Source organism: Oncorhynchus tshawytscha, linkage group LG33 (genome assembly GCF_018296145.1).
Source record: "Oncorhynchus tshawytscha isolate Ot180627B linkage group LG33, Otsh_v2.0, whole genome shotgun sequence".
NCBI classification, from domain to species: domain Eukaryota; kingdom Metazoa; phylum Chordata; class Actinopteri; order Salmoniformes; family Salmonidae; genus Oncorhynchus; species Oncorhynchus tshawytscha.
Window position 1 is genome coordinate 1,948,811 of NC_056461.1, and position 72,089 is coordinate 2,020,899.

A 72,089-nucleotide genomic window follows, 5' to 3' on the forward strand; every position below is an offset into this window, starting at 1 on the left:
TCATAAGAGTGACTATCCAAGCTGACTTCCTGCTCAAGTCAAAAACACTTTTTTGGGACAATTTTTAGTTAACGTCCCCGTAGGTTTGGAAATGGAGATGTTCTTTTGGCTCTGTGTAGACAAGCAGACTTCAACCTCAAGGAACTTTTGTTTCCTGGAATGTGTTTGTCGGGGGAAAGAGTTTTGGAATGACGTAAGTGTGGGCAATGTGTGTGCGTGCCTAGCTGTGTGTCAATGTACATACAGACTTGGCCTCATATCCGATGTCTTTGTAGCCATTGATTTGTGAACATTTATGAGGGTCTACGGTGAGACAGACTGGATAGGTTTTCACCTTACTTATTGCATATCATTTTAGATCTTTCGAGTGTATTGCTCTCTTACAGCCCACTCGCCAACAATTTGCCACAATAGAGCACTTTCACTGTAATTTTAGCCTGTCATCTAGAAACAAACAAGGAGCCTCCTTTGGAAAAGGCATTACAAGGGACTTGAGATATCCTCAGATCAATATGGCCATTTTCCTGTTGCTTTACAACCCCCAGCCCTCCTTTCCAAAACACCACCTCCCAACTCCCCACCCACATCGGTCTTTGCCTCAACTTTCTCTTGCTCTTTTCGACTCTGACACCCTCTGACTTAATTTGTCCGAGCCCTCGTCTCCCTCCCTGCCCTCCTCCACCTGCCCTCTCTAGAGTCTGAGGGCTTGTGATGATGTCACACAGGAACATCTGGCAGCCTTTATAAAAGGGGGAGCCACTTGTAAAATCTCTCAATGCTATTGCGAAGTGCCTGAGTCAAGTTGAGCTGTACTGACTACTGCCATCTCCATAGAAACGGGCCAAGTTGGACTTGGATTTTCTCCTCAGAAAACACAACAGTGGAGCTCACCTACGTCTCCTTTGAATGCATGAGAAGATACCATTTCTAAGTAGTGAACAGCTCCTCTGCTTCACATTTATTTGATCACTGCGTATTCCGGAACTGTTCATCCTAAGTGTGAAGAGCGTAGCTGACATATTGGGAGAACTGTGTATAAAAATGTTTCAGGCATCCATGAAAATCATGTTTTCCTTGTGGACAATGATTCGACAAGCACGCATCTCCTCTCGCTGTTGTTCCTAACTTGCACCATCATGTTGGTACGTTTTTTTATATGCGTTTTAAACGTTTGTGCCTTTACCACTCTCCATTCAAATTAGTATCTCATGTTGTTACATCAGGTTCAACATGCTTCACTATAAGCTTTTAAAAAAGTATACAATGCCATCCTTAGTATTTTGTGAGGAAATATTTCAGGCAAATACATTTCAAATTATGCATATTGAATTGTGCATCTATTGACTGAAATAAGACATTGATCTTTGATTTAATAATTGAGTCAATTTAAGAGTACAATTTAGAACTTGTTTGATACTGTTGAGGTTGATGCTCCACACAAGGCCTGGCCAACCCTGTTTTCTGGAGAGCTAACATCCTGAAGGTTCTCGCCAACCCTAATCTAGCGCACCTGATTCTAATAATTAGCTGGTTGATAAACTTAATTAGGTAGGTTACTACTGGGGTTGGAGTGAAAACCTTCAGGAGCGTAGCTCTCCAGGAACAGGATTGGGCAGCTCTGCTCTGCCAAATTCAAAAACAGAAATAGTGATTATAAACATTCAGAAAACATACAAGTGTTATACAAAGGTTTAAATATGAACTTCTTGTGAATCCAACCACGGTGTCAGATTTCAAAAAGTATTTACGGTGAAAGCATGCCATGTGATTATTTGAGCCCAGCAGAAAATCATTACAAACAATAACCAGCCAAGTAGAAGTTACACAAGTCTGAAAGAGATAAAATTAATCACTTACTTTTGATGATCTTCATATGGTTGCACTCAGAAGACATTCATTTACTCAATAAATGTTCGATAAAGTCTCTTTATATCCTAAAACCTCAGTTTTGTTCATGAGTTTTCTTCAGTAATCCACAGGCTCAAATGCAGTAACAACAGGAAGACAAAAATCCAAATTTTATCCGTAAAGTTCGCAGAAACATTTCAAACGATGTTTATAATCAATCCTCTGTGACACTGTAGGGTCCAGTCATTCAGACTGGTCTTACTCCCTAATTTTTCAGAATACAAGCCTGAAACCATTTCTAAAGACTGTTGACATCTAGTGGAAGGCATAGGAACTGCAACTTGAGTCCAAAGTCAATGGATACTGTAATGGCATTGAAATGAAAACTACAAACAAACAAAACAAAAATACTTCCTGGATGGATTTCTCAGATTTTTGCCTGCCAAATCAGTTATGTTATACTCACAGACATTATTTTAACAGTTTTGTAAATTTAGAGTGTTTTCTATCCACATCTACCAATTATATGCATATCCTAACTTCTGGGCTTGAGTCCAGTGGCATTTTAATCATGAACATATGGGTTTGGCAAAGTCAATCAACAAAAGCTCATAAGCATCAAAACCACTACACTAAATACACATTGAATGCACTAATAACCAATCCCAGAAATGAATTTTGAGCCACACATACAGACCTTATAACATTTAGGTTATGATCAGTTTATGACTACTTTCCATAGCTTTAGCTCTTATTGCACGTAAGACCACGGTAGTCGTGCATAAGTTTATATAAAGTAAACTAGCTCGTAATCAGTCTGCAATACTCTGTGTCTGCCTGCCTGTTACAAAGGGGCCAGGTTAACAATATGCAACGTTTATAACGCTATTCACCTGCTTCATCTATTGCACAGTTACAGTTAAATCAAATATATTTTCTACATGTGGTTCCATGGGTATTATAGTCTGCTATCAAAAATCAACAATAAGACATGTAGCCTACCTCAAAACAGATGTTCGCCACTGCTACATGATCCACCACCAACCACTCGACTTTAATATTTTTTCCAGATTGCATATTCCATTATTTTAATGGATGGACATATTTTAAAGTTTAGGTGACTAATGAGGACCGAGATGTTTTATTTCTGCCTTTTCTTCATATTGCTTCTATCTCAAGGCCATCAGACTGTTAAACAGCCAAACAACCAAACTACATTGAGTGGCTGCTGCCAACACACTGACTCAAATCTCCAGCCACATTAATAATTAAAAATTGGATGTAATAAATGTATCACTAGACACTTTGAAACAATGCCACTTAATACACTTAATTGAGCAGTGTATAATGGTTACATATCCTACATTACTCATCTCATATGTATATACAGTACTCTATACCATCGACTGCATCCTGCCTATGCTGTTCGGCCATCGCTCATCCATATACTGTATTTATATGTACATATTCATATTCATTCCTTTACACCTGTGTATAAGGTAGTTGTGAAATTGTTAGATTACTTGTTAGATATTACTGCATGGTCGGAACTAGATGAACAAGCATTTCTCTACACACACATTAACATCTGCTAACCATGTGTATGTGACCAATACATTTTGATTTGGAGATGGGAGAACCTTCCAGAAGGACAAACATCTCTGAAGTTCTCCACCAATCAGGCCTTTATGTTAGAGTGGCTAGACGGAAGCCAATCCTCAGTAAAAGGCACATGACAGCCCACTTGGAGTTTGTCAAAAGGCACTTAAAGACTCTGACCATGAGAAACAAGATTCTCTGGTCTGACGAAACAAAGATTGAACTCTTTGGCCTGAATGCCAAGCGTCACGTCTGGAGGAAACCTGGTACTATCCCTACGATGAAGCATGGTCGTGGCAGCATCATGCTGTGTGGATGTCTTTCAGTGACTAGTCAGGATTGAGGGAAAGATGAACGGAGCAAAGTACAGAGAGATCCTTGATCAAAACTTGCTCCAGAGAGCTCAGGACCTCAGACTGGGGTGAAGGTTCACCTTCCAACAGCACAATTACCCTAAGCACACAGCCAAGACAAGGCAGGAGTGGATTCGGGACAAGTCTCTGAATGTCCTTGAGTGGCCCAGCCAGATTTCTGGGTGAGCATTTTCTTGTTTGCTTATGGCCTTATACAGCCTGTCGAGTGCGGTCTTAGTGCCAGCATTGGTTTGTGGTGGTAAGTAGACAGCTACGAAAAATATAGATGAAAACTCTTGGTAAATAGTGTGGTCTACAACTTATCATGAGATAGTCTACCTCAGGCAAGCAATACCTCAGGCAAGCAAAAGCTTGAGACTTCCTTAAAGATTTTGTGCACCAGCTGTTATTGAGAAAGACACAGACCGCCACCCCTTGTTTCACCCGAGGCAGCAGTTCTGTCCTGCCGATGCACGGAAAACCCAGCTAGCTGTATGTTATCCATGTCGTCGTTCTGCCATGACTCTGTGAAACATAAGATATTACAGTTTTTAAATGTCCCGTTGGTAGGATAGTCTTGATCAGAGCTCATCCAGTTTATTATCTAATGCACACTGGCTAATAATACGGAAGGTATAGACGGGTTACCCTCTCGCCATGGGATTCTTACAAGGCATCCCGACCTAAGTGCACTCAGGGATTTGGGTCTTTGTCCAGTGTCTGAAGTAAATTATTCGCGTCCGACTTGTTAAAGAAAAAAATCTTTGTCCAGTACGAGGTGAGTAATCGCTGTTCTGATATCCAGAAGCCCTATTCGGTCATAAGAGATGGTGGCAGAAAAATTATGTACAAAATAAATTACAAATAATGAGAAAAAACACACAAGAGCAGAATTGGATAGGAGCCTGTAAAAGGCCAGCCATCTCCTCCGGCGCCATCCTCATGATGATGCGTTTTACCTCATGATGAATTTTGCTGCATCATGATGATGTGGCATGGTACACTTTGCATCTTGAAAGTCCTATCTTTTGAAAACATCATTGCTGACATGCAACATATTTTGGGACGACCAAGAGTGGACTTATTAAAAAAATAACAAATGATGGTTCATTTGATCGTGATATGACTTGTGAAATAATCAATCAAATGAATTTATAAAGCCCTTCTTACATCAGACGATGTCACAAAGTGCTGTACAGAAACCCAGCCTAAAACCCCAAACAGCAAGTAATGCAGATGTAGAAGCACAGCGAGTCGGAAAAACTCCCTAGAAAGGCCAGAACCTAGGAAAAACCTAGAGAAGAACCAGGCTCTGAGGGGTGGCCAGTCCTCTTCTGGCTGTGCTGGGTGGAGATTATAACAGAACATGGCCAAGATGTTCAAACGTTCATAGATGACCAGCATAGTCAGATAATAATAATCACAATGGTTGTAGAGGGTGCAACAGGACAGCACCTCAGGAGTAAATGTCAGTTGGCTTTTTATAGACGATCATTCAGAGTTAGAGACAGCAGGTGCGGTAGAGAGAGAGTCCAAAACAGCAGGTCCGGGACAAGGTAGCATGTACAGTGAACAGTTCAGGGTTCCATAGCTGCAGGCAGAACAGTTGAAACTGGAGCAGCAGCATGACCAGGTGGACTGGGGGCAGCAAGGAGTCATCAGGCCAGGTAGTCCTGAGGCATGGTCCTAGATACTGGAGGCTGAGACCGGAGCAGTCGGGAGACACTGTGGCACTGACCGACAAACAGACAGGATATAATCCCACCCACTAGAGGGAACCGGCCAGGCAGAGACAGCAAGGCCGGTTCGTCGCTCGAGTGTCTTTCCGTTCACCTTCACAGCACCTTCACAGCCCAGACTACACTCAATCACAGGACCTCCTGAAGAGATGACTCTTCAATAAAGACTTAAAGGTCGAGACCGAGTTTGCATTTCTCACATGGATAGGCAGACCATTCCATAAAAATAGAGCTCTATAGGAGAAAGCTATGCCTCCAGCTTTTTGCTTAGATATTCTAGGTACAGTAAGGAGGCCTTCGTCTTGTGACCATAGTGTACATGTAGGTATGTACGGCAGGACCAAATCGGAAAAGATAAGAAAGAAATAAACTGTTTCAGTTTACTCTAAAAATACAGCTGGCACTTGGAATATATTGTTGTTTGCCAGTCTCCAATCCTCATCTTCAAGACACCCCTCCATTTGTTCAGCCTCATCCAAGTTCTCTAGTGGCTGAGACAGAAATATTAGAAAACAATAGAGTATTGGAAGCATCTTAACACCGTATTGGTGTTGGGGATTTAACGTATTGGGGATTTGAGTTAACATGGACATAGTGTAGGCAAGAGGTTTAGATCTATGACAACCAGAAACATGACTAAAGATAACAAACTAGTTCTACTAGTAATGTAACAGGACTTGCATTGGAGTTTAGACAGACGTCCCTTAGACCACATCATGTCTCATGAGACTGCAGACTGTGCTTAAAAATGTAACTACATGTCATCTAAAATATAATATTCTGAGTTGCAGTCACTTTTGAGGACCCAAGCTCAAGTACACAGTAAAAATATGATAAAAAATGAAATATTTTGACGTATTTCCGATTCAACAAAACTGTATGAATAAGACTTGAAATGATTTACATGGTTTCTAAAAAACGTAACTGCATTTAATTTATTATGTAATCTACGGTATCCCTGAAAGTAATAATTTAATATTGAAAAAAAAAACAATAACTAGTAATGCTGCATACACCAAGAAAGGTTACAATCTCACCTTTCTGGTAATTATTTTTTAAATAAAATGCTGAGGTGTAGTCACTGTTGAGGACACAAACTCAAGTACACAGTACAAATATGACAAAAATATTTCATATTTTATGACATTTCCTATTCAACAAAACTGTATGAATAAGATTTTAATTGACTTATAGTATAATCAAATTATAAAAACCATAAACCAAAAACCATAGTACTTCACATTCCTTATACTGTAACTGAAAATGCATCTGCATGTTTAGTTTAAGAGAAAATGTACATGTTTGCTAAAAGGTGTCTCTTGATCTAAACATCTGCCCCCACTGCTGTGAAGATCACACAGAGCCCTAGCTTGGATTCCTGAACTTGTTAGGAACTCGCCTTTCATCTCATATTAATAATGACAAACAGAAAGTGTTTTTTGTTTCAAATTATGTTATATTAATGGTAATAAATTGATCTCAATGTGCTACCGTGTTGAAACCACTCTCTCCTGCTGCGCTACGATGTAAGGATTAGAGACAAGTGCTTTGTCAGTGGCTGTGACATATGATTCAGCCAGGCACAAAACATATACTACTGTGTCTGTGGGAACCAGGGCTATCGCCCAATGCCTTGACTATGAAAATGCTATATTCTGAATCAGGGGAGGATGGACAAAAATCCACCGCTTTTTTTCTGGTTAAAGTTTTTTTTTTAATTCTCTGGCATTCAATCTTCAAAGCTCTCAAACAAAGTGTGCCATGACAATGAAAATAATAATGGGAGGATTTCAGTTTTTCTGTTTGTTGAATTATATATTATTTTATCCTGCAATGATTCGGGATATAAACTCAGCAAATAAAGAAACGTCCCTTTTACAGGACCATGTCTTTCAAATATCATTCGTAAAAATCCTAATTATTTCACAGATCTTCATTGTAAACGGTTTAAACACTGTTTCCCAGGCTTGTTCAATGAAACAAACAATTAATGAACATGCACCTGTGGAACAGTCGTTAAGACACTAACAGCTTACAGACGGTAGGCAATTAAGGTCACAGTTATGAAAACATAGGACACTAAAGAGGTCTTTCTACTGACTCTGAAAAACACTAAAAGAAAGATGCCCAGGTCCCTGCTCATCTGCGTGAACATGCCTTAGGCATGCTGCAAGGAGGCATGAGGACTGCAGGTGTGGCCAGGGCAAGAAATTGCAATGTCCGTACTGTGAGACACCTAAGACAGCGCTACAGGGAGACAGGACGGACAGCTGATCATCTTCACAGTGGCAGACCACGTGTAACAACACCTGCACAGAATCGGTACATCCGAACATCACACCTGCGTGGTAGGAACAGGATGGCAACAATAACTGCCCAAGTTACACCAAGAACGCACAATCCCTCCATCAGTGCTCAGACTGTCCGCAATAGGCTGAGGCTGGACTGGGGGCTTGTAGGCCTGTTGTAAGGCAGGTCATCACCAGACATCACAGGCAACAATGTCGCCTATGGGCACAAACCCACCATCGCTGGACCAGACAGGACTGGCAAAAAGTGCTCTTCATTGACGAGTCGCAGTTTTGTCTCACCAGGGGTGATGGTCGGATTCGCGTTTATCGTTGAAGGAATCAGTGTTACACAGAGGCCTGTACTCTGGAGCGGAATCGATTTGGAGGTGGAGGGTCCATCATGGTCTGGGGCGGTGTGTCACAGCATCATTGGACTGCGTTTGCTGTCATTGCAGGCAATCTCAATGCTGTGTGTTACAGGGATGACATCCTCCTCCCTCATGTGGTACCCTTCTTGCAGGCTCATCCTGACATGACCCTCCAGCATAACAATGCCACCAGCAATACTGCTCGTTCTATGCGTGATTTCCTGCAAGACAGGAATGTCAGTGTTCTGCCATGGCCAGTGAAGAGCCCGGATCTCAATCCCATTGAGCACGTCTGGAACCTGTTGAATCAGAGGCTGAGGGCTAGGGCCATTCCCCCCCAGAAATGTCCGGGAACTTGCAGGTGCCTTGGTGGAAGAGTGGGGTAACATCTCACAGCAAGAACGGGCAAATCTGGTGCAGTCGATGAGGAGGCGATGCACTGCAGAACTTAATGCAGCTGGTGGCCACACCAGATTGTTACTTTTGATTTTGACCCCCCTTTGTTCAGGGGCACATTATTCAATTTCTGTTACTCGCATGTCTGTGGAACTTGTTCAGTTTATGTCTCAGTTGTTGAATCTTGTTATGTTCATACAAATGTATTTACACATGTTAAGTTTGCTGAAAATAAATGCACTTGACATTGTAATGAACATGTAGGGGTTGGGAGTCGCGACGAGACAGACAGGCAGCGTTTCTCAGCCAGTCGAAATCATGAATCATAATTTTAAATGCATATATACAAAGAAATGCAAATTGAAAAAAGGTCAAATGAAACAAAGTGCAGCTAGTTTGTAGTCTTTACATCTTCAGTGTTTGAAGTGATTGTGTTAGCTGTGTTGTTGGCTAGCTCCTCTGAACAGCAGTGTCCTGAAGAGAGAGCACATTTTCTATGCCATTAGCTCATTGTTATGGATGTATCCAAATAAATGTTAGTAGAAAACAGATTAAACAAATGCAAATGCAGCTACTGTTGTTATTATTTTTTGAGGATGTGACTAAGTTAGTCGTAGTTGTCTAGCTAGCAAGCAAGGGATAAGAACGTTGCCAGACAGTATGGTAATGGGACATTTAGAACGAACATAGATACAAAACAAAAAAAACTGAACAACTGGGTCACGACTTTTGCAACCAAACCGATAGAATGAACGACCAGTCGGCTTGGGTAGCAACCCTAGATTTGTGTCAGGACTATATCTTGTCAAAGGATGAAATAGTATGAATAAATTAACATTTAATTAAAATATGTCAATCAGTATTTGAATATGTTGGTAACCTGTACCAATATATCCTCCAAACACCGGCTTGTCGAGCATTATCACATAATTGCATCATTCACCAAGAGAATCTGTGTTCCAAGATCAAGCCCTTGGTGCTAATGGACAGCGCCTCTGTTTAGCAAGATATGGAATTCTTCCGTTTGTGGGAAATTAGATATTCAATAGACACAAGTGGCACATACGAATATCATAACTGGCAGATCATTAGAAATGTTAGGGTAAATTGGCACTCAACAGAAAAATGGTTGCCGACCCCTGAGGTAGACAGTGACTGGAAGTTAAGGTGCAGGACTAGGTCCAATCAACTGTTGTCACTGTAAATGGAACTTATTGATCTGTATTTTGTATTTCAGTTTTGTATTTATCAGTACAACTTTATCTGTATAACTTTCCATGCATCATTGTTCTGTTGTCTACTGGAACAATGTTAAAAGCAAATGTAATTAATTTATACCTCTTGATTAATTCATAATTCGAAAAAATCCATAATGTTAACGGTTGAAACACCACCAACCATATTGAGCAAAAATGATGAGTTTTAATCTGGTACGTTTAGACAAGTAACAACACAAACAATTTAACATTTAACTAACTAATTACTATAGACCAAGAAAGTCTCCAGCTAAAATTGTATGTTGCAATCGGAATACTGGATGTTGTTGACAACGTAGGCACGGATGTTGTCAGTGCCAACACAGGTGTACCTGAAAGACAAATACATGGACCAATGCATTAGTAATAATAGCATTAGTAATAATAGCCATTATAATAGCCTAAAGTTTGGGAAAGTTCTCAAAGGAAAACCTGCATCATATTGGATGTTTTTGAAAATATTACACACTCCTGTGTTTCCAGATGTAACAAAATATGTTACTGGTGTATGTGCAAAGCATATACAAAATGGTTTTATCCATTATCTTAGCAAACACGTTTCATGTCAAAATGCACATTGACTGTGTTCCTTCATGCCCCTCACACAGACCTAGAAGCTCTCAACCCAGCATGACATAGAGATATTGTCCTGTTAAATGATGGGAAATCAGCTAGTTAGGCTTCCTCTTGAATTTGAGCGCTACAGGGTAGGGTTGAGAAGGAAGTGAAAATTACAAGGGCCCATATTTAGGAAGTTACAACGAGGGACTTGATCCTTGATCAACAATCAACACTCTAAGACTCTTTATGAATATGGGCCCAGGACATGAACTGGCACTGGTTTTGGCACTGGCACTGGTTTTACTCGGTGACAATGTTTACTCACTCTCTTTGGCTATGGATCAGAGTTTTCCCAGCTCTCTCTGATGGCTGGTTCCCCTTTTGCGACCTCTCCCCTGGTTGAAAGAAAATGATGCAATATTAGAGTCTAGATTAGAAAGTATGACGATAGTTATGGACTTGCAAACAGAAGTCATCATACTGTCTGTAACATTGTAATGTCAGGTTAGAGCAAGGCATATTGTCTTTGAGGTCAGATACATGCTGCTAGCTAGGAGTCAAATTAATGTTCAACATAGCGTGGACTAGTTTGATTTCAAATTATGTAGTTATACTGACCATTTGTATGTGATGTGGACCTCCATTAAAGCGACCCACATTGACACAACAATGAGAATTGGGTTCTTGATCCGTCCCATTTTCTTGACTACCAGTGGAACTAGCTCGTAAATCAAGTGCTTGGCAAACTCATTCGGGAGAAGAACGAAAAACATATTCTCCCCAAGAAAAGCCTTCAATGCAGTTATTTGCTTTCAATTAAGTTATGCCCTTCAATTCTGACATGATACCACTACTGCAGCGGTTAACAGCAACCTCCAGTCATTGTTGTTATGAATTTTGATTTTTGTTGTCATCAACAATTTAACCACCCCCACAGATGATCAGAGGATGCTGATTGGTCTGGCCATATGGTGGACGGAAGGGAGGGTCTCAAACGGTTTGAGTCTAATCGTGGCCAGATTATATCCATGTAGCGAAACAGATAGTAAACCCGCCGAGATCTCTTCTTTTAACCATAGCAGCCAAAATAATGGGCAACTGGGCATTTTTATACATGACCCTAAGCATGATGGGATGTTAATTGCTTAATTAACTCAGGAACCACACCTGTGTGGAAGCACCTGCATTCAATATACCTTGTATCCCTCATTTACTCTGTGTTTCCTGTATTTTGACAGTTACCTGTAAAATTTGAGTGAAGGGGTAGGTGCAGAAGCCCAGAGCCAGTGGGAGATACTTGGGAACGATAAAGCAACATCAAATGCATGGAGTAGCGTGGGAAGTATACCAACCATATAATGATAAGAAGATGATAAGAGGCTACAAACATGCGATGAGTTATTGTTTCTATATGCTTACACATTTGTGTATTATTTATGTGATTGAGCTGGCACAGTATTTGACATGTCATTGGATTACTGTATTAGGAGGAGCACTTGTGAGATAAATCCACAAGGTGTCGCCCAATACAAATGATTGACTCTACATAGAGCTAAACCTGAGTTGGTTTATGAACTGGTAATTGGTCTGCACAAATGTTTGGATTAAGCTATGGAATAACATTTTTAGTGGCACAATACAACAAAGGTTCAATTGAGGGAAAATAATTTAAACACGAGAATAAGAAAATAAAGGGTACTCACCCGTAACCAAGTGACGGTAGGCAGTGGTGGAAAAAGTAACCCATTTTCATACTTAAAAGGTAAATACACCAAAATGACTCAAGTAAAAGTCACCCAGTAAAATACTAGTTGAGTAAAAGTCTAAAAGTAAAAAGTGGTTTTAAATATGTATATGTAACTGCTAAAATATACTTAAAATATACTTAAGTACCAAAAGGAAAACTATACATGTTTTATTCCTTATATGAAGCAAACCAGACAGAAAATTATTTTATTTAACGATAGCCAGGGGCATGCCCCAACACTCAAACATAATTTACAAACGAAGCATGTGCTTATTGAGTCCACCAGATCAGAGGCTGTAGGGACGACCAGGGTGGTTCTTTTGATAAGTGTGTGAATTTTCAAAATGTAACAAGTACTTTTGGGTGTCAGGGAAAATGTATGGAGTAAAATGTACATTCTTTTCTTTATGAATGTAGTGAAGTAAAAGTAAAAATTGCTGAAAATATAAATTGTAAAGTACAGATACCCAAAAAAACTACTTAAATAGTACTTTCAAGTATATTTACTCAAATACTTTACACCACTGACATGTATTGGTGCTCTTTTGTTCAGGATGTATTTTTTGCAAATAAATACATGATTATTGATTAAAATCACAATCTTTAGTTGCGTATCTCAGTCTACCCTCAACCACATTATGCCAACCAATCTCCCCCCCATAAAAATAGTGAACTTATCCTTATGTGACATCAACTGGAAAGTGACATCATACAAGTTTTCTGAACTATATGGTGCAAAGACAAGGAAGTTATCTATATTTCATAGATTTTTATTTTTAGATTGGCTTCGTCAAGCTTAACAACTCAACTATGTTACATGAAATAAAGATAGAAAACTATTACTTATCAAAACTATCTTTCCTACTGCAAAGATATATTGAATTTCTTAATTTCATGCAGCAGTGGCCATTTTCAGCCAAAAAACTCAACCCGGTCTCTCACAACCCCATTACATGGTATGATCATGACAGGGGTGTGAGACTGTGAAAGGGTTGAGTTTGTCACTTTGTTTGTGAAGTTAATAATTAATTTAAATATATTGGATATTGTTTATCTTCATTCTTATAACCACATGCATATGTTGACTGAAATGTTGTCCATGTTAAAGGTCGACTTTAGGCAAAAAAGCAAAAATAACAGCTTTAAACTGTATAACTGATCAATGCACCATCATACCAGGTAATTTAATTTTAAAAAGTGGATGAATAAGATACTTAGCTACAGAAGTGTCATTTCTTACTGATCTCTACGCATGACCAGAATGACACATCGATGAACCACCAAAGGCACACCCCATTTAGGTTTGAAAATTGAGAAAGAGGTGGAGTTGGACTGTTTTTTGTGCTCAAAGTCGACCTTTAAGAATTTAAACAGTAGTCTCTAGGCCATGTGTGTATGCCTATTAGAGTGAAGTCACTGAAGAGAGCATTCTATTCTTGTCAATCAAATTTCTGCTTAGATCTAAATTCAATTGCCCTGAAAATCTTTATATATGTGGATATGCCATCTGATATATGGTGATGTCAGTTGCATGTGCTCAACACACAGCATTTCAGTTTCAACACAAAGGTGTCAACTGTTGCACCCACAGCCAGCCAGTGGGGCAGATGGTAGCCTAGTGGTTAATTAAGAGCGTTGGGCCAGTAATCGAAAGGTCGCTGGTTCAAATACCCAAGCCGATTAGGTGAAAAATCTGTCTGTGCCCTTGGGCAAGGCACTTAACCCCAATTGCTCCTGTAAGTCACTCTGGATAAGAGCTCCTGCTAAACAATGTAAATGTAAGGAAATCCATTGGGGAAGTCCAGGGCTGCTTGGGCAGTGGTATAGGCTCAGATACGATGAAGACCTACGTGTATAAAGCTTTAGGAAAACCTCTCTTAGATTACATTAGTTGCAGCCCTTTTTGCCCTCAGAACAGCCTCAATTCACCAGGGCATGGACTCTACAAGGTGTCAAAAGTGTTCCACAGGGATGCTGGCCCATGTTGACTCCAACATAGCCATGGGAAGTAGGGGTGCTGAGGGTGCTGTAGCAACCCCTGAAAAATCAGGAATAAAAAAAACATAAGAAAAAAATAAAAGCATTTTTTTCTCACAAAAGTAGTTCACTGGGCCTTTACTAGTTCGGGTTAAGCGGAACGACATAGCCATCTGTAGCGCGGGCCAAAAATTCTTAGTTTCTCCATGTCCACACACACAAACAAACAAACACAAACACACTCCAAAGCCTCAGCCTGCCAATAGGAAGTGTATCTAGTGGGAACTCAACCTGTTATATTTCAACAGGCCCAGGTCTCTTCAAGTCTTTCCATACATCCAGTAGCTGTGAGGAATGTAGCGAATGGTCACGATGACAGTTCTGTAGTAACAGTGATTCTGGGAGCTTACATACTCCTGAAAAAGTTCAGGGGGTTTTATGATTCTGATGACCTGTTCAATGTTACTGTCTGCTAAGTTTTTGTTTGTTACATTTTGTACTGCAGTTATAAGTAGGAAAACCTCCAAAATCGGCAGTGTATCAAATACTTGTTCTCCCCACTGTATATCATACTAAAACAAGAAGATATTGACTTAAATCATTGTGAAACAATATGGTTAAGCTCTGGATTTCTACTGGTGTTGGCGTATAAACGCACGACAGGGGTACACATCGGAACTGCTATTCATTCCAGCTGAACACCACATTGTGCTTAAAGGTAGGCCTTTAACCCGTTATAGTGAGTTCCCTTCCCATACCTAGCTGCCTACCTTGCCATAGATTCTATGTTTTCATTGTAAAATAATGCTGATACTGCTGTTTTGATTGTTGAGTGAAACTAGAGTTTACGACACGCAGGTAATTGTCTCTTTCCAGATGGTGTTCCTGATGTTGAGTGAGCCACACTGTGCATAACACCACTCACAAGAGAGAGAACAGCAACCTCACTGTTGGCCTCCCAATGAATTGTTCTTCCTCACTATCTCACTCACTTCTATTGAAGCAGTTCTCTATAGGCATGTGAAACAACAAACTCATTTTTTTTTTTACCGGTAAATGAATAATATAGATATAATAACATACAAAATGTGACATTATAGCCTATTCATTACTATAAGTACCTCAAATAAACATCCCATAAGAAAAACTTGGCTTTTGGATAAGACCGTTTGCAAATGACTAAAATGTGAATGTAATAACTGTAACTGTGGCATACATGTCGGCTAGGGCTAGGCTACTAAAAGGTTTCCGTCCAGTAGGCCTAATGCCTGAGTCAGAGCAGTCATAAAACAAATTGGAATAGGACCTCTCTGGCCTTAAGCTTCTATCATAGTCTAAAACATATGCACAGCAGTGTTCTAGAATAATGGACAATTGGCTTTCAAACTTTTCGAATTCTTAGCCTGTCTTCTTCAACTGTCAACACATTCAAATGAATAGAGGACATCATTTGAGTCAATTGGAGGTGTACCTGTGGATGTAATTCAAGGCCTACCTTCAAACTCAGTGCCTCTTTGCTTGACATCATGGGAAAATCAAAAGAAATCAGCCCAGACCTCAGAAAACAAATTGTAGACCTCCACAAGTCTGGTTCATCCTTGGGAGCAATTTCCAAACGCCTGAAGGAACCACGTTCATCTGTACAAACAATAGTATGCAAGTATAAACACCATGGGACCACACAGCCGTCATACCGCTCATGAAGTAGACGCGTTCTGTTTCCTAGAGATGAACGTACTTTGGTGCGAAGAGTGCAAATCAATCCCAGAACAACAGCAAAGGACCTTGTGAAGATGCTGGAAGAAACATGGGGACAAAGATCGTACATTTTTGGAGAAATGTCCTCTCGTCTGAGGAAACAAAAATAGAACTGATCATCGTTATGTTTGGAGGAAAAAGGGGGATGCTTTGCAAGCCGAAGAACATCATCCCAACCATGAAGCACGAGGGTGGCAGCATCATGTTGTGGGGGTGCTTTATTGCAGGAGGGACTGGTGCACTTCACAAAATAGATGGTGTCATGAGGGGGGAAAATGTTGTGGATATATTGAAGCAACATCTCATGACATCAGTCAGGAAGTTAAAGCTTGGTCGCAAATGGGACCAAATGGACAATGACCCCAAGCATACTTCCAAAGTTGTGGCAAAATGGCTTAAGGATAACAAAGTCAAGGTAGTGGAGTGGCCATCACAAAGCCCTGACCTCAATACTATAGAAGATTTGTGGGCAGAACTGAAAAGGTGTGTGCGAGCAAGGAGGCCTACAAACCTGACTCAGTTACACCAGCTCTGTCAGGAGGAATGGGCCAAAATTCACCCAATTTATTGTGGGAAGCTTGTGGAAGGCTACCCAAATGTCTGACCCAAGTTAAACAATTTAAAGGAAATGCTACCAAATACTAATTGAGTGTATGTAAACTTCTGACCCACTGGGAATGTGATGAAAGAAATAAAAGCTGAAATAAATAATTCTCTACTATTATTCTGACATTTCACATTCTTAAAATAGTGGTGATCCTAACTGACCTAAGACGGGGAATTTTTACTAGGGTTAAATGTCAGGAATTGTGAAAAACTGAGTTTTAATGCATTTAGCTAAGATGTATGTAAACTTCCAACTTCAAATGTATATCACTCCAGTGTTTAATTTGCTAAATTGTAATTATTTCGCCACTATGGTTTATTTATTGCCTTACCTCCCTAATCTTACTTCATTTGCACACACTGTATATAGACTTTTCTATTGTGTTATTGACTGTACGTTTGTTCATTGCATGTGTAACTCTGTATTGTTTGTGTCGCACTGCTTTGCTTTATCTTGGCCAGGAGGCAGTTGTAAATGAGAACTTGTTCTCAACTGGCCTACATGGTTAAATAAAGGTGAAATAAAAAAACAATATTCCGTTAGATATTTGGGGGAGGACTCTCTGTTGTTCCATGTAGCTAATCTGTTCTTCAATGCCTTTGTATGGGCTAATAGCAGTAAGGCCCAAAATAATTGTTCATCAAATAATTGTTTTCATATGTTATCAAATAGCTAAATAGTTCATGGTGTGTTCTTCTTAAAACAATGCCATATAGCTTACTAGAACCTCCCCGGCTTTGACTGTTATGGGTTAAAGAGGAATTTCACCTGTGCCATGGTACATAGTCATTAATATATAACAACATTACGTCTGTCATAAACATCAACATTATCCAAACCACAAGCTACAGTAGACCGAGCGTATATTCATGTCACTGGTAGAATCGGGAAGTTTCGACTTCCTGTATACTTGTCTGCTCATAGTGAACCACAAAGTCCAGCATTCATAGTGAATGCAGATACCGCACCGCCAGGTAGATAGGGTATGGCCCACAAAGTTGGTTGATGGCATTGTTTACTTCAAACACCCAACGGACAGTAATCGCAGAACTTCTCTGGGCAAATTTTTGGGTTAAACGTTTGTTTTTATCCTTCCTGTTTGGCCCTGTCCGGGGGTGTCCTCGGATGGGGCCACAGTGTCTCCTGAACCCTCCTGTCTCAGCCTCCAGTATTTATGCTGCAGTAGTTTATGTGTCAGGGGGCTAGGGTCAGTTTGTTATATCTGGAGTACTTCTCCTGTCCTATTCGGTGTCCTGTGTGAATCTAAGTGTGCGTTCTCTAATTCTCTCCTTCTCTCTTTCTCTCTCTCTCGGAGGACTTGAGCCCTAGGACCATGCCCCAGGACTACCTGACATGATGACTCCTTGTTGTCCCCAGTCCACCTGGCCGTGCTGCTGCTCCAGTTTCAACTGTTCTGCCTTATTATTATTCGACCATGCTGGTCATTTATGAACATTTGAACATCTTGGCCATGTTCTGTTATAATCTCCACCCGGCACAGCCAGAAGAGGACTGGCCACCCCACATAGCCTGGTTCCTCTCTAGGTTTCTTCCTCGGTTTTGGCCTTTCTATGGAGTTTTTCCTAGCCACTGTGCTTCTACACCTGCATTGCTTGCTGTTTGGGGTTTTAGGCTGGGTTTCTGTACAGCACTTTGAGATATCAGCTGATGTACAAAGGGCTATATAAATAAATTTGATTTGATTTTTCACTGACGTTTGTTTTGTCTGGCTGTGCTGATTACAAACAAGTGCAAAAATGTGTTATCTTTCCCCAGTTCTACCTACCAGAGACTTACCCTGATGCTGCCAGTCGTTTGTGGCAAACAACAAAGATGCTTACGGTGAACAAAGATTATCAGAGGGATTTTATTAGCAGCTAATGTTTCAGTCCTGTATTGAACTCTGAAAGCCATCAGCTAAATCATATAGCTAGCTATCTTTTGGATACACACTGTCAATCAATTTCACCTATGCCATGGAAGTCACTGCTAGACTGGTTGCTACCTTCAGCAGAGTAAACATGTTTGTTTGTTTGTTCTATCTTCAACTAAGGTCAGCTCACGTAAGCTAGCTAACGTTAGCAAATAAGAGCAACTCAATCTGGTAGCCATCTATTCCACCTTTGTCTGGAAAACACTCTGTTACTAAAAATCAAATCGTCGATATAGCTAACTCACTCTCGGTGTGTTGGTATAATAATGATGAATATGTATAAATTGTCTATGGTTGGTTAGTTGGTTCTCAGCTGGCTAGCAATCTTGCTGCCAATTTAATGACGCTAACTAGCTAACAGCAAGCTGACAATATGAAATGTCCAAGCTAGGTGTGCTAAACTAGCCAGTCTAGAGTTCAATACAATTAGTGGAATGGTTAAATTGTGTATTGTTATGTGTTTTTGTTGTAGGTGGGAGATGATTCCACCAGCATGTATTTCCAACCCCTATCTCTGCACGGGGTGAAGGTAAATTGGCAAAACTACTTACAAGTTGAAGGCTAAGCTAGCGCAATTTACAGTAAGCATTGCATAAACAGGTATTGGGTAGTGATTGTATGGATCTCTGTTTGTGTTATGAGATTAGAGGTGGTTAGATGTAAACTGAGGACAACAGAGTACCTTCCAGACCATGTAATTACCTTCCAGACCGTTTTCTTTTTGTAAAACTCAGGTTGAGTCCAAAGCAGCGGCATTTTGGGAACACGAGCATGAGGGAGGAGACACACCTTACGGTTATGGAACACAACAAGATTGTGGGACAAAATGAGCAAGGGCCACTGAAATGTATAAAATCAAGACGACAACAGTAGAGACATCTACAAACTCCCTTGCTACAATTAACAAGAGTGATCTGCCTAAGTCAATGGGCTGGGGGAGGTTTACAGATAGGTGCTTTGAGATGAGGTAGGGGGTTTTGGTTGTGCTCAGAGACAGAAAATGTATTGCTGTGTATGAGAACGATGATTGAAAAGGTGCCATTTCTCCTTAACCTCCCATACACAACAATACATACTGTATAAGAACTGCCCTTTTCACACCTTCTGTAGCCCTCCAGTCCATTCACTTTGTTGACTGATCTTGTTACACCCTGATCTGTTTCACCTGTCTTTGTTTGGCTCCACCCACCACCAGGTATCTCCCCTCATTATCCCATGTATTTATACCTGTGTTCTCTGTGTCTGTTGCCAGTTTGTTTTGTTCGCCAAGCCTACCAGCGTTTTTCCCCTTGCTCCTGTCTTTTCTACAGTTCCTGTTTTCTAGTTTCCCCGGTTTTTACCATTCTGCCTGCCGTACTGTACTTTGTCCCACCACACTGGATTATGGACCTCTGCCTCATCTGACCCTGAGACTTCCTGCTGTTCTGTATCTTTTGGACTCTGATCTGGATTACTGACCTCTGCCTGCCTCTAGTCATAAACCTTTGTTACTTCGACCTAAAATCTGATAGTATGAACTGCCCTGACCGACCCAGCACTCAGACCAGCTCCACAATGCTGGGTCCCTGCAAGGAGCCACCAGTGGACAACACAAGGAGTTACTGCAATGTCTTATGGTGGGACTCTAAACCCTGGCAAAATGCCATGACCAATCCTTTGAGACTTTGCTGGAGCAATACCGCAGATTCCCCACTGGGCAGAGGGTCACAACCGTAATCTCCCAGCCTACCCCAGTGTCCTGAGAACCCAGGTAACCGGATGTTTGTACCTGACGCTGTCTGCTCCTCGGTCCTGGAGTGGGAGCATTCCTCCAGGCTTGCCTGCCACCCAGGCTCCCGTCGGACCCAGGCCTTTGTGCGACAACGTTTTTGGTGGCCTACTATGGTCTCAGACGTCTCCGCCTCTGTCACCGTCTGCACGCAGAACAAGACTCCTCAGCAAGCTCCGGCTGGTCTTCTTCAACCATTGCCTGTCCCTCGGCGTCTCTGGTCTTAGATATTCCTGGACTTCGTCACGGTCTTCCCCTTTCTGATGGCAAATCCGCCATCCTGACAGTAGAAACCGGTTTTCCAAAGCCGCCAACTTCATTCCTTTGCCCAAGCTACCCTCTACCAAAGAGATGGCCCAGCTCATGGTGCAGCACATCTTCCGGATCCATGGACTCCAGGTGGACATGGTTTCAGATTGGCTCTGGGAGGCATTCTGCACGCTCATTGAGACGTCAGCCAGCCTATCCTCTGGGTTTCACCCCCAGTCCAATGGCCAGTCAGAGCGAGCCAACCAAGCCTTGGAAACAACTCTTCACTGCCCGGTCTCCCACAACCCCACCCCCTGGAGCCAGCAACAAGGTTGAATACGCCCGCAACACCCTTCCTTGCTCTGCCATGGGTCTCTCTCCCTTTGAGTATCCCCTGGGGTATCAGCCCCTGCTCTTCCCTGAGCAAGAGGTCGGCATTCCTTCGGCCCAGATGTTTGTCCGCCCCTGTCGTAGTACGTGGAAGAGAACCCGGTCAGCCCTTCAAGACCACCTCCAAGTATTGATGACAAGCGGACCGCCACCGGACCCCAACTCCCCGGTATCGTCTTGTGTAGAAGGTATGGCTGTCCACCCGACACATGCCCCTCCAGGTGGAGTCCCGCAAACTTTCCCCCTGGTTTATCGGCTCTTTCCCATCACCAGTGTCATTAGCCCCTATTCTGTTCGTCTTCTGTTGCCCCGTACCCTCCGTACCCCCCGTACCATCCGTGTATATCCCACTTGTCATGTGTCTACAATACAACCGTTATCTAAAAGCCCATTGTCTCTTTTTGTTACTTTGATATTGTCTGCATCTGGGTCTTCCCTAAAACATGATAGACCTTTCGTTTTTCCAAAAGTAGCTCATAATGTCCCTCAATGTTCCTAAACAATACACTAGTTTGTCTCTAAACATTTAGGTCCCAATCGGTGGACATCTTTACACACAAAGGTGTTTTGCCCTAGCTCTCTTCCACAAAAACTGTAAAATGGTAACACCACACCATGTCTTTCTAGGAGACGTGCAGTACCAGCAAATCTTTTGCAAGGGGTCCAAACTAGAGGTCGACCGATTATGATTTTTCAACGCCGATACCGATGCCGATTATTGGAGGACCCCCAAAAGAAGCCGATACCGATTAATCGGCTGATTTTTTATTTTATTTGTAATAATGACAATTATTGTAATAATGACAATTGAATGAACACTTATTTTAACTTAATATAATCCATCAATAAAATCAATTTAGCCTCAAATAAATTATGAAACATGTTCAATTTGGTATAAATAATGCAAAAACAAAGTGTTTGGCAAGAAAGTAAAAGTGTAATATGTGCCATGTAAGAAAGCCAAGTTCCTTGCTCAGAACATGAGAACATATGAAAGCTGGTGGTTCCTTTTAATAACATGAGTCTTCAATATTCCCAGGTAAGACGTTTTAGGTTGTAGTTATTATAGGAATTATAGGACTATTTATCTCTCATTAACCGTTGACTATTGGATGTTCTTATAGGCACTTTAGTATTGCCAGTGTAACAGTATAGCTTCCGTCCCTCTCCTCGCTCCTCCCTGGGCTCGAACCAGGAACACAACGACAACAGCCACCCTCGAAGCAGCGTTACTCATGCAGAGCAAGGGCAACAACCACTCCAAGTCTCAGAGCGAGTGACGTTTGAAACACTAGCGCGCACCCCGCTAACTAGCTTTCACATCAGTTACACAAGCCTAGTCTCGGGAGTTGATAGGCTTGAAGTCATAAACAGCACAATGCTTGACGCACAACGAAGAGCTGCTGGCAAAACGCACGAAAGTGCTGTTTGAATGAATGCTTACGAGCCTGCTGCTGCCTACCACCGCTCAGTCAGACTGCTCTATCAAATCATAGACTTAGTTATAACATAATAATACACAGAAATACGAGCCTTAGGTCATAGATATGGTTGAATCCGGAAACTATCATCTCGAAAACAAGGCGTTTATTCTTTCAGTGAAATACGGAACCGTTCCGTATTTTAACTAGGGGTGACATCCATAAGTCTAAATATTCCTGTTACACTGCACAACCTTCAATGTTATGTCATAATTACGTAAAATTCTGGCAAATTAGGCGGCCCAAACTATTGCATATACACTGACTCTGCGTGCAATGAACGCAAGAGAAGTGACACAATTTCACCTGGTTAATATTGCCTGCTAACCTGGATTTCATTTAGCTAAATATGCAGGTTTAAAAATATATACTTTGGTGTATTGATTTTAAGAAAGGCATTGATGTTCATGGTTAGGTACACATTGGAGCAATGATACGCACCGCATCGATTATATGCAATGCAGGACATGCTAGATAAACTAGTAATATCATCAACCATGTGTAGTTAACTAGTGATTATGATTGATTGATTGTTTTTTTATAAGATAAGTTTAATGCTGGCTAGCAACTTACCTTGGCTTACTGCATTCGCATAACAGGCTGTCTCCTCGTGGAGTGCAATGAGAGGCAGGTGGTTAGAGTGTTGGACTAGTGAACAGTAAGTTTGCAAGATGGAATCCCCCAAGCTGACAAGGTGAAAATCTGTCGTTCTGCCCCTGAACGAGGCAGTTAACCCCCCCGTTCCTAGGCCGTCATTGAAAATAAGAATGTGTTCTTAACGGACTTGCCTAGTTAAATAAAGATTAAATAATAAACATTTTAAATAAAACGATTTATGAGTGTTATGAAAACTTAAAATCGGCCCTAATTAATCGGCCATTCCGATTAATCGTTTGACTTCTAGTCCAAACAGTTGATGGTTAAGGTCTACACCACTTCAGGCAATCTTATCCAGCTGGCAAATTTGTCTGCCTTTATGGATTGACAGTAAATATTTCTATTAGTGGTATAGGGCTCTGTAGCATCAAACAATCATGCAGATATTTCCAAAGAATGTTTAAAAAATAAAATACAAGGGAGTGAGCACAATACAATATTTAAGGCTACCTCAAAAAGAAAACTTGCTATTCAACAAAAATGTTAAATGGTAAAGGTAACATACAACAAAAACACACATGAACAGTGTAGTAAAGTGCAGAGCACTGTAGCTACAGAATTTTACACAAGATAATGTGATTTAACCAAAGATTTTTGATATCCATTTCTGGGAGGTACAGGATAGGTACTGTTTGGTGCAGCACAGCGAATTTTTGACCAACCTTGGCAATGCTGTCTTTGTCCTCAAAATATCTGTGTCCAGTTGCCTGGGGTCCGTTTAAATTTAGAAAACCCTCCGTTATCAGTATAAAAAAAATGTTTTACTCCATAAAGTAATCCAACAGTGTACGCAACCATCTTATCTATTTCAGGTCTTCTCTCATTGACTGAGACAGGTGTGTCTCACCATTCCAAAGAAACATACACTGAGTTCAGGGAACACTTGTCACTGTGGGAGGAGTGTTATCATGGTAAAACTGCCATTCAGATGCTCTTGAATAATCTTCAACTTGAAATCCAGCATAATGCCCAATCCAGCGAGAGGGATACAGTTTACGGGATACAGTTCTGCTACAATGACACACACACAGGCAAAGGAATTCTGTTTCTAAACAAGAATCCACTCCAGGAAGAAGTCCAGGTGCCACATGGTATTGTCTGTCAGACAAAAAAAACATAATAAATCATTCTGCATTGCACAGTTTGAACAAGACCTGAACTTTCCCAGAAGAACAACATTAGGGTAGACTAGTTGAACATGCATACATAGGCATAGAGATTACATTTAAAACAATATCTATCCTAATAGAAATAAATATGTCATAACCTTCAACCTTTGCACAGATGTACATAGATAGGTAAGCAGACAGTATCTAGCTACTGTACAGCCATGTCTAACAGGCATGCTTAGTCAAATATTTTTTTATAATAAAACCAGCTAATCAGTTTTAGAGATTTACAACAGTTAAAGTGTTAAATTATTGTTTCTCCTCACTGTTAGCTAGTACATTTAACTAGCTACCTTGCTGGATAGCCAATCATTGTTATTTACATTTGTTTGGAATCCTATCTTGTGTCTTGGTTATATTTTGTTATTTTGAAACTTATCCACAGTCATAATCATAACTATTGTCACCCCTCGTCAATTATGTTATATAGCTAGCTGGTAAAACTATTTACATTTGCTAGAATTGCACGTTTGCTAAAAAGTTACAAATGGGAGGTCCGGCCCATAGTAACAAGTTAGCAGGCGTCTGGCTAACTAGCTAGCCAATGCTAGTCATATGCAAACTTTTGCCCATAAACTTAGCCTTAGGTAGCTAATTTGTATAGTAACCATGTCTACGACTAAGAAGTGAAAAGGTTTACAATTGAGATACAATAGATCTCCGATTGTAAAATATCTTCTATTTTTGTCATAGACATGGCTAACAGTAACTAGCAACCTACCTAGCTGTCTTAGTTAGCAAACATAAAATGTATTTGATTTCCCACCCACTGTAACACAGTAGTATGTTAGCCAACAATACACAATATGTGACCCCCAAAAGCTGGATTCGGTACTATGAAGAACATTTTGAAATGTTGTTTTTTACATTGGACAAAAGTCGACACTCAGAGCTAGAAAATGGTCTATCATACACTGCAATTGAGGAACAATGGGCAAGTAATTCTGCTTTTTAAGTTGATAAACTTGTAACCACACTTTTGAGAAACGGGCCCTTGAATGTTTTGGTACACCTACTGGAGAACTCTTCTTTGTCTACAACTATTCAGCATCATCCACACCCATCACGTTAAGGATTCACATGCCATGTGCTAAATAACCAAAGATTTCAAGACTAACTGTGGTAAAAGTAGTACCCTACAATAAGGAAAAAACTCCAGGTAAAAATACACTTCATCTAGTCCTTGGACTATATCCTAATCTGATTTTGGTACAGGTCTTGTTGATCTTCACATTACCGTTTCTGGTAAACACACTATATCAAATCTATGTTTATTTGTCACATGCCCAGGCCACAGAAGGTGTAAAAGGTACAGTGAAATGGTTACTTGCATAGTAGCAAAAGTTTTCCCAGATACACTTGTATAAATTGACTGGTCATGTGAAAGAAATCCCCCCCCCCCCAGCCATATGTAGCTAAGTGGATGGGTCACTATTGTCTAGACATGTACACATCTTCATGAAATACAATAGATGGCCATAATCATTCCAAGCCACACCTGGTTAACTTGATTGGTCATGTAATTATCTGGTGAAGTGGAGTATTTTGTTTAGACAGCTAGCTACCCTCTAAACAATGAACCGGGATAATCCCAACTCATACTAATACCAATACAAACATTGATATAGCTGTCGTATGAAGCTGCAGGTAGCTAAAGCTAACAAAACTAGGTGCAATGTTATCTAGGTAACATTAGGCAATAACTAGCAATGCAAATGGATTCTGATTCGAATAATATTTATACATAGATCATACACGTAAAGTTAGTCAGCAAGCCAGCAAGCTAACGCTCGCTAGCTAGCTAACAGTACGCATTAACTTGCAATGAAAATGACTTTTGACTAAATTAGAAACATATAATATCTGAAACTGTGGCTAGACTCTTACCTGTGTACATGGATGAATGCTTCACGACAGACTGGAACCATTTAACTTAGTTTTGTTTGTAGCTACAGTACATCTTGTTTGGCCAGCATTGTGTCAAGTCTTTCCGGTTCACACTGGCACGTGCAGAATGTATCCCATCACAACTTTGTCCAACTGATCTGGTGAATTCTGAATTCCCCAATCCCCTTACAAGAATGTACCATGGCAGTAAAATGAAAAAACAAATGGTACTATCATAGGGTGTATCATTTGGCATGCGAATCCCAGACCTCCTGGGCAATTATGTGTGAAACATCTCACTGACCTAGAAATGCCATGGACATGAGGAAAACAAGACCAGATTACCCTAGGGCTAAATTCCCATTTAAGGATTAATGAATTGCTTTTCAACATTGCTCAGTGGTGCTGATTATGGACTATTTAAAACAGCCACAAATAGGCCAAAGTTCCTTAAACAGACATCTAACTCTTTGATTACACTGACAGCATCATTGCGCAAAATACTATGCAGCAACATCTGGATATGTATGCAACAAAAGTTCAACATTCACCTTCTGCTAACATTTCTGTCAAGACATCTACCCACTCATTTGATAAATCCAATTTATTCACCACACCGAATGCATAGCAACTGCCTCTGCAAAGCAATGCTGCAAGGCAAATGCAGAGTTTAATTGGAACTGAATGTAATTCTGGTGTACCAAAATACAATGACACTGTCCGTGTGTTCGAGGCATTCTGTCAAACCCCACAAACCCCCTTGATGTTAATGGCTGCTGGGGCTGAACCTCAAACGCGTCATAGGAGGAGTGATTTAAATGTGTGTTCCCTGTTGGCTTTGAACTAACATGCTGATCGGACCAGACACGTCGCGTGCGCAAGCGTCGCAAAATAAATTTAGAAATCCATGTGATTAAATTATTGCACCCACACTGCTCCCGCGCAAACGAGCGTCTGCATAGCCAAGGGCTAAAATAGAACTCATTCCTATTCCTGAAGCTGATCGCACTGCAAGTCCTGCCTCTCCCATCTCCTCATTGGTTTATAGAAGCAGGTACCCACGTGCCATCTCCTCATTGGTTATACCCACGTGGGTGATTGAAAGACGAACTGTTACCGGTTGTCATGGTAATACTATGAAAGATGCCAATCACCATATAGATGCCAATCACCATATAAATTTAAAGATGAAAAAGCCTGGGAGGAGGAGAGATGACGAGAAACGATTCGGTTGGCCGTTTTATGTGTGGATAAATTGTCGGAGTAGAGGTTCTTGTGCATTTCAGGTAAAATAACAACTCAATGTTTATATCCCAGGACAAATTTGCTAGCAACAGCAAGCTAGGTAAATAGGACAAATTAGCTAGCAAGTGCAAGCTAACTAGATCAATTGCCATACATGTTTAATGCTTTTCGACCTGTCCCCAAATTAATGTCATTGGTTCAGAGTTTGTTTTAATATTTTAACCTGCGTCTCGTGATCGCGTTTGGTGTAGGGGGACAAAATAAATGATAGCGCACGCGCGCAGCCGGTTTGGGTTCAGTGTAGGGAGTAGCTCCGCCTTCATATCACAAAGCGGTGTATAGCCATGAACAAGAATCACATTCTTTTAACAGAGCTCGACTGTCTGACATGACAATTACTTCATTCACCATATGTAGCCTAATGGTTCACATGCCTATTTGAAATCCATGAAGTCTGCCAACACAGTAAGGAAACAGATTTAGCCTACTTCTGGACTAGTCTGCATGATCTCCAAACGGAATACTAAGCAACTGTTTGAAGTTGTTACATCTTGAGAACAGCAACAGTCGATCATTGCAGCAGTCCACGAATTGGTTGAATTCGCTTACGCCTCGTGTTGTGACACGCGCCACCACCGTGATCATTTCTTCTCCTTGACTTCACATAAACTACCACGACGGAAAGGTGAGCACCGGATGCCATTTATCCACTTTTGTAAATCTTTTTTCCATAGTCCAATATCGTTCAAAGTTGCAGCTTGTGGTTCGGACGAATGTTAGACTTGTACATAGTAATGCATTTAAGGCTATAATTAGAACATGTTGGTCCCGTTTTCTAGCCTGTCTGACATGTTCGGACAGACTCTTGAGCGAAAGTTATTCCTCCGTGATTCTACATTTCCCTCTTTCCGGTGGTGAAAGTGGAGAACATGACTCACTGTTACCACTCATCGTAGCACACATCTCTTAACGGTTCTTCCATGCTGTTCTTGGGTGGGTGGGTGTGTGCCTTGATTTGACTGCATCACAGCTGCAAGAGAGCACTTATACAATGGGGAGTTGTGCTCCGTAATGGTAATTAAAAAGGAGACCATTTTTAATGAAGCTGGGATGGGTGTAGTTATGGCCCTTGAGCGCATTATTAAACGAGAAGGATATATTGCTAATCTGCCTTGGTGGGAAGCGCGCCTGACCACTGCTCACTGTAGGCCTGCTATTGGTACTATTTATAGTGGCTGTTAATGTTACAGTCATGTTTTTAATTACAAACGACTTCCCCTCGCTTGTGTGAGCGGATTATTTGTTCATTTAAACTGGGGGGTTGGGTTTTGACAGGTTTTCATTAGTGTAGGTTTACCTAAGGCAGAGGGAGCAATACCTCTACAGAGTGACTGGTCAAATGTGACATTTTGAACTGAGCCACTGATATATGGGACTTGTTGATGCACATGAATTGAATTTAAACAAGATAAGGCAAACATGCCTTAGCCTACAAAATGCCTGGTGGTCTTATAAAACAGTTAGTACTCACCATATGTTGAGAAAATAAGGTTATATAGGCCTATACTACCTAGGTAGGTGCTTCTCCAAAGAAGCTTTGCAATGTAAGAAGATTAAATGATTGGGAGATGAGCATCAAATTGAACATGGATAACATGACAGCTCCCCACTTCTAAGGAAACCCAGAAATGTATACTGAACAAAAATATAAATGCAATCTGCAACGATTTTGCTGAGTTACAGTTCATAAGGAAATCAGTCAATTTAAATAAATAAATTGGGCCCTAATCTATGGATTTCACATGACTGGGCAGGGGCGCAGCCATGCCCCAGCCAATCAGAATGGCTTTATTACAGACAGAAATACTCCTCAGTTTCATCAGCTGTCTGGGTGGCTTGTCTCAGACAATCCTGCAAGGGAAGAAGCTGGCTGTGGAGGTCCTGGGCTGGTGTGGTCACATGTGGGATGTATTGGATGCACTGCCAAATTCTCGAAAATTATGTTGGAGGCATTTTATGGTAGAGAAATGAACATTCAATTATCTGGCAACAGCTCTGGTGGACGTTCCTGCAATCGGTGTGCTAATTGCATGCTCCCTCAACTTAAGACATCTGTGGCATTGTGTTGTGAGAGAACTGTATATTTTAGCGACCTTTTATTGTACAAGGTGCACCTGTGTCATGATCATGCTTTTTAATCAGCTTCTTGATATGACACACATGTCAGGTGGATGGATTTTCTTAGCAAAGGAGAAATTCTCATTTAACATGGATGTAAACAGATATGTTCACAACATTTAGAGAAATAAGCTTTTTGTGCATATGGAACATTGCTGGGATCTTTTATTTCAGCTCATGAAACATGGGACCAACACTTCACATGTTGCATTTATATTTCTGTTCAGTATATTTCTCCCCAAGTGAATAATTCAATGAAGAGCCAAATGCAATTGTGTATCGGCAAGTGAACTATTATTTGCTCTGTCAACCTGAAACCAGATGCAATCCATCAGTCTGTACTCAGACAGCCACGGTATTGTGTTCCTCCTCATTAGCCTCTGTTTTTAATCAGTCTATTACTAGAGCGGAACAGCGCTGTCTCTTCTCCTCACTAACCTTTTGTTTTGCTTGATAATTCATTTATCATGAAACACTGCAACAGAGACCAAGGTTATTACAAATCAGAGCCCACATACGCTTATTTCTCGATAATGACTCCAGTTTATCAGAGGAAAGAGCGTAAGTAGCCTAGTCAAGGACAGAGTGCCAGGCAGACTCAAACTTTAATCGTAACAAATATAACTGTCACCCCCTCCCCCTCCCCCTCCCCCTCCCCCACACGCTTGCGTAGACTTTCCTAACCCCCTTTCTCATTTTTGTATTTAAAAAGCCAAGATGCTCCTACCTTGAAATGTTCCTACCTTGAAAGGAGAAATGCCCTACCTTGTTTTTAGCTCTGGTTACAGATTGGTATTACGGTGTTCTGCTGGGAGGTGATAAGAAGGAACACTAAGTCCTTGTGCCCTCCAAACTAGGTGGGTGTCTAGTGTGTTCAGTGGAGAGATAAGCTTGTCTAAGTCCCGTTTAGGCTAATGTACAGTTGAAGTCGGAAGTTTACATTTTTTATTTTTTTATTTTACCTTTATTTAACTAGGCAAGTCAGTTAAGAACAAATTCTTATTTTCAATTACGGCCTAGGAACAGTGGGTTAACTGCCTGTTCAGGGGCAGAACGACAGATTTGTACCTTGTCAGCTCGGGGGTTTGAACTTCCACTTCCAGCTCGGGGGTAACCTTCCAGTTACTAGTCCAACGCTCTAACCACTAGGCTACCCTGCCGCCCCGACATACACCTTAGCCAAATACATTTAAACTCAGTTTTTCACAATTCCATGACATTTAATCCTAGTAAAAATTCCTAGTCTTAGGTCAGTTAGGATCACCACTCTATTTTGAGAATGTGAAATGTCAGAATAATAGTAGAGAATTATTTCATGTATTTCAGCTTCTGTTTCTTTCATCACATTCCCAGTGGGTCAGAAGTTTACATACACTGAATTAGTATTTGGTAGCATTGCCTTTAAATTGTTTATCTTGCTTGGGTCAAATGTTTCAGGTAGCCTTCCACAAGCTTCCCAGAATAAGTAGGGTGAATTTTGGCCCATTCCACCTGACAGAGCTGGTGTAACTGAGTCAGGATGTAGGCCTCCTTGCTTGTACACACTTTTTCAGTTTTGCCCACATTTTCTACAGGATTGAGGTCAGGGCTTTATGATTGCCATTCCAATACCTTGACTTTGTTGTCCCCATTTTGCCACAACTTTGGAAGTATACTTGGGGTCACTGTCCATTTGGAAGACCCATTTGTGACCAAGCTTTAACTTCCTGACTGATGTCTTGAGATGTTGCTTCAATATATCCACATAATTCTCCTCCCTTATGATGCCATCTATTTTGTGAAGTGCACCAGTCCTTCCTGCAGCAAAGCATGCCCACAACATGATGCTGCCGCCCTCGTGCTTCACGGTTGGGATGGTGTTCTTCGGCTTGCAAGCCTCCCCTTTTTCCTTCAAACAGAACGATGGTCATTATGGCCAAACAGTTCTATTTTTGTTTCATCAGACCAGAGGACATTTCTCCAAAAAGTACGATCTTTGTCCCCATGTGCAGTTGCAAACCGTAGCCTGGCTTGTTATGGCTGTTTTGGAGCGGTTGCTTCTTCCTTGCTGAACGGTCTTTCAAGTTATGTCGATATAGGACTTGCTTTACTGTGGACATAGATACTTTTGTACCAGTTTCATCCAGCATCTTCACAAGGTTCTTTGCTGCTGTTCTGAGATTGATTTGCACCTTTTGATCCAAAGTACGTTCATCTCTAGGAGACAGAACGCGTCTCCTTCCTGAGTGGTTTGATGGCTGCTTGGTCCCATGGTGTTTATACTTGCATACTATTGTTTGTACAAATGAACGTGGTAACGTTCAGGCGTTTGGAAATTGCTCCCAAAGATGAATCAGACTGGTGGAGGTCTACAATTTTTTTTTCATGAGGTCTTAGAAAGAGGCACTGAGTTTGAAGGTAGGCCTTGCTTTACATCCACAGGTACACCTCCAATTGACTCATGATGTCAAATGGCCTATCAGAAGCTTCTAAAGCCATGGCATCATTTTCTTGAATTTTCCCAGCTGTTTAAAGGCACAGTCAACTTTGAACTTCTGACCCACTGGAAATGTGATACAGTGAAATAATCTGTCTGTTTACAATTGTTGGAAAAATTACTTTTCATGCAAAGTAGATGTCCTAACCGATTTTCCAACACTATAGTTTGTTAACAAGAGATTTGTGGAGTGGTTGAAAAATGAGTTTTAATTGCTCCAACCTAAGTGTTGCTCTGCATTGAAATATCTCCCCCTCTGAAGATGATGATGACATCCCTCAGGTTCAGTCTCAGAGTTTTCCTTGTGCTGCAAAAGATGATTAAATGTTTATTTGCATTTAAGAGATTAGTTCTCTTTTTTTGCTGCGTTATTTTGTCTCTTAGTGTACGGTCGACATTTCTGCAGGTGTGTGTGTGTCTGTGTGATCGCGTTCGCTGTGCTGCCGCAACTTGTTGCAGGTACGGCAAGGAATGCTAAAATGTTTTTATTTTCAGGGCTCCAGACTAACGTTTTCATCATTTGATGGCACCAGCCCCGTTTCAGGTTTTTGCTCTCAATAGGCATAAGCTATTTTCTAGTTAATGAGAAGGTTTTTACGAAAGGCTTTGTCCATCTATCAGAAGACAGTTCTCATTTGCATCGCTAACAGCTACAGTGGTAGACGTACGTGCACCGCACACACACTGATGAGACGGGCTGTCCCGTGTCACTGCTTCTTCTGAAAGTTGCAGGAAATACGAATCACTGATCTGTGATAATGGCGCCGGAGGGGATGGCTGCTGTTTTACGGTCTCCTAACCAACTGTGCGATTGTGTTTTTTTGAATTGTTTGTTACCTATTTTGTACATAATGTTGCTGCTACCCTCTCTTATGACCGAAAAGAGATTCTTGATATCAGAACAGCGACTACTTATCTCGAACTGGACAAAAAATTTCTTTAATGAGTCTGATGCAAAAGATATACTGCTTTTCCGAGACCAGGCACAAATCCCAGTCATTCGCATGAAGAAAATATAGGTGGCTGAGATCGGGCTGCTTTGTGAGAATTTGTCAGCAAGTGGATAACCCGCCTTTGCCATCTGTTCTATTGGCCAACGTGCAATCACTGGAGAACAAACTAGATCTCTATTCGAGACTATCCTACCAACGGGTCATTAAACTGTAATACCTTATGTTTCACAGAGTCTTGGCTGAACAACGACACTGTTAATATACAGTTGGTTGGGTTTTCCGTACTTCGGCAGGACAGAACAACTACGTCTGGTAAGATGAAAGGTGGGTGTGTATTTGCCAATAACAGCTGGTGCGCGATGTCTAATACTAAGGAAATCTCGGTATTGCTTGCCTGAGGTAGAGTACCTCATGATAAGCTCTAGACCACACTATCTACCAAGAGTTGATCTATATTTTTCATAGCCGAATATTTACCACCACAAACCGACACTGACACGAAGAACGCACTCAGCGAGCTGTAAAAGGCCAGAAGCAAACAATAAAATGCTCATCCAGAAGCAGCGATCCTAGTGCACTTAAATCCGTTTTACCTCATTTCTACCAGCATGTCATGTGCAACCAGAGGGGGGAAAACTATAGACCACCTTTACTCCAGAGACACATGCAAAGCTCTCCATCACCCTCTATTTGGAAAATCTGATCATAGTTATATTCTCCTGATTCCAACTTGCAAGCAAGAACTAAAGCAAAAAGTACCAGTGACTCGCTCAATACGGCAGTGGTCAGATGACGCGGATGCTACACTACAGGACTGTTTTGCTAGCTCAGACTGGAATATCTTCCAGGATTCATCCAATTGCATTGAGGAGTATACCACCTCAGTCACTGGCTTCATCAATAAGTGCATCGACAACATCATCCCCACAGTGACCGTACGTACATATCCCAACCAGAAGCCATAGATTACAGGAAACATATTATATTATAGCTTATACAGTGGTTGCTCAGCTGAAAGTTTTGAGTTTATGCTGCGGGATTTAAAAGGTAATTTGTGGTTTAGTACAGTACCAATAAAGGTGTAGAAAAAAGTCACTGCTTCATTGCTCCAGACCACCGCAAGGGGGAGTTAGAGAACTGATTATGCTTTTGTGTCCCAAGGCGCTAAAGGTGTCTACCTGACAATGAATGGGCGATTTAAAAAAATAAAATAAAATAGAAACTGATAACACGACTTAAAAATGTAATTTCAATGAACTGAATGATGAGGGTGAAGCAGGTGATTTGAATGTATAAATGAAAATGTTCAATTATATTCCATGATGTTCTTAAGATCTACTCTACCGGTCAAAAGTTTTAGAACACCTACTCATTCAGGGGGTTTTCTGTTTTTACTATTTTCTACATTGTAGAATAATAGTGAAGACAAACTATGAAATAACACACATGGAATCATGTAGTAACCAAAAAAGTGTTCAACAAATCAAAATATATTTTATTTGAGATTCCTCAAATTGCCACCCTTTGCATGGATGACAGCTTTGCACACTCTTTGGCATTCTCAGCTTCACCTGGAATTATTTTCCAACAGTCTTGAAGGAGTTCCCACATTCTTTTCCTTCACTCTGCAGTCTGACTCATCCCAAACCATCTCGGTTTGGTTGAGGTCGGGATTGTGGATGCCAGGTCATCTGATGCAGCACTCCATCACTCTCCTCCTTGGTAAAATAGCCCTTACACAACCTGGAGGTGTGTTGGGTTATTGTCCTGTTGAAAAACCTGATAGTCCCATTTACGCCATCCCATCTGGTTTGGGATATTGCTGCAGAATGCTGTGGTAGCCTTGCTGGTTAAGTGTGCCTTGAATTCTAAATAAATCAGACAGTGTAGCCAGCAAAGCACCCCCACACCAGAACACCACCTCCATGCTTTATGGTGGGAAATAAACATGCAGAGATCATGAGTTCACCCACACCGCGTCTCACAACGGTACCTTATATAATGTTACTTACCCTACATTGTTCATCTCATATGCATACGTTGATACTGTACTCTATATCATCGACTGCATCCTTATGTAATACATGTATCACTAGCCACTTTAACTATGCCACTTGGTTTACATACTCATCTCATATGTATATACTGTACTCGATATCATCTACTGTATCTTGCCTATGCTGCTCTGTACCATCACTCATTCATATATCCTTATGTACATATTCTTTATCCCCTTACACTGTGTATAAGACAGTAGTTTTTTGGAATTGTTAGTTAGATTACTTGTTCGATATTACTGCATTGTCGGAACTAGAAGCACAAGCATTTCGCTGCACAAGCATTTCGCTACACTCGCATTAACATCTGCTAACCATGTGTATGTGACAAATAAAATTTGATTTGATTTGTAATAGAACAAAAGGACAATTTGTGATTATGGGACATATTGGAGTGCCAACAGAAGAAGCTTGTCAAAGGTAAGGCATGAATTATATTTTTTATTCTGCATTTTGTGTCGCGCCTGCAGGGTTGAAATATGCTTTTCTCTCTTTGTTTACTGGGGTGCTATCCTCAAATAATAGCATCGTTTGCTTTCGCCGTAAAGCATTTTTGAAGTCTGACACGTTGGCTGGATTCACAACAAGTGTAGCTTTAATTTGGCATATTGACTGATTTCAAAGTTACATTTTTATAGTAATTTATTTGAATTTGGTGCTCTGCATTTTCACTGGATGTTGGCCAGGTGGGATGCTACCTTCCCACATATCCCAGAGAGGTTAAACAACTTGGAAAATTCCAGAAAATGTCATGGCTTTAGAAGCTTCTGATAGGCTAATTGACATCATTTGAGTCAATTGGAGGTGTACCTGTGGATGTATTTCAAGGCCTACCTTAAACTCAGTGCCTCTTTGCTTGACATCAATTCCCATACCGCCCTAACAGATCCACAGATGACGCAATCTGAATCGCACTCCACACTGCCCGTTCCCACCTGGACAAAAGAAACACCAACGTGAGACTGCTATTAATTTGCTAACTCTTGTGTTGTTTTTTTGTCGCACTGCTTTGCTTTATCTTGGCCAGGTTGCAGTTGTAAATGAAACTTTGTTCCCAACTGGCCTACCTGGTTAAATAAAGGTGTGAGGAAAAAAAGGAAACAGCTCAGCGTTCAACAGCATAGTGCCCTCAAAGCTCATCACTTAGCTAAGGAGTCTGGGACTAAACACCACCGTCCTCAACTGGATCCTGACTTCCTGACGGGTACACCCCAGATGGTAAGGATGGGTAACAACACATTTGCCACGCTGATCCTCAGACCCCTCAGGGGTGCGTGCTTAGTCCTGAGTGGCCAAGCATGACTCCAACACCATTAAGTTTGATGACAACACAACGGTGCTAGGCCTGGTCACTGACAATGATGAAACAGCCTACAGAGGGTAGTGCATATGGCCCAGTACGTCACTGGGGCCAAGCTTCCTGCCATCCAGGACCTATATACTAGGCGGTGTCAGAGGAAGGCCCAAATAATTGTCAGACTCCAGTCACTCAAGTCATAGACTGTTCTCTCTGCTACCGCATGGCAAATGGTACCAGAGTGCCAAGTCTTAGGTCTAAATGGCTCCTTAATTCTATCCACAAGCCATAAGACCGTTGAACAATTAATGAAATGGCCACCCAGACTATTTACACCTCCCAACACCTTTTAAAAAAAAAATTTTTTTACACTGCTGCTACTTGATGATTATTTATTTATAGTTACTTTACCCCTACCTACATGAAGAAATTACCTCGACTTACCTATACCCCCCCCCCACATTGACTTGGTACCAGTACCCCCTGTATATAGCCTCGTTATTATTATTTTTTTTCTTCATAAATATTTCCTTCAATATTTATTGAACTGCATTGTTGGTTAAGGGCTTATAAGTAAGCATTTCACGGTAAGGTCTACACTTTTTTTTTTTTTGGTGCCTGTGACAATTTTACTTGCTGTATTCTGTTCGTCTTCATTATAAACTTGGGCAAATGTAATTAGTTTTCTATTGATTTCAATACATTTAATTGACTTCGTACCTAGTTCAATATGACTCAATGATGCCTAGTGCGCTCGCAATGGCCGATGTGCAGCTCCATATTTCAAAAACGTATTTGATATTTCAATACAGTATGAAACTGCACTGCGGAAGGGAGGACACTATCATTACAGGACTAATGCACTTTACTGTTTGACCAACTCATGGTCTTCTCCGCCTAAAAATATGTAATGTTTTGATTGAAGGTGACCAGGTGGAATGTACAGCTCGCACCAGTGTGACCAATTAAAAATGTAACTCGCACAGCCAAGTCAAAAGGTCGCAAAATACAACTGTGGTTGAAGCATAGAGCCCTGATTTGTGCACTCATTTGAGACTCACACGTAGCTGTACTGCAGCAGTGCTTTGGGGGCTTCAGTATGAAGACGAAGTCAAGCTTACAGGGAAATAATAATTCATTTAAGGGCAGCCTGTTAGCCCCTTCGGTTGAACATTGTCTGCCGTGTCTTCTCGATACATGATCTGTTTGGAGTCAAGCGAGACTAACTAGTTGTATCAGCACATTTCCAGCTGCCCAGAAATAAACTGGGGCATAGGACTTGTTAACATTGTACTTCAGGAAATGTTTGCATACTGTATAGGAACTCTACCCCAGGGGTTTTCAAACATTTGCTCTGAGACCCTCAGCCATTCCATATATAATACATGATCAAAAGTATGTGGACATCTGATCGTTGAACATCTCATTCCAAAATCATGGTCATTAATATGGAGTTGCTCCCCCTTTTCTGCTACAACAGCCTCCACTCTTCTGGGAAGGCTTTCCACTAGGTGTTGGAACATTGATGCGGGGTTGGGCACTGATGTTGGGCGATTAGGCATGACTTGCAATTGGTATTCCAATTCTCTCCAAAGGTGTTCGATGGTGTTGAGGTCAGGACTCTTTGCAGGCCAGTCAAGTTCTTCCACACTGATCTCGATAGACCTTGCTTTGTGCACTGGGGCATTGTCATGCTGAAACAGGAAAGGGCCTTGCCCAAATTGTTGCCATAAAGTTGGAAGCACAGAATTGTCTAGAATGTCATTATGGTGTAGCATTAAGATTTCCCTTCACTGGAACTAAGGGGCCTAGCCTGAATCATGAAAAATAGCCCCAGACCATTATTCCTCCTCCACCAACCTTTACAGTTGGCACTATGCATTGGGGCAGGTAGCGTCTTCCTGTCATCCAAACCCAGATTAGCCTGTTGGACTGCCAGATGGTGAAGCGTGATTCATCACTCTAGAGAAAGCTATTCCACTGCTCGAGTCCAATGGCGGCGAGCTTTAAACCACTCCAGCCGACACTTGGCATTGTGCATGGTCATCTTAGGCTTGTGTGCGGCTGCTCGGCCATGGAAATCCATTACATGAAGCGCCTGATGAACAGTTATTTTGCTGACTTTGCTTCCAGAAGCAGTTTGGAACTTGGTAGTGAGTGTTGTAACCGAGGCCTGTACTCGGCAGTCCCGAGTTTGTGTATTTAACGTATTCCAGAGCTAGCACACACAGCATTTTAGCAAACCCTTTTCCTAATCTTTGCCTTTTTCTCCTAACCTGCTACGTTAATTTTCCTAACCTACAAAAAAGTATTTCCGGTAGTGATGCACCGATATGACATTTTTGACCGATACCGATATCCAATATTTTCCTTGCCAAAATATACAATACCGATTATTAGAAAAAAATGTAGGGCCCTTTTAAGCATTCTAGTACAGTTATATAGTTAGACCGCTGCGTCCGTGTGTTAAGGCACTGCATCGCCGTACAAAAGGCTTCACTACAGTCCCTGGTTCGAATCCAGGCTGTATCAATTCCGGCTTTGATTGGGAGTCCCATAGGGCGGCACACAATTGGCCCAGCGTTGTCCTGGTTTGGCCGGGGTAGGCATTGTAAATAAGGACTTGTTCTTAACTGACTTCCCTATTTAAATAAAGGTGTTACACACACACTCTGACCCAAACGCTATTTTGTTGGCATTTACATATGTCCCCATGACCAGTAAAACATCATCAAAACCTATTTCTTTCACTTACTTGCTGTGTTCAGTCTTTTCATTCTCAACAAGGATTTCTCATTCTATGGAATGCCGTTTGGGTCTTTGCGTGTCAAATAACACTATTTGACATGACAAATACGCTTGTTGACCAATCAGGACCTGACTATGACTGCACGTCACAATAATTTAATGCTTTCATACATGTCTACGTAGTTATTACACAGTGTAATCAATATCACTCATATTTCATATGTCACAACGATTAATTGATACATATGCCATGATGCTGGTAAAGTTGTCTCGTGCACCTACAGTGTTGGTCATTTAAAAAAAAAAAATGAGCGCTCATGGATGCAAACAATGTTCTTCCCCAAAAACATATCAAAACGACTTCTGTTTTAATAGCTTTAGTTAGCTAGCTAACTATATATAGCAAGGTGTCAACAAAAATAACCCTAATTTATAAGACCGTTCTTATTTGATTAATGGTGGTCGGACCCATCTATGTGAAGCTAGCCACAATAGTGAACTTTGCGGTTAGCCTTCAAAATAAAAGTATGACATTGACAATGATGCAAATGAATACATAGTAGAATTATGCCATAATTGAATAGATCATGGTAAATGATTGGAATGTTATATAAAATCAGCAAAAGTCAAATTAATAAAATGGTCATCTGGAATCACACTGGTTGTATTATACTTAAAATTATGCCCTCAATACAATTCTTTTCACTGTACAGCCTTACCTGTGCATCAATGACATGACACCAGAGAACATTAGCATCGTAGCTATTATTGCGGACTCTGAAACAACGGAATTGAGCCACATTTATTGTCGACCTTTTGTGTATTGAACATAGTCTGATAACTCTGAGGAGGACGTTGGGGAAAAAATATATTGGGTATTGAGTAGACTGATAGCCCATTTCATTGATCCCCAATCCTTAGGTAAAGCTGTACAGTTGCAATATGAATGTCAATACACACAATAGGCTCTTCACAGTTGTGTTCTGTGGGTGTCACCGACTAGACTGATACCCCATTTCATTGCTTCACATTCCAACTTTGTTTAACATGATCTAGTCTAAATATGGCATGACCCCACCAAATTGTAACCTTCTGCATCACTTTCAAAGAGGTACTTTTTATTTTGAAGGCAAACTGCAAATTCCACAATTGTGCCTAATCCTTATTGTGGCTAGCTTCACACACAACCCGGTCCGGTCAAGCCTCACCTGCCAGCTAGCTGGCTGCTTACAACGTTAGCTTTGGGCAACAGGGTTAAGTAGCTGGCTAGCTATTTATTTTCATGAACTGAAGTTCAATTTCAATAGGCGAACAACAAGTGGCTACCTAGCTAAATCTTACTCACAGGGATTCCTAAATCATTGCTAAGAATAACGAAAATGCAGTTTACTGGTCATTGTTTTCAGTCTGGTTATATTAGTGCTAGCTAGGTACCCCAGAAGTTGCGGTCAGTAATGAAGCATTTGTTCAACGCGGTAGTGTAAACGCATCGTTCGTGGCCGGTGTTTGCTTGTTTGCAGACTTATTGTACAGCTTTGACAGTGCTACTGATAGTAGTGGTGGCGCTTGGCTTGCATGTGCAAATTTAGAACATACAAGATTCTATAATATAACTGTTATTTTACATGTCAAATTAAAAGCTTATTTTACAGGTCAAATAACACTATTTTACACATCTTTTTTTGACACTCAAAGACCCAAACAGCGTTCCATAGTATGTTGTGAAGCTAACTCCGATAGGGCAATGTGTACCGGTGCTCGACCAGTCGGCGAAAGCCAACATCACCCACGACAGAGAACGGTTGGTTGTCAAGGACAATGAATTCCATTATCTTGGCGTTTAATGGATTTTACCTTTTGAGTTGTCTCTCTGAAATGTTCTTGCTCTTTCAAATGACTGCTCGACCCACACAGCAGACATTGTGGGCTAGGTTAGGAATGCTGTGTTGCACTTGTAGCGCAAAATGTTATTTGGCATCATTACATCAAGTACCCACATTATATACAGTTGAAGTTAGAAGTTTACGTACTCTTAGGTTGGAGTCATTAAAACTCATTTTGCAACCACTCCACACATTTCTTGTTAACAAACTATAGTTTTGACAAGTTTGTTAGGACATCTACTTCGTGCATGACACAAGTCATTTTTCCAACAATTGTTTAGATATATTATTTCACTTAACTCACAATCACAATTCCAGTGGGTCAGAAGTTTACATACAAAGTTGACTGCCTTTCAACAGTTTGGAAAATTCCAGAAAATGATGTCATAGCTTCTGATAGGCTAATTGACATAATTTGAGTCAATTGGAGGTCTACCTATGAATGTATTTCAAGGCCTACCTTCAAACTCCGTGCCTCTCTGCTTGACATCATGGGAAAATCAAAATAAATCAGCCAAGACTTCAGAAAATAAATTGTAGACCTCCACAAGCCTGGTTCGTCCTTGGGAGCAATTTCCAAGCGCCTGACGGTACCACGTTCATATGTACAAACAATACTATGCAATGGGACTACGCAGCCGTCATACCGCTCAGGAAGGAGACACATTCTGTCTCCTAGAGATTAACGTACTTGTGTGAAAAATGCAAATCAATCCCAGAACAACATCAAAGGACCTTGTGAAGATGCTGGAGGAAACCGTTACAAAAGTATCTATATCCACAGCAAAACGAGTCCTATATCGACATAAGCTGCTCAATAAGGAAGAAGCCACTGCCACATAAAAGCCAGACTACAGTTTGCAACTGCACATGGGGACAAAGATGTGAGAAATTGCCAAGAAACTGAAGATCCCGTACCACGCTGCGTACTACTCCCTTCACAGAACAGCGCAAACTGTCTCTAACCAGAATTGAAAGAAGAGTGGGAGGTGTCTAGAAGTGAATTAGTGTCTAGTTTGAGAAACAGATGCCTCAAGTCCTCAAGTGGCAGCTTTATTACATAGTACCCACAAAACACTGGTCTCAACGTCAACAGTGAACAGGTGACCCCGGGATGCTGGCCTTCTACGCAGAGTAGAAGGCCAGGGTAGCCTAGTGGTTAGAGCGTTGGACTAGTAACCGGAAGGTTGCAAGTTCAAATCGCTGACCTGACAAGGTACAAATTTGTCGTTTTGCCCCTGAACAGGCAGTTAACCCACTGTTCCTAGGCCGTCATTGAAAATAAGAATTTGTTCTTAACTAACTTGCCTGGTTAAATAATGGTCAAATAAAAAAATAAAGAGTTGCAAAGAAATAGCCATATCTCAGACTGGACAATAAAAATAAAATATTAAGATGGACAAAAGAACACAGACACTGGAATGAGAAATATTTTTACTATTTTCTACATTGTAACCCTAGTGAAAACCTTTTTGAAAAACCAACCCCTCTGCCGACTGTAGTCTACACAGCTCCACTCTGCAATGCAACCCAACCACATTTATTCAGTAAGCAACATCAGACTTCTCCTCTGGGACTTATTTTGAAGTGTCAATGAAGAGGTCTGTTTGTGTGGAGGTTGTCGTGGGACAACTGCTTTCTAGGATGCCAGTCAGTTCAAAGGCGTATGTTTTTTCAGGGAACTGCCCCCCCCCCCATATTCCTTAAATAATTAGGCCTAAGCTCTTTGCCTGGGAGACCCTGAACCACCCGAATGGTTACGGTGCCAAGACTCACATTTGGGAATCAGAGGCCTCTCATGTCTGAGGCTTCTCTCTCCTAGCCACACACATTCCAGGTGTGTGTAATGTATGGCACGGATTTATTTAGGAAGCCTCTGATAAACAGGGATGATTGAACGGCAGCTCTTGTGAACACTCCCAAGGAAGCTACATTTCCTGAATGTTCTGGTGGTTTACGGAATAGTCTCCTTCACATGGTAGAAGCATCAACCAAATACTCATAGTTGAAATAAAGATTCACGATGGGTTTATGTTAGTGGTCGTATTTTTGCCTTGACTGTTAATGACAGGTGTTTTGTAGGCTTAAACATCTGTCCATATTAAGCTACATTTTTGTGCTGCAGAATAGACACACTTCTCCATTCACCCACCCTTGTTGTTACCAATCTTATCTCCCCCTCCCGTCTTCTCTCCAGGCCAGCCATGGTGAACAGCCGGGTGGAGGCATCAGCCGTGGCGGTGACAGGCGGCAGCTCGTCAGGCAGGTCCTGCGCAGGCTGCGGCGGGCGCATCGCTGACCGCTTCCTACTCTTCTCCATGGAGCGCTACTGGCACACGCGCTGCCTCAAGTGCTCCTGCTGCCACGCCCAGCTGGGTGAGATCGGCACCACCTGCTACAGCAAAGGGGGCATGATCCTCTGCAAGAACGACTACATCAGGTGAGCGTCAGGGGAGGCCGCATTCAAATCAGAAAGGACTGGGGTGGACGCAACACGGTAATAGCTTCACCTCTGGTAGGCCAGGTGTAGTGTCTGCCTCTGTTTTGGTTATGTAGTTAAAGGAAAGAGATTTGATTGCAATCAACCCTACTAGGGTGACATAGATATGTGGAAAGCAGAATTCCGTGTGGGAAATGATTTGACTGTTATACAGCAGTCTGCAATGACTTTAGTTTGTAGGTTAACAGTCTCAGATGTTTTAGCTATCGTCCACCATTTTTGACATGGACAATGAAAATGGAAATTAAAAGTTAAAAGTGAAAGTGCCACAGAAATCCACTTTCCAAATCAAAATCAAATCAAATTTCCACAACTGATCACGCGTGATGAGTCTTAATGTTTGTCCAAACAAGCACAAACAGCTTTGAAACAGGTGGAAGAAGGAATTTGTCTGCGCACACATAAAGGCACCAGGTGTTGGTGTGTGAATGCAAACGGGCATGGCAGGATTAGAGCGACTGGAGGGTGTTACGGAAGGGGTATAGGCACACACCAGGGTTGTGTGTGGGGCCGGTGAAGCAATGGATTTTTAACAGCAACTCTCTAACCTCTCAAGACATGACCAACTGTCTCACTACTTTTGAAGCATTTGATGACAAACCCTTAAGGAGTTGCGTAAGGTGAGAGGAAACTGGGAATAGACTACACATTAGCCAATTCCATCACCACTGCATTGCTCCTACTCGGTTTGACTTAATTTCTTGCCCAATCGTGTGTATCTGTGTGTTGGCCAATCTTGCCCAATCGTGTGTATCTGTTACCTGGTACACTGAAACGTATGTACTTTTTCAATACCACAACATGGAAAACGGTTTGTACTACAATTGTAACTAATTAGAAAAGTACATTTCCTGAAGAAAATGTGGTGTGCCTGCTAGCTTGTGAAGGATCCATTGATTGATAGGATAGCCTGATCATGTGAAAGTTGTTTTGGTGCAAATGTATATAGGCTTAATTGGCAAAGGATTATTTTAAATAGCCACCATTTTATATTAGTGGTTCTAATTCAAATCAAGTCCAATTGTATTAGTAACATCGGCAGAATACAGCAGGTACAACATTACACCTTAGAGTGAAATGCCTACTTATGAGCCCCTAACCGACAGTGCAGTTTCAAAAATGATGGATAAGAATAAGAGATAAAAGTAACAAGTAATTAAAGAGGAGCAGTAGACAATAACAATATATACAGGGGGGTGCCCATGCGACGACACCAGTTGAGGTAGTATGTACATGTATGTAGAGTTAATTAAAGTGGCTATGCATAGATGAGAACAGTGTGGCAGTGGTGGGGGGCACTGTAAATTGTCTGGGTAGCCATTTGACTAGATGTTCAGGAGTCTTCTGGCTTGGGGGTAGAAGCGGTTTAGAAGCCTCTTGGACCTTGACTTGGCGCTCTGGTACCGCTTGCCATGTGGTAGCAGAGAGAACAGTCTATGGCTAGGGTGGCTGGAATTTTGGACAATTTTCAGGACCTTCCTCTGACACTGTCTGGTATAGAGGTCCTGGATGGCAGGAAGCTTGTTCCCAGTGATGTACTGGGCCATGCGTACTACCCTCTGATGTGCCTTGCGGTTGGAGGCCGAGCAGTTGCCATACCAGACATTGATGCAACCAGTCAGGATGCTCTCAATGGTGCAGCTGTAGAACCTTTTGAGGTATCTGAAGACCCATGCCAAATCTTTTCAGTCTCCTGAGGGGGAATAGGTTTTGTTGTGCCTGCTTCACGACTAACTTGGTCCAAGCACACCAAGACAGTTTGTTGGGGATGTGGACACCAAGGAACTTGAAGCTCAAATCAAATGTTATTTGTCACATACACATGGTTAGCAGATGTTAATGCGAGTGTAGCGAAATGCTTGTACTTCTAGTTCCGACAATGCAGTAATAACCAACAAGTAATCTAACTAACAATTCCAAAACTACTGTCTTATACACAGTGTAAGGGGATAAAGAATATGTACATAAGGATATATGAATGAGTGATGGTACAGAGCAGCATAGGCAAGATACAGTAGATGGTATCGAGTACAGTATATACATATGAGATGAGTATGTAAACAAAGTGGCATAGTTAAAGTGGCTAGTGATACATGTATTACATAAGGATGCAGTCGATGATATAGAGTACAGTATATACGTATGCATATGAGATGAATAATGTAGGGTAAGTAACATTATATAAGGTAGCATTGTTAAAGTGGCTAGTGATATATTTACATAATTTCCCATCAATTCCCATTATTAAAGTGGCTGGAGTTGAGTCAGTGTCAGTGTGTTGGCAGCAGCCACTCAATGTTAGTGGTGGCTGTTTAACAGTCTGATGGCCTTGAGATAGAAGCTGTTTTTCAGTCTCTCGGCCCCAGCTTTGATGCACCTGCACTGACCTCGCCTTCTGGATGATAGCGGGGTGAACAGGCAGTGGCTCGGTGGTTGATGTCCTTGATGATCTTTATGGCCTTCCTGTAACATCGGGTGGTGTAGGTGTCCTGGAGGGCAGGTAGTTTGCCCCCGGTGATGCGTTGTGCAGACCTCACTACCCTCTGGAGAGCCTTACGGTTGAGGGCGGAGCAGTTGCCGTACCAGGCGGTGATACAGCCCGCCAGGATGCTCTCGATTGTGCATCTGTAGAAGTTTGTGAGTGCTTTTGGTGACAAGCCGAATTTCTTCAGCCTCCTGAGGTTGAAGAGGCGCTGCTGCGCCTTCTTCACGATGCTGTCTGTGTGAGTGGACCAATTCAGTTTGTCTGTGATGTGTATGCCGAGGAACTTAAAACTTGCTACCCTCTCCACTACTGTTCCATCGATGTGGATAGGGGGTGTTCCCTCTGCTGTTTCCTGAAGTCCACAATCATCTCCTTAGTTTTGTTGACGTTGAGTGTGAGGTTATTTTCCTGACACCACACTCCGAGGGCCCTCACCTCCTCCCTGTAGGCCGTCTCGTCGTTGTTGGTAATCAAGCCTACCACTGTTGTGTCGTCCGCAAACTTGATGATTGAGTTGGAGGTGTGCGTGGCCACGCAGTCGTGGGTGAACAGGGAGTACAGGAGAGGGCTCAGAACGCACCCTTGTGGGGCCCCAGTGTTGAGGATCAGCGGGGAGGAGATGTTGTTGCCTACCCTCACCACCTGGGGGCGGCCCGTCAGGAAGTCCAGTACCCAGTTGCACAGGGCGGGGTCGAGACCCAGGGTCTCGAGCTTGATGACGAGCTTGGAGGGTACTATGGTGTTGAATGCCGAGCTGTAGTCGATGAACAGCATTCTCACATAGGTATTCCTCTTGTCCAGATGGGTTAGGGCAGTGTGCAGTGTGGTTGAGATTGCATCGTCTGTGGACCTATTTGGGCGGTAAGCAAATTGGAGTGGGTCTAGGGTGTCAGGTAGGGTGGAGGTGATATGGTCCTTGACTAGTCTCTCAAAGCACTTCATGATGACGGATGTGAGTGCTACGGGGCGGTAGTCGTTTAGCTCAGTTACCTTAGCTTTCTTGGGTAACGGGGACAATGGTGGCCCGCTCTCAACCTGCTCCACTGCAGCCTTATCGATGAGAATGGGGGCGTGCTCGGTCCTCTTTTTTTCCTGTAGTCCACAATCATCTCCTTTGTCTTGATCACGTTGACGGAGAGGTTGTTGTCCTGGCACCACACGGCCAGGTATCTGACCTCCTCCCTATAGGCTGTCTCGTTGTTGTCGGTGATCAGGCCAACCACTGTTGTCATTTTCAAATGTATTGATGATGTTGGAGTTGTGCCTGGCCATGCAGTCATGAGTGAACAGGGAGTACAGGAGGGGGCTGAGCACGTACCACTGAGGGCCCCCTGTGTTGAGGATCACCGTGGCGGATGTGTTACCTACCCTTACCACCTGAGGGCGGCCTGCCAGGAAGTCCAGGATCCAGGGAGGTGTTGTCTAGAGGTCGACCGATTTTAATTGGAATGGCCGATTTAATTAGGGCCGATTTGCAAGTTTTCATAACAATCGGACATCGGTATTTTTGGGCGCTGAATTATTATTTTTTTTTTTCACCTTTTATTTAACTAGGCAAGTCGGTTAAGAACATTCTTATTTTCAATGATGGCCTAGGAACGGTGGGTTAACTGCCTCGTTCAGTGGCAGAAAGACAGATTTTCACCTTGTCAACTCGGGGGATTCAATCTTGCAACCTTATAGTTAACTATTCCAACGCAATAACGACCTGCCCCTCTCGTTGCACTCCACAAGTAAACTGCCTGTTACGCAAATGCAGTAAGCCAAGGTAAGTTGCTAGCTAGCATTAAACTTATCTTATGAAAAACAATCAATCATAATCACTAGTTAACTACACATGGTTTATGATATTACTAGATATTATCTAGCGTGTCCTGTGTTGGATAAAATCTGACTGAGCATACAAGTATCTAAGTATCTGACTGAGTGGTGGTAGGCAGAAGCAGGTGCGTAAATATTCATTCAAACACCACTTTCGTGCGTTTTGCCAGCAACTCTTCATTGTGCGTCAAGCATTGCGCTGTTTATGACTTCCAACCTATCAACTCCCGAGATGAGGCTGGTGTGACCAAAGTGAAATGGCTGGCTAGTTAGCGCGGGCTAATAGCGTTTCAAACTTCACTCGCTCTGATCCTTGGTGGTTGTTTCCCTTGCTCTGCATGGGTAACGCTGCTTCGATGTGGTGGCTGTTGTTGTTGGTTCGAGCCCAGGGAGGAGCGAGGAGAGGGACGGAAGCTATACTGTTACACTGGCAATACTAAAGTGCCTATAAGAACATCCAATAGTCAAAGGTTAATGAAATACAAATGGTATAGAGGGAAATAGTCCTATAATAACTACAACCTAAAACTTCTTACCTGGGAATATTGAAGACTCGTGTTAAAAGGAACCACCAGCTTTCATATGTTCTCATGTTCTGAGCAAGGAACTGAAACGTTAGCTTTCTTACATAGCACATATTGCACTTTTACGTTCTTCTCCAACACTTTGTTTTTGCATTATTTAAACCAAATTGAACACGTTTCATTATCTACTTGAGGCTAAATTGATTTTATTGATGTATTATATTAAGTTAAAATAAGTGTTAATTCAGTATTGTTGTGATTGTTTTATTTTATTTGTATTAATGACAATCGTCCGATTAATCGGTATCAGTTTGTTTTGGTCCTCCAATAATCGGTATCGGCGTTAAAAAATCACAATCGTCTACCAACTAATGTCTACCAACTTGTGTAGCCATTTGCGATGCTAATGATAGGCTAACCATCTTTAGGCTTTCACAAATGCCTTCTCAATTGAGGCTACTTTGTAGTTATGCCAACCTGGCAGAATTTGCATCAATCCAGTGGCCATTTTGTTTTGCAAACTCCATCACATGTGGTTAAAGCATTGTTGTGGACTTCCAATTTTTATTTTTTATACAATCCACTTCATTTTGATAATGAAAAATGTTATTTATTTATTTTTGCTGTGGTATCGTTTTGGTATTGAGTATCATGATACTAAACCTGGTATAGGTATCGAAGTCAAAATTCTGGTGTGTGTGCTCGCCCACGCGTCAGAGGCTGGCTGATCTAACACAGACAAGGGATTGTGTGGGTCCTGTGTTGGCACTGCCCACACACTAGCGCTCTCCAGGGCAAACATTGGGGGAGATCCGGAGCAGTCTGAAAACCCACGGCCCAAGAGCGCCCGCACGGAGGGAGGCCTCCTGGATAGTGCAGAGACACTGGGCACTTTGTACATTTGTCCAGTAAGGAGTTAAATCCCAGTTCAGGGGATTTAAAGGCACTCCCAGTGGAATTAATAAAGCACTTATACTTCACTGAACAAAAATATAAACGCAATGTGTAAAGTGTTGGTCCCATTTTTCATGAGCTGAAATAAAATATACCCGACATTCTCCATATGCACAGAACGTGTAATTTGTGCACAAATATGTTTACGTTCCTGTCAGTGAGGATTTCTTCTTTGATAGCCAAGATAATCCATCCACCTGACAGGTGTGGCATATCAAGAAGCTGATTAAACAGCATGGTCATTACACAGGTGCACCTTGTGCTGGAGACAATAGAAGGCAACTTTAAAATGTGCCGTTTTGTCACACAACATAATGCCACGGATGTCTCAAGCTTTGAGGGAGCTTGCAATTGGCATACTGACTGCAGGAATGTCCATCAGAGCTGTTGCCAGAGACTTTAATGTTTCTTTCTCTACCATAAGCTGCCTCCAACGTCGTTTTAGAGAATTTGGCAGTACGTCCAACCGTCCTCACAACCGCAGATCACGTGTAACCATGGCAGCCCAAGACCTCCACATCCGGCTTCTTCACCTGCGGGATCGTCTTAGACCAGCCACCCGGACAGCTGATTAAACTGAGGAGTATATCTGTCTGTAATAAAGCCCTTCTGATTGGCTGGGACTGGAGCCGCAGTGGGTGGATCCAGGCCACCCATGGCTGCGCCCCTGCCCATTCATGTGAAATCCATAGATTAGGGCCTAATTTATTTATTTCAATTGACTGATTTCCTTATATGAACTGTAACTTAGTTAAATTGTTGCATTTATTTTTGTTCAGTATATGTGATATTCAAAATATGTATGGTTGCGAAATGTAATGTACAATGTATTGCTTCAATTTCACCTTGACGCCTGTGCCAATAGCTCCTCATTGCAACCATCACAGAGTGATTGGGATTTGCATAACAGTTTTTGCCACCAAAATACATATGTTAATTAGCCATATGGATCGACACTTAAAATAAAAAGTATATTTTTTTCTGCAATGCTACTTTAACGGTTGTCACACCCGTGGACAGGACCTCTATCAAATATGTATAATACAGTTGGTGGGTCCTCATTGCCAAGTGACCCGGTGCCAATGAGGTCCGATAAAGGGAGAGGGAGCTTTAATTAGGGAGAACAGGGTTCTTCTCGGGCACTTGCTTATTAATTTACTGTTTGGATTAAGATCAATAGGGCAAGGGAGAGAGTATAGAGGGGGAGGTATAGCAGCCAAAACCGGTATGGTAGGCGTCACAAGGAAGAGGGTGTAATGAAAGCAGGAAAGAGGCTTCCTATTAAGACTGAATGGTTTAACTGTTTACACGCTAGGGGCACTGAGAGATGGTCCGATTGGCTCTGGGTAGTCTGTACTAAATGTGGTGTGAAGGTTGCTTGTAAGTCGCATGTAAATTCCGCAAAAAAAGAAACGTCCTCTCATTGTCAACTGCGTTTATTTTCAGCAAACTTACCGTGTAAATATTTGTATGAACGTAACAAGATTCAACAACTGAGACATAAACTGAACAAGTTCCACAGACATGTGACTAACAGAAATAGAATGTGACCCTGAACAAGGGGGGGGGGTCAAAATCAAAAGTAACAGACAGTATCTGGTGTGGCCACCAGCTGCATTAAGTACTGCGGTGCATCTCCTCATGGACTGCACCAGATTTGCCAGTTCTTGCTGTGAGGTGTTACCCCCACTTCCACCAAGGCACCTGCAAGTTCCCGGACATTACTGGGGGGAATGGCCCTAGCCCTCACCCTCCGATCCAACAAGTCCCAGATATCCTGAATGGGATTGAGATCCGGGCTCTTTGCTGGCCATGGCAGAACACTGACATTCCTGTCTTGCAGGAGATCAAGAACGACCAGTATGGCTGGTGACATTGTCATGCTGGAGGGTCAATGTCAGGATGAGCCTGCAGGAAGTGTACCACATGAGGGAGGAGGATGTCTTCCCTGTAATGCACAGCGTTGAGATTGCCTGCAATGACAACAAGCGCAGTCCGATGATTGCTGTGACACACCGCCTCAGACCATGACGGACCCTCCACCTCCAAAACAATCCCGCTCCAGAGTACAGGCTTCCAGTGTAACGCTCATTCCTTCAACGATAAACACGACTCCAACCATCACCCCTGGTGAGACAAAACCACGACTCGTCAGTGAAGAGCACTTTTTGTCAGTCCTGTCTGGTCCAGCGACGGTAGGTTTGTGCCCATAGGCGACGTTGTTGCCAGTGATGTCTGGTGAGGACCTGCCTTACAACAGGCCTACAAGCCCGCAGTCCAGCCTCTCTCAGCCTATTGCGGACAGTCTGAGCACTGATGGAGGGATTGTGCATTCCTGGTGTATCTCGGACAGTTGTTGCCATCCTGTACCTGTCCTACAGGTGTGATGTTCGGATGTACCGATCCTGTGCAAGTGTTACACGTGGTCTACCACTGCGACGACGATAAGCTGTTCGTCCTGTCTACCTGTAGCGCTGTCTTAGGTACAGTACGGACATAGCAATTTATTGCCCTGGCCACATCTGCAGTCCTCATGCCTCCTTGCAGCATGCCTAAGACACGTTCACCCCCAAAAAATGTTTTGCTGAGTTATCTTACTTGGTCACGCTCCAAGGAGGAGGCTAAATGTTTGACAGGAGCAAGGCAATATGTAGTTCACCAAAAATAGTCCTATAGCGGATCACATTGTTTTCATACGCTTCACACCAAACAGACATTATCACTGGCACATACAAAAGATATTCACTGAAAAATCCTTAATCCGGGTTCCTCACCAGTATCAGCTGAAACATATTTCCGGGCTTTCCCAGTAACCCGCCATGGACTTCGTCTACAGCTCCACCTGGAATCTGTATTCTGAGCACCACAAGACTTGAGTCGCAGCACCACCACCGGCACTATTTCCATGCTGCATCCCTCCCATTCAGTCCTTCTGGACACCGGCTTTATTCATGACTTCAACCACTGCTCTGAGAACTATTTAGAATTAATTGCTTGAGTTGGTTCTAGTTAGGATTGGGAAAGGGTAAGCTGAATAGAATCAGCTGTTGAAGGCCGAGAGTGGTACTGAACCACAGCATCATTGTCGTTGACCAAGTCACCTCATATTCCCAATCTGTTGAAGGGTAAGTGGTTGCAGTTGTCTGACAGTTTGTTTGGGTTGACCCGCAGGCTGTTCGGGCACAGCGGGGCATGCAGCGCCTGTGGCCAGTCCATCCCTGCCAGTGAGATGGTGATGCGGGCACAGGGCAACGTGTACCACCTCAAGGTAAGACTAACTTCAGCCTGAAAGTAAAGCCTGACCCCAACAGATCTGCAAAAGCTAAATATTTAAGGGCCCTTAGACACAGCAATTTGACCCAAGCTTCTGTAGCTCATTCTTAAACTGTTTCATTAAACAACTCCTTCCTCCATTCTTCCTTTGTCCCTCCCTCTGCAGTGTTTCACCTGTGCCACCTGTAGGAACCGGCTAGTGCCGGGCGACCGCTTCCACTACGTTAATGGCACCATCTTCTGTGAGCACGACAGGCCAGGGGGCGCTCTACTCCGCAGTCACCTGACCCCACTGCAGGGGAACGGCATGATGCCTGACCAGAAGGTATGGGGATTTGCTCCGGACCGTATTTTGATAGAACTACACAGTTTGGTTGATTGTCCCTTGTGTGTTAAGAATCCATTTGGTTTAATGAATGAATTTGCTGTTTTGGTAATATTTTTTGAAGGTGGTGTTGAACTGTGGTTGTCTTACTATCTTTGTTCTTGCGGTCATTGCGTAATCAATGCTTATCATTAATCACCTCTTTCTCCTGATCTCAGGTGTGCTGAAAGATGGATGACAAAGCAACGTGTGCCTTTTCCCCCACCTCCTGCTCTTCCTCCTCCATCTTTAAGTTTGTCCTACACCAGCCATCCCTTTCTTCAGATATTCCAAAATCCATTCTCCGGATACTGCTGCCAGTGGCTTTCTAAACAACACGTCATTCCCAACAGAATCATATTTCTTCTGTTCATAGAGAATCATGTTCTCAACCTTCAAGGGGAAGATGCTGAGGAGGGAAAGACTATTGATGAGGATGATTTATACTGTCAAGCCAAGTCAGTGTCCATTTCTGGTAAGGCCAATGGTGACTGACTTGTAATGCCCTGAGAGGAGGACTATGGCATTTCCAGTGAGGGACCATTCACTTTGCTTAGCCAGCACAAAACACTACGGGGAGAGAAGTCCTGGACTAATATGGAAACACGTATAAACTGGTTCTGGTCAGGGGCTGCTTCAACCAAGCTACAGTGTACTGACTCTTGAAACAGGAAGAGCACATTCAAACAAGACAGGCCACACGAATACACATATGCAACACTTTCTGAACTCAGATTCACTAGACCCTTTCATCTGTTGCGAGAAACAGGAAATACTGTGGTTGCAGTGCTATGCTGCCGTAGCTGTGGTTCACCCGACTGGTGAGTCTGGCCGAACAGGTAAAGATCAAATACACCTGCCTGGATGTCTCATTTACATTAAAAAATATTCTCTGTGTACAAAATTTAAAGTCTGTAGAATATTCATCAAAACACAACTTTTAGTCCCATGATTCTTTTGTACTACAAGTGGTTGCCTTTTTTGTAGATTTTCTTTGATATTTAGTTATGTTTTCAGTTAAATGGTTTCTGGGGTTAGGAAATTTACTCATGTTTATGGGAACATAGAAATTATGCATTTTGTAATTGTTTTAAAATATTTTTTATTCCGGTGACAATTGTAATTCCAACATGACTTCGCAGTAGTGCTCCATACGTCCTAAATGTATTCTCATATGTGTGGTGGTGGAAGGTTCAAGTTTAACTTGGGTAATGTTGAATATGGCTCACTGTAGCAGTTTTCGAAAGGAAAAATAAGTGTTTCTTATTGGAGAAGTCCAGGTAGTCCCTACCTGGTTCAGGCTGTTTTCTTCAGTTTGGTACCTAATGAACATGATCCAGGTTGAGGAAATAGGGGAGTGGCATGGGGATGGAAAGAAGTATAAACTGTAGATATTTTTTCTATTGTTGTATTGTGTGCTCTATGGTTGAATTTTGTCATTGTGTGGGCTTTGTTTCAAGCAAAGGCCCATTTTCAAATGCTGTAAAACATTTCAAAATAACTACTCATAATATCGCGAGTCACTTGTGTCACATCTAACGAGTGAGTGATTGGATAATATTTACGTGCCGCAGGATGAGGGAGAGGGGCGTGCATGTGTGTAGCGAGGTGTGACACATATCCCTTTCACACCGACACGTAGCTTCGGTAATGCTTTCAGGGCTTTGACAAACATGGCTGACTTTCGGCTTGATCCGGGGCCAGTACAGAAGATATGTAGGTGGTAGGAGATAAAGGCCTGGGCCGGAGTCTAATTAAAAAAGGAGAGACCCCTTTCCTGTGGGTGTTTTAGAGGAGCAGTCCAGCTGTTGACTTTACGGCAATGCAACAACAAACGGAAGAAATAAGCCTTTTCCTTCACCGTTCTACTAAACTCTATAATTGTATAGCTGTTCTGTTTCTTTACAATGTCTGAATGACATTTTCACTTATTTGCTGAGTTCTGAACTTGGTAGTTGGAGTAGAGGGCTCTATACTCATAGTACTGGTTGGCATTTTGCAGTAGTTTTTTTGGCACGCAAACGCCCCTCCGATCTTATTTAGTTAGCTAATTAAATTCCATCTTTTTGTAGATACCTTTTGCCTAGAAATCACACTGTGTTCTCTGCCAGTCGACTTTCATGATCCTCTTTTACTTATCGTTCCGTGACTTTTCTACGTAGAGAAATTAAAACCAAACGTGCAACAGGCCTACAAAGAGGATGAAAAAAACAAATCTATGAAGTATCCAGCTGTGACTTTAAAAAATAATATGTCATGAGAAAACTCTTACTGTAAGTGGTGTGTCTCTGTGCCTCTCTCAGCTGTTCCTCTTTTAGGGTTAGCCAATTAGGTTGACACTCAAAATAACAATGGGCTTTTTAATTAATGGCTGGATTTGAAACCATTTCTATTGTAATGATGCAGAATAATTTAAAATTAACACACTCCTTGGGTTCTTCAGACCTATAATCCAAACCTGAGTTTCTTATCTTCAAAACTTTTTTGTCAGGATATTTTTGCCATTCCTCAGTTTTTCTAATAGGACTCCCAGACACAAGTGGGGTTCAATCAGAATAAACCTGATCTGAAAGAACTACACAATAAAGCAATATCTCTTCAACCAAACCTACTGAAGCAAACATTTTACATATTTTCTAGCACCTGTTATCACATTGCAGTTACCTAACCAGTCCTTAATGTCAGTGTGGATGTTTAAAGAAACGAAGGAGAACTGCATACTGATAACATCCACACAAACAGTCTCTCTAACAGTTCTAACCAATGTGACATCCAATGTTCAATTTGTATACCTAATTACCATTTTATTCAATAGCTTTACTAATAGTCGTCTCATCAAAATAAATTGAAAAACTCCTCAGGCAATCCCTTTAACTGTTCAGTCAAGGTTATAAGACTGACACTGAACATGATCAAGAAACTATTGATTATAGGTAACTCATACACTGGAAATTCCATCATTAAACATTGTTTACTGATTTGTAAGTATTTGACTCCATATCTGCCACAGATAATGAATAGCAATCTTCAGTGAAGACTGGTTTTATTTGTAGCTCCACAGTCCACACCCTTCTGCAGGGTGGCAGCTTGACATCCCCAGCCCTTGTGCTGATATGGTATCAATTATTTATCCCACGTCTGTGATTTTTGGAAATACATCATACTAATTCATTAATGTATGCACATGACCCTAATTGCAATTATCTCCACATCTTGATAAGTAAAAGAGGGGACTGAATCTTCCAACCCCTTCTGTGGTGCAACACTTTGCATTCAAACCAATCAAGCCTCATCTGCATACCACAAATTAGCACCACATATTCAAAAACCAATTAGCGTGTCTCTCAAATAGCTTCTCCGCCACACGGCTTTGCTTTTTCAACCGAGCATGTAGTTTCATGATGTGCCTTTCCTTTCCCGAGAAGTGGCGTTAGCTTCTGTTTTTTTCTCTACCCTCTAAACTCACTAGTTAATCAAATTAACACATGCAAATTGGTGTAATTGCATTGTTTTGTCACCTCATGTGTGAAGGAGGGAAGAAACAACTTTTTTTTTCTCTCCTGATGCTGGAGAGGGAAAGACAGACGTGCAGTAGACCTGCACCTCACAGCAGGGGCTGGGACGAGAGAGGTGGTGCCAATTGTCTTCCTCAAGTCCTCACGTCCACTCTCCTCGTCACTTTCTTAAACTACATTGGAAAATAAGGTCCCAGGGCTGGCTTCTCCAATGTATTTTGAGAAGGAGGTGAGACCTAATACCTGACAAAGCTGACCCTTCCAGAGTGCTCGACATCCATTCCTAACAAATCCTATCGGCAGATTGTAACACAATCCCTACAGTACATACACACGGCATCCCTTGAATTGATCTGGGAATTGGTTTTCTAAGACCAGTACAAGACTTTCACCAAATGCCCCTGCCTTCACATGGCACTCTGGGAAATGAGGCCATATATCAACGTCCTCTTAATTAGGAATAGTGTCCTTGGAATTCAGAGGTAGACCACAGTCACTACTTTATCAAGCCATAACCAAGTATCTGCTCCTGGCATCTTGTATCTACATGACTGAGCTCATGCAATCTCATTGACAGTGTCTATGCCTTTCCTATCTGAACATGCATACAGTCAAGGCTATGTATTGTCTTAGCTAAACAATACCATGGGGTCGAAACATGAATGTATTTAACATTCTGTCATCCTGTTTCCAACAGACACAACAACCATGGACGCAATGCTAGCTAACTCTCAGAGCGAGCTAGCAACGTTAACTTCCCTGACTAGTTGTAGCAGTAGTTTTCAAGCCATCATTACTCCCATCCTGCAAATAAAATTGAGGCGAGGAGTAACTATAGCTGCAATTACAGTGCCTAGTGAATGTCTACACACCCCTTGCACAGTTAACATTTTGCAGCCTTAAAAATCTAAAAAGGATTACATTACCTTTTTTTCCTACTTATCTACACAACCTGTTTGACATTTTCAGTGAAATGAACATGTCTTTCCACCCCACTTGGTGGAAGCACCCTTGGCAGCGATGACATTGTGAATTATTTTCATGCTCATCAAACCATTCAGTGACCACTCGTGCCCTGTGCATGAGGGCATTGTCATCCTATGGAGGCATAGCCACCATGGTCGCCAAAATAATGGCCTTCACCGGGGGCAAACTACCTGCCCTCCAGGACACCTACACCACCCGATGTTACAGGAAGGCCATAAAGATCATCAAGGACATCAACCACCGAGCCACTGCCTGTTCACCCCGCTATCATCCAGAAGGCGAGGTCAGTGCAGGTGCATCAAAGCTGGGGCCGAGAGACTGAAAAACAGCTTCTATCTCAAGGCCATCAGACTGTTAAACAGCCACCACTAACATTGAGTGGCTGCTGCCAACACACTGACACTGACACTGACTCAACTCCAGCCACTTTAATAATGGGAATTGATGGGAAATTATGTAAATATATCACTAGCCACTTTAACAATGCTACCTTATATAATGTTACTTACCCTACATTATTCATCTCATATGCATACGTATATACTGTACTCTATATCATCGACTGCATCCTTATGTAATACATGTATCACTAGCCACTTTAACTATGCCACTTTGTTTACATACTCATCTCATATGTATATACTGTACTCGATACCATCTACTGTATCTTGCCTATGCTGCTCTGTACCATCACTCATTCATATATCCTTATGTACATATTCTTTATCCCCTTACACTGTGTATAAGACAGTAGTTTTGGAATTGTTAGTTAGATTACTTGTTGGTTATTACTGCATTGTCGGAACTAGAAGCACAAGCATTTCGCGACACTCGCATTAACATCTGCTAACCATGTGTATGTGACAAATAAAATTTGATTTGATTTGATGTAAAAGTTGTGCAGAGTTGATAGAATCTTATTCTAAATTATTCACAGCTGTAAATGCTGCCAAAGGTGCTTCCTGCAAGTATAAACTCTGGGGTGTGAAGACCCACGCAAATCAAGACATCTTTGTTTTAGATTTTTAATTAAGAAAAAATTATATATTTTTATTATGTTATTATGTTATTTTTAAACATGTTATCCCTTTCTAAATAGCTTTTTAAGGCAGCAAAAATGTGTTAACTCTCTTGCTAGTCTCAGTAGAAAACACACCATTTCAAGAGATAATGAACTGTGAAAACAAAAGTCATTGGGATTTTGTAGGCGGCCTAGTATGAAACAAGGCCACAAACAGTGCACTTTCTTCCATGAAATCTGCACCTTGAAAAAATGATTCAATGTGCCTATCCCAAAAGTGCCCGATCACTTGATTTGAGGCTAGCAGAGGGCTGCATCACAGAGCAGCACCACTCATTATCATGAGAGTGTTGAGTGCGTTACACCATGCCCATTTCAAGTCTCTTTATGAACTCTGAAATATGAAGTTATTTCAGAATATTTAGGAAAGCTAGATGGTTAAATCATTCATCCTACTTTATGACATATCCCCTTGCAAGATGCTGGAGTCGTGGCGTTTACTCTCTGTTTGAACCAATGCGAGACGAAGCATGGGTCATGTTCAGTAGGGCACACAGTGGGGGAAAAAACCTCACAATGGAAAACAATCTATGTTCTTAGTAACAGTCAGTTCAGTAGTAACAGCCCCCCCCCCCACACCAGTGTTCCCAGTCTCTAGTACATTAGCTGGGCTTGTCATTCCCCTTCTGCCATCTCTTAAGTCCACAGCTGTCTAGAGAAGAGGGGACATGCAAAAGACTGCCTATGCGAAAGAAAGGGAGGAGGAGGAGAAGAGATGGGGAAAGATGAGTAGTGAGAGAGATGAGGAAAGATGGCTAGACAGGGAAAAAACAGTTGAAGAAAAATAAATCTACACTGAACTAAACTAAAAACATGTTTCATGAGCTGAAATTAAAGATCCCATAAATGTTCCATATGCACAAAAACCTTATTTGTCTAAAATGTGCACAAATTTCTTTACATCCCTGTTCGTGAGCATTTCTCCTTTGCCAAGATAATCCATCCACCTGACAGGTGTGGCATATCAAGAAGATGATTGAACAACCTGATCATTACACAGGTGCACCTTGTGCTGGGGACAATAAGGCCACAAAAAATGCAGTTTTGTCACACAACACAGATGTCTCATGTTATGTTAGAGAGTACAATTGGCATGCTGACTGCAGAAATGTCCATCAGAGCTGTTGACATTAACATTCAATTATCTCCTCTGGTTATCTACCGTAAGCCGCTACCAACGTCATTTTAGATAATTAGCAGTATGTCCAACCGGCCACATAACCGCAGACAGACCACATGTATGACATTGTGTGGGCGAGCGGTTTGCTGATGTCAACGTTGTGAACAGAGTGCCCCTGGGTGGTGGTGGGGTTATGGTATGGGCAGGCATAAACTATGGACGCAATTTGAATGCACGGAGAACGTGACAAGATCCTGAGGCCATCACCTCATGTTTCAGCATGATAACGCACAGCCCTATATCACAAGGATCTGTACACAATTCCACTTCTTCCTTGGCCTGCATACTCAGTAGACATGTCACCGATTGAGCATGCTTGAGATGCTCTGGATTGATGTGTACGACAGCGTGTTCCAGTTCCCCACTAAGATCCAGGAACTTTGCACGGCCATTGAAGAGGACTGGGACAACATTCCACAGGCCACAACAGCCTGATCAACTCTATGTGAAGGAGATGTGTCATGCTGCATGATGCAAAACCAGATGCCTTCTGGTTTTCTGATCCACACCCTCAAAAAAACACAATTTTTTTAAGGGATCTGTGACCAACAGATGCATATGTGTTCCCAGTCATATGAAATCCATAAATTAGGGCCTAATGAATTTACTTCAATTGACTGATTTCATTGTATGAACTGTAACTCAGTAAAATCTTTGAAATTGTTGCATGTTGCGTTTATATCTTTGTTCACTATCAATAAAGTGGAACAGTGACAAGGACTGTCTCAGAGAGGACAGTTGTTAGGTGTTGTTGGCAACAGACTGGGATGAATCAGCCCTCATTAACGTGAGTCACTAGCCTAGCCAGAGGGGAGACTGACCTTGTATTGTAGCTTATTGTCGATTATGGCAGCCTCCCGCACCTCTCTGATTCAGAGGGGTTGTGTTAACTGCGGAAGACACATTTCAGTTGAATGCATTGCACTGACTCGGTATCCCCCTTTGCCTAACGAATGCAGCTAGCCTAGCGGGTCCTCAGGCAGCAACACAGGGTAGCGCTAAGCTAACAACATCGGCGAAGGGTCAATAAGAGTATCATGTCAGCCCTCTTCTGGGTCAGTGATAAGGACAAATCTTACTGCCTTTCGATTTGTAGACGGTGGGCTAAAACTTCCATATTATAATGGGACCTCTTTGCTAAAGGGGCTTCGTTTGCACTCTATAGATATGACCGAAGTTATTAAGTGTCCATTTCCATATGTGAATGCGCTGCCGCAATAAGAGGTGCTAGCTATCGGCGACCGAGATTCCACTGTCAACTTTATGGATAGGGGGTGGGTGTGGTTGGGATAGGTTTGGAGGGAGTATGGGGTAGCAATTCCATCCAATCCGAGTGCTTTCAATAATTAAACTGATCAACTTCATTAGCTAAATTAAGTTGATTTGACCACAGAACATGGCCATATGGCGCAATGAAACAAAAGAGGAGGAACTAATTAAAAGTACAATAATAAAGATTTTAATGAACTGGTTCCCCAGACGTCAGCACATGGGGCTGTGGAGTCATAATTAAGTGCTGTAGTGCTGGCAACATTCTCTCCCCCATTTTAATAACGGCAAGGGTTCCAACCATCTAATTAAATCTGTAAATGAATTAGCAACATTGTGGTTCCCCGCTTGATTTTTACACCCCACCTCCCACACCGTTCACTATTCCCAAATAACTCCATACACACACACTCGTTCTCTCGTTTTCACTCTTTTTCTCTCTCTCTTTCACACACACATGCACACACACACACACTTTTCCATCCAAACATTTGCTGTTAATGAAATGTAATCATTATTGATACACTTTCAGAGGGCTTTAGCAGTTGCTAATGCATCCTAAAAATTCTAGGATGCAACACTGCACGGATGTGGGGGTATGGATGTGTCTGTTGAGAATCAGCCTGGCCTCCCCTTGGAATTCCTACTTTGTTTTAGGAGAGCAAAGACCTTTCTTCATCACTAGCTAATGATATCACCTTTTCTATCGGTACATCTCAATAGGGGGTTCCTCTCGTCTCCTTTCCTTCATCTGCATGGGTATGGAAAACGAGACAGGCGGAAGCATCATTCCTTGTAGACATCCAGCAAATTGCTCTCCCTATTCTGTGACCTCAAATGAGGTACACATGAAGGAGAAGAGATGAGAGGTAGCCACTGTGGAATATTTGGACATACTCACACCATTTAGACCTGACATGTAGTTTCTGACACTCATCTCTTCTCTCCAATCTCCCCCCAGGGAACCAACCTTCTGCTCTCTATCCTCCCTTTCCATCTCAATCTGGGGATCTGGGAAACTAATTAACAGAAAAATCACATGGACTGACAAGGGAGTCATTTGCATATTAAATGAATTGGTTCTTCACTTGGGTCTCTGTATACTGGTGACATTGCAAAATGGAAGGCGTGGAGAAAAAAGTGGGTTTGTATCTCCACAATTCTCTGTTGGTCGTGTCAGGCGAGTCGATATGGCAATGTTTTTCTTCTGCTTACTTGTCGTAGGAAGAGGTTAGGTACATTATAACAACAAACATTTCTTTCCCGATGTCTTTTATTTCAGGACCACTGATAAATTAGAAAACTGAAGAGATTTCCACCGTAGATGCTAATGTGTTAGGATTGACCTGCAATTACAGCAGAGCCAGTTGCCTATTGGAGCCATGCTGGGGTTTCAGTGCCTGATCTGAGTCTGGCAGTGATATTCCTCTAGTGCAAGAAATGGATGGATGGATGGATGTCCATCCCATAATCCATCCTTCCCAGAAGCAATCACAGAAGTAATGGGAATAATATGTAACCTGAAAATGTGCTGTTATTGGCAGAGAGGTTTGGAATTCACTTTGTTTATTGGTCTATTAACTTATGCATTGTCACCAGGCAAGCAACAACTCCGCCCATGCAAAAACCTGCTGATTAGAAGGTCCTATGTAGATTGTATTTTCAACCAGCAACTGTTGGGGAATAACACTGATCAAGAAAACACTTTCAGTGTAAATATGATACGTAACAGAGAGGGGAAAATATTTTGACTGTACTGGGCCTTTAAAGCAAGACCTTTTGCAGCCAGTCCAACAAAGTTCAAGTCTCGCTCTCATTTCTCAGTTAGCCACCGTAGCATCATCATCATTGCCAAAAGGACACCCACCCACGTTGAAGGGCTAGCATGTGTTGGCACAGCAGATGTCGTTACCACAGCACACACTACCACGTTGACCTCAGGTCAGTGCCTCCTCCTGCTACGATCAGAGTCTAATGGTCTAACGCAGTGGTTCCCAAACGGTGGGTCGGGGCTCACGTGGGTCGTTGAAAAAAAAAAAAAACATTTTTGGGATGGAAAAATGCGTTCAGTGTGAAATGAATCGACTTAAACCAAATAGAAAGTATGTAGAAATGATAATGGACCTAAATATGTTTTAATAATAGCTTATAATCTTTGAAAATGTATAATCAACCAAATAAAAACTAGAAAATCAGGCCTCAATTGATGTTATTTTTGAGCATAGTAACACAACATTAGCTATGTCAAAATGTGTAGAATTGCAGGATATTTTGACTTATTCTTTGGTCTGTATGTTTTTTCATCTCTCAACCCTTATGGTGGGTCGCGACTCAAAAGGCACCTCAATTTGTGGGTCACAAAGAAAATATTTTGGGGACGCCCTGTCTAAGGGATGGGTGACCGCCCCACGCAGCAGATCCCAGGTCAGTTTCCAGAGGCCACAGTGACCCTTGGAGCTAATTAAGGCTAAAGATAAGGGTATTAATGAGCCAGGGGCCCTGATCAAAGGAGCATGACAGCTGAGCCTGGGAGGGGGTGAGGAAGAGGGGGGAACTGCTCTGTTTACACGAGTTACCCGCAGTAATTGGGAGGGATGGGGATGGGGATAAGATACAGGCTGATCCTTTTGTCAAATGGGGGTGGGGGGGGGAGACAGCTGTCACACACACACACTGTTGTCGTTACTCAGAGCATGTGTCGCCTCGATGGTTTGGCACTTGGAGGGTCCTGGGAAACATGTACCGGCTGGTGAATGACATTGGTCGGAACATGTGTAACCTTGGAGACCAAAAGTGGAATGTCTTGGCACTATCTAGCTTGAGTTTCTTACAGCCATGACGGTCTACAGTAAATCAGAGCACAGAGAGGCTACAGTATATTGAGGGTAGTTTGATGGATCTAAAGTCCACAGAGTCATGCAAATACTTCCATTAAAGTACTTCCTTTCCTTGTCTCCTCTCTTTCATAATCACTGACCGGCCAGCCACTTGAAATCACTAAGCAACATCTAATATCTTCCCACTGGGCACACCACATAATTTCAACATGGAAATATGAGTCATATGTGGTCTCATGTTGATCAATGAGATTTCAACCTATTTTCACCCATTTAAAATAACAGAAGTTTGTTGAATTCCCAATGTGTTAGCAATGCGCTTTCAACCAAATAAAAGCACAACAAAGTTCAAGTGGGAATATAATGTCAGATTGTTTGTATTTATACATCAACTAAATGAGTTGTCACTGTGCTTTTTCAAATACCACAACCACATGACCTGGATTGAAGTTGAGATTACTTTAATAGGAAAGTAAAAATGATCAATGCTGTTTCGAGATTCTGCACAAATTATTATAGCAATTGTGAAGATCTCCACAGACCTGCAACCTTTGCATGTGTAGCCCATGCTATTTTAGACATTCCCTACGCAGTGGCGATTTTAGCATGGACATCTTGGTGGGGCAAAAAATGTTTTATGTGGGATGCATGCCAGCAAAGCCACTACATAACACACCACTAAACAATATATTACTTGCATTTTAACGGTGACAAACAGTGCCCACAAACTGTTAGTGCTTACATAAAGCTGTCCCAACAGCAGAGTCCCAACACCTTACCACTGCTACACCTGGCTTTCAGCGGAGTCCCAACAGCAGAGTCCCAACACCTTACCAGTGCTACACCTGGCTTTCAGCGGAGTCCCAACAGCAGAGTCCCAACACCTTACCACTGCTACACCTGGCTTTCAGCGGAGTCCCAACAGCAGAGTCCCAACACCTTACCAGTGCTACATCTGGCTTTCAGCGGAGCCTTGACTGGCAGAGAAACAGTTTATGATTATCATGCTGTGGGGATGTTTTTCATCAGCAGGGACTGAGAAAATGGTCAGAATTGAAGGAATTATGGATGGCGCTAAATAAAGAGAAATTCTTGAGGGAAACCTGTTTCAGTCTTCCAGAGATTTGAGACTGGGATGGAGGTTCACCTTCCAGCAGGACAATGACCCTAAGCATACTGCTAAAGCAACACAAGTGGTTTAAGGGGAAACATTTAAACGTCTTGGAATGGCCTAGTCAAAGCCCAGACCTCAATCCAATTGAGAATCTGTGGTCTGACGTAAAGATTGCTGTACACCGGCGGAACCCATCCAACTTGAAGGAGCTGGAGCAGTTTTGCCTTGAAGAATGGGAAAAAATCACAGTGGTGAGATGTGCCAAGCTTATAGAGACACACCCCAAAAGACTTGCAGCTGTAATTGCTGCAAAAAGTGGCTCTATAGAGTATTGACTTTGGGGGGGTGAATAGTTATGCACGCTCAAGTTCATTTTTTGGGTCTTATTTCTTGTTTTTTTCACAAGAAAAAATATTATCTTCAAAGTGGTAGGCTTGTTGTGTAAATCAAATTATACAAACCCCCACAAAATGTATTTTAATTCCAGGTTGTAAGGCAACAAAATAGGGAAAATGGGGGTGAATATTCTCGCAAGCCACTGTAGTCGTGGGGAGTCGACTCCAAAATTATTGATTCCTCGACACCTTGCACGTCGACTCCCGGTGTTGACTCCCATTTCTGGGTGTCAAGCTTAGATTCTGATTGGATTATTTTTGCAACGGCGGAAACTAGGCTACCGTAGGCTACTTCCAAAAGGTTAAGGTTAGGGTTAAGTGTAGGAGTTGGGCTATGGTTAGGGTTACGGCAAGGGTTAGGGGAAGGGTTACCTAACATGCTAAATAGTTGCAAAGTAGTTGAAAAGTTGCTAATTAGCTAAATGCTAAAGTAGTCTGTGTTGAAATTCAAACTCGCAACCTTTGGGTTGCTAGCTATTTGCGTATATGCCCCTGAGCAAAGCAGTTAACCCACTGTTTCCCTGGCATCGATGATGTGGATGTCGATTAAGGCAGCCCCCGCACCTCTCTGATTTAGAGGGTTTGGGTTAAATGCGACAGATTTCAGTGAAATGCATTCAGTTGTAAAACTGACTAGGTATCCTCCTTTCGCTAATTGGGGGTGTTTTACTAAGCTATATTGTTTTAAGAAGGTCATACCAAGGATCATTTAGATATTTGACTTTAATAAGACCCCTTGAAGTATTTAAAAAAATATATAAATTTTTTGGGATGGGAAACAAAACTGCCATTACAAACGCATTCAATAACAAATTCACTAAATATGCATTCGGAAAGTATTCAGGACCCTTCCCTTTTTCCACATTTTGTTATGTTACAGCCTTATTCTAAAATGGATTAAATAAATACAAATCCTAAGCAATTTACACACAATACCCCACAATGACAAAGCGAAAGCATTTTTTATTTTTTAAATTTATACAAAATAAAAAACAGAAATACCTTATTTGCATAAGAATTCAGACCCTTTGCGAAAGACTCAAAATTGAGCTCAGGTGCATCCTGTTGCCATTGATCATCCATTTGAGGTTTCTACAACTCCACCCCCTCAATTTTTTTTACCTTTAAAATATATATATACCTTTCTTATTTAACTAGGCAAGTCAGTTAAGAACAAATTCTTATTTTCAATGACTGCCTAGGAACAGTGGGTTAACTGCCTGTTCAGGGGCAGAACGACAGATTTGTACCTTGTCAGGTCGGCGATTTGAACTTGCAACCTTTCGGTTACTAGGCCAACACTCTAACCACTAGGCTACCCTGCCGCCCCAATTGTCTAAGGTCCCACAGTTGACTGTGCATGTCAGAACAAAAACCAAGCCATGAGAGACGGGATTGTGTCGAGGAACAGATCTGGGGAGAAATGAACATTAAATTATCTGCCAACAGCTCTGGTGGACATTCCTGCAGTCAGCATGCAGTCAGCATGCCAATTGCATGCTCACTCAAAACTTGAGACATCCATGGCATTGTTTGGTGTGACAAACAATTGTTATTTGATGTTATTTTAATCTTTAAAAAACAAGGACATTTTTAAGTGACCCCAAACTTTTGAACGGTAGTGTACAGTTGAAGTCTGAAGTTTACATACACCTCAGCCAAATACATTTAAACTCAGTTTTTCACATTTCCTGACATTTCCTGACATTTAATCCTAGTTAAAATTAACCTGCACATTTTAGATGAATTATTTTGAGTAATTATTTGCTGGTTTTTAGATCCTTTTTAATGTATTTATTATTGCAAGGCAGAACACTTCTAATAAACAAGCCACATTTAATTTTTTAAATTATTTTAAAGACTTCTCTCGAATGAATAAGAAAAATATGCTACATTACTCAGCTGCCTCCCCAATGTCTTTACAGTCTGCTGTGAATTAATAACTTTTCAATATTCTCAGGTCCACTCCTCCGAAGGCAGGGAGGCAGCGGCATTGCAGGCAGCCAACAGCTCAGCAGAAACAAAGGCTCTTTTTTGAGAGCCACCACATTGATTAAAAAACAACAACTAATTTCCTGTGTCTCTGTGTTTATATGTTAAAGCTAGAATCCTTAGTTGCTACATCCATTTTGGGGCTTCTAAATGAATACCTATTGATCCCGTTGCTTCTTGAAGAATAGTACCCCATAAGAACCCAAAATACAAGCTTGTTTTACTCCAATAAATATTTGTAAACAATGTTAAATGTAACTGTATAGCCTCAAAAACATGGTTAACTATTTATGACTACTACAATTTTGATATCACAGATGCTTTGAACCCCGGCCAAATAATTACTGTTAAGATTCACTAACCTCAACCCCAAACTAATTTAATCTGTTAGTTAATCGCCAGGAATTTGAAGCATCTCAATATCTCATATGCCACTGCAAGCTAACAGTCTCAAAGAAGGAAAGTAGAAAGACTCAAGTGGATCTTCCACAGCCTGCCAAGAGATTACACCATGCAATCTTTGAGGCTAACTGTGCCCTCTTGAAAGTGTCAATAATATGAGTCAACTGCACATTAGTGCAGCAATAATATTGAAGCGTAGCGGATTTGCACACTTTACTATTGACATTTACCTCACGAGTTTGAATGTTGCATGCAGCAAGCTTGATTTTTTATTTTTTAAGCATTTTATATTAGATTTTTTAGGCAATGCATGTCACTTCAATGTCAATATATATAGTGAAATATGTCAATTAGATAGATCAACACTGTATTGTCAGTAGCAAGTATCTGGAATCCTGATTCCTCTAGATAGAACAGCCACAAAGTCAAGGAAATATTAAACATTTTCATTTGTTATTGTGCTGCCACCTTATGGTATAATTGAGAATTGCAGTACCTGGTTGATGAATTTGACAATGAAGTATTCGAAAATACTTTTTCTCGACCAGAGGTGACTTAATTAACGTTCAGGGTTATTGATAATCGTTATTGAAATAGTAATCAAGTATAACGTCAAAACATGAGCTTAAGAACAGATAATAATAATGAATCATCATTATATTAATTCACAGTCATTAATTTTTTTACCTTTATTTAACCAGGCAAGTCAGTTAAGAACAAATTCTTATTTTCAATGACAGCCTAGGAACAGTGGTTTAGCTGCCTGTTCAGGGGCAGAATGACAGATTTGTACCTTGTCAGCTCAGGGGTTTGAACTTCCAAACTTCCAGTTACTAGTACAACGCTCTAACCACTAGGCTACCCTGCCACCCTCACAGCAATCTGTTCAAATAATTTTTAAACACTATTATGTTGCTGTGTAATATCTCAAATGTAGCACAGAGACACATACAATGGAAATGATCCATGTTTAAAATTGTTGCACCAACACTCATATTCTAGTGAATGTAATCGCAAGAACAACACGTTTTTGAGGCATTTTACTATAGCCACATTAGAGCTAGTGAGAGGCAGACATTCAAAACAATATACCAAAAAGTCATACAAATATAATAGACTGCTCAAAAAAATAAAGGGAACACTTAAACAACACAATGTAACTACAAGTCACAAATGCGAGCTCTGGCAAGAAGGTTTGCTGTGTCTTTCAGCGTAGTGTCCAGAGCATGGGGGCGCTACCAGGAGTCAGGCCAGTACATCAGGAGACGTGGAGGAGGCCGTAGGAGGGCAACAACCCAGCAGCAGGACCGCTACCTCCGCCTTTGTGCAAGGAGGAGCAGGAGGAGCACTGCCAGAGCCCTGCAAAATGACCTCCAGCAGGCCACAAATGTGCATGTGTCTGCTCAAACGGTCAGAAACAGACTCCATGAGGGTGGTATGAGGGCCCGACGTCCACAGGTGGGGGTTGTGCTTACAGCCCAACACCGTGCAGGACGTTTTTCATTTGCCAGAGAACACCAAGATTGGCAAATTCGCCACTGGCGCCCTGTGCTCTTCACAGATGAAAGCAAGTTCACACTGAGCACATGTGATAGACGTGACAGTTTGGAGACTTCTGCTGCCTGCAACATCCTCCAGCATGACCGGTTTGATGGTGGGACAGTCATGGTGTGGGGTGGCATTTCTTTGGGGGGCCGCACAGCCCTCCATGTGCTCGCCAGAGGTAGCCTGACTGCCATTAGGTACCGAGATGAGATCCTTTGACCCCTTGTTAGACCATATGCTGGTGCGGTTGGCCCTGGGTTCCTCCTAATGCAAGACAATGCTAGACCTCATGTGGCTGGAGTGTGTCAGCAGTTCCTGCAAGAGAAAGGCATTGATGCTATGGACTGCCCCGCCCGTTCCCCAGACCTGAATCCAATTGAGCACATCTGGGACATCATGTCTCGCTCCATCCACCAATGCCACGTTGCACCACAGCCTGTCCAGGAGTTGGCGGATGCTTTAGTCCAGGTCTGGGAGGAGATCCCTCAGGAGACCATCCGCCACCTTATCAGGAGCATGCCCAGGCGTTGTAGGGAGGTCATACAGGCAAGTGGAGGCCACACACACTACTGAGCCTCATTTTGACTTGTTTTAAGGACATTACATCAAAGTTGGATCAGCCTGTAGTGTGGTTTTCCACTTTAATGTTGAGTGTGACTCCAAATCCAGACATCCATGGCTTGATAAATTTGATTTCCATTGATAATTTGTGTGCTTTTGTTGTCAGCACATTCAACTATGTAAAGAAAAAAGTATTTAATAAGAATATTTCATTCATTCAGATCTAGGATGTGTTATTTTAGTGTTCCCTTTATTTTTTTGAGCAGTGTATATATACATATTCTGTATATAGTCCTGTAAAGAGAGTATGATTAGCATATCTTTGAATTAAGTAAAATATTAAATAATAATAATAATATAAACATACAGTACCAGTCAAAAGTTTGGGCACACCTACTCATTCAAGGGATTTTCTTTATTTTTATTATTTTCTACATTCTAGAATAACAATGAAGACATCAAAACTATGAAATAACACATGGAATAATGTAGTAACCAAAAAAGTGTTAAACAAATCAAAATATATTTTAGATTTTAGATTCAAAGTAGCCACCCTTTGCCTTGATGGCATTCTCTCAACCAGCTTCATGAACTGGAATGCATTTCAATTAACAGGTGTGCCTTGGTAAATGTTAATCTGTGATATTTCTTTCCTTCTTAATGCGTTTGAGCCAATCAGTTGTGTTGTGACAAGGTAGTGGTGGTATACAGAAGATAGCCCTATTTGGTAAAAGACAAAGTCCATATTATGGTAAGAACAGCTCAAATAAGGAAAGAGAAACAACAGTCCATCATTTCTTTAAGACATGGAGGTCAGTCAATCCGGAAAATGTCAAGAACATTGAATGTTTCTTCAAATGCAGTCCCAAAATTCATCAAGCACTATTTTTAAAAAAAATTTTTTAACCTTTATTTAACCAGGCAAGTCAGTTAAGAACACATTCTTATTTTCAATGACGGCCTGGGAACAGTGGGTTAACTGCCTGTTCACGGGCAGAACGACAGATTTGTACCTTGTCAGCAGGGGTTTGAACTCACAACCTTCCGGTTACTAGTTCAACGCTCTAACCACTAGGCTACCCTGCCTCCCCGCTATGATGAAAACTGGCTCTCATGAGGACCAATCTTAATCAAATCAAACTTTATTTGTCACATGGGCCGAATACTTGGGGGTAGAAGCTGTTGAGGAGCCTTTTGGTCCTAGATTTGGCGCTCCAGTACCGCTTGCCGTGCGCTCCAGTACCGCTTGTCAAAGACTGGAGTCTTTGACAATTTTATGGGCTTTCCTCTGACACCGCCTATTATTTGGGTCCTGGATGGCAGGAAGCTTGGCCCCAGTGATCTATTGGACCGCGCTCACTACCCTCTGTAGCGCCTTACAGTCAGATGCCGAGCAGTTGCCATACCAGGCGGGGATGCAACCGGTCAGGATGCTCTCAATGATGCAGCTGTAGAACCTTTTGAGAATCTGTGGGTCCATACCAAATCTGTTCAGTCTCCTGAGAGGGAAAAGGTTTTGTTGTGCCCTCTTCACAACTGTCTTGGTATATTTGGACCATGATAATCCGTTGGTGATGTGGACACCAAGGAACTTGAAACTCTCGACCCGCTCCACTACAGCCCCGTCGATGTTAATGGGGGCCTGTTCGGCCTGGCTTTTCCTGTAGTCCACGATCAGCACCTTCATCTTGCTCACATTGAGGGAGAGGTTGTTGTCCGGGCACCACACTGCCAGTTCTCTGACCTCCTCCCTATAGGCTGTCTCATCATTGTCGGTGATCAGGCCTACCACTGTTGTGTCGTCAGCAAACTTACTGATGGTGTTGGAGTCACGTTTGGCCACACAGTCGTGGGTGAACAGGGAATACAGGAGGGGACTAAGTACACACCCCTGAGGGGCCCCAGTGTTGAGGATCAGCATGGCAGATGTGTTGTTACCTACTCTTACCACCTGGGGGCGGACCGTCAGGAAGTCCAGGATCCAGTTGCAGAGGTATTTAGTCCCAGAGTCCTTAGCTTAGTGATGAGCTTCATAGGCACTATGGTGCTGAACGCTGAGCTGTCGTCGATGAACAGCATTCTCACATAGGTGTTCCTTTTGTCCAGGTGAGAAAGGGCGGTGTGTAGTGTGATAGAGATTGCATCATCTGTGGATCTGTTGGGGCAGTATGCAAATTGGAGTGGGTCTAGGGTGTCCGGGAGGATGCCGTTGATGTGAGCCATGACCAGCCTTTCAAAGCACTTCATGGCTACAGATGTGAGTGCCACGGGACGGTAATCATTTAGGCAGGTTACCTTCGCTTCCTTGGGCACAGGGACAATGGTGGTCTGCTTGAAACATGTAGGTATTACAAACTCGGTCAGGGAGAGTTACCTCTGCTACAGAGGATAAGTTCATTAGAGTTAACTGCACCTCAGT

At 42.0% G+C, this 72,089-nt stretch overlaps 1 protein-coding gene and 1 long non-coding RNA gene across 3 annotated transcripts; one reads left to right on the forward strand and one right to left on the reverse strand.

Moving 5' to 3' along the window:
• Positions 1–10,019: 10,019 nt before the first annotated feature.
• LOC112234572 lies at positions 10,020–11,503 on the reverse strand. Its single transcript, XR_002950914.2, has 3 exons — positions 11,030–11,503; positions 10,737–10,806; positions 10,020–10,182 (listed from the first exon to the last, which is right to left on the reverse strand). It is a non-coding gene; the product is annotated as an uncharacterized LOC112234572 (long non-coding RNA).
• Positions 11,504–27,300: 15,797 nt separating this feature from the next.
• On the forward strand, positions 27,301–53,460 carry LOC112234546 (LIM domain transcription factor LMO4-B). 2 transcript variants are annotated; one of them, XM_042311389.1, is made up of 5 exons: positions 27,301–27,320; positions 43,069–43,311; positions 52,327–52,423; positions 52,595–52,753; positions 52,972–53,460. In XM_042311389.1, the coding sequence occupies exons 2-5, from the start codon at positions 43,076–43,078 to the stop codon at positions 52,978–52,980; spliced, it is 501 nt and encodes a 166-aa protein (XP_042167323.1). In that variant the 5' UTR covers positions 27,301–27,320; positions 43,069–43,075; the 3' UTR covers positions 52,981–53,460. The 2 variants fall into 2 exon arrangements, with proteins under 2 accessions (XP_042167323.1, XP_024258480.1); XM_024402712.2 differs by lacking the exon at positions 27,301–27,320 and adding an exon at positions 27,559–27,964.
• The last annotated feature ends 18,629 nt before the right edge of the window (positions 53,461–72,089 follow it).

Bases quoted from the DNA above. Each gene is read 5' to 3' on its own strand.
- LOC112234546 (XM_042311389.1), top strand. From the start codon at position 43,076: ATGGTGAACAGCCGGGTGGAGGCATCAGCCGTGGCGGTGACAGGCGGC. The intron at 43,312-52,326 runs GTGAGCGTCAGG...GTTGACCCGCAG, and splicing joins TGCAAGAACGACTACATCAG to GCTGTTCGGGCACAGCGGGG. The intron at 52,424-52,594 runs GTAAGACTAACT...CTCCCTCTGCAG, and splicing joins GCAACGTGTACCACCTCAAG to TGTTTCACCTGTGCCACCTG.